This window comes from Xenopus tropicalis, chromosome 3 (assembly GCF_000004195.4).
Source record: "Xenopus tropicalis strain Nigerian chromosome 3, UCB_Xtro_10.0, whole genome shotgun sequence".
In the NCBI taxonomy this organism is placed as follows: domain Eukaryota; kingdom Metazoa; phylum Chordata; class Amphibia; order Anura; family Pipidae; genus Xenopus; species Xenopus tropicalis.
Window position 1 is genome coordinate 125,604,336 of NC_030679.2, and position 61,118 is coordinate 125,665,453.

Consider the following 61,118-nt stretch of genomic DNA (forward strand, 5'->3'; position numbering starts at 1 on the left):
AAATTCATAACAGTATCAGTATTTATGTACGTTTTGGATGCAGAGGGTAGAAAGTTGCGCATCACTGGGTATTTATCAGCAAATGAAAACCAGATTGTATAATATATTTGCAGTAATTTTGTTAATGCCTAATACCTGGTTGCTTGTTTTGATCTGGACTGGACCTCACACCCCTATAACCAAGAGAATACATCGCAAAATGTTGCAAATGTATGCAATTATATCTAAAAGAAAAAAAATAAAAGTAATATGTCAATTTAATCAGTATGCTCCACGCATATGTCCTCTATTCTTATGTCCCTTTGCATAATGCAACACATACAGGATCTTGGCCATAACTCCTTTAAAGCAAGGGAGATTGCAGGAACTATTACAGTGCAGAGAAAATGCCTGACAAAATGGTCTGGGTGCTCCAAAAACTTGCAATTTTTGCTTACTCAGACAATAAAAGGTATCACCTAACCTTGCATTTTTTCAAAGACTACTACACTACACCATCTTAAAACAGCGCAGAGACCCCAACGCAGGGCACAGTTTAAAAATTAGGATGTCATGCACTTTGCAGCCGGCACCTAACCTTAGGTACTACCCTCTCAACCCCTAGGAGAGACTGATATGGCACCGCCCACTTTCTTCCGACCCAATTTTTAACTATGATCGTACCAAAACGTACAGTAAGGCACAACTCCTAACATTTCTTAGGATTTGTGAAATTTACTTCCGAAACAATATGTTCACTATGTCAAATAAATTAATTATAAACGTATTCTATCAAAAGTGGTTAGCAAATGATATTACTTTTAATACCCCATTCACTTCATCCCCCTGCCGTCAGCAGAATGGTACAGCTCATCAGGCTCTGCCCACTCTCCTCAGGGCTGACGTCAGCGTGGTGGGATTGGAGGAGGCAGGGGAATGGCGGGACGGTGTAGTGCGGGGAAACTGACGTCAGCGACTGTATAAATGTAGAGCAGCCAGCGCCATTGCCTCATTCCAGCCAACGAGGACCAAGAAGTTTGGGAGTGTACGAGGTCTAGTCTACTGCCTACCTATCCAATCAAAATGAACGGCCAGATGCTTAATGGTTTCCACGATGATCTCATCGACGAAGGCAGCTTTCTCTTTACCTCTGAGTCAGTCGGGGAGGGGCACCCTGGTAAGTCAATGAGGCGTGTTTAATCGGTTTAGAAATGTCCGGGGAAAACTGCGTGCGGTAACTATTATGCCGGCGTTTAGCGTCTGGCCGGGTTCCCGCAAAATGAGAGACACGGAAGAAAGAATTCATGGGGGGGAAAATAGCGCCACCTTCCGTAAGAGTCCCCCAGGCGTGAGAGTCCGCATTGCAGCCATGAACACGTGGTGTGGGACTGGGACACGCTGGGCCGCCGTGTGGGGAATCTCCTACCTTCCCTTCTTAGCAAATAGAAACATTCACAGTTTGCGAGCAGCTCTATGGCCATATAAAGCCGCAGGTCCCTGAACTCTCAAAGTGACTTCTATTCTCCTTCTATAGCTCATAGTCATGTGACCCACTTACTCCCCTGAATCGCTTTATTATTGATACTGTTGCTATAGGTGATAGAATTGTGGCTCTTGCATCATCATCATTACCACCTGCTATGGCTTTCCACCAAAAAAGGGCATTTTAATTGTAGGAGATAAGATGGGGCTGCCCAGTCACTTGGTTCTCATTGCTCTAGTGTAACTTGCATTCTAAAGGGAAACTAAATACATCTACAAAATCAAATTTTACAGTTCAGATTTATAATTTATTTCCTTTTAAAGTCAGAGGTAGCTAGGGGCTGGGCATAATCTGTACAGATGGGTCCCTTTGCTCAAACTGCCTATCTGGATAAACAGAATACCCCCATAGATAGCTAGGGGCTAAGCATTACCTGTACAGATGGGTCCCTTTGCTCAAACTGCCTGTCTGGATAAACAGAATACCCCCATAGATAGCTAGGGGCTAGGCATTACCTGTACATATGGGTCTCTTTGCTCAAACTGCCTGTCTGGATAAACAGAATACCCCCAATAAGCTGCTGTATCTGGGGTTGCCAGTCTAACAGGAACACAGGAGTTGCAGTAAGGTGCCTGTAATACAGATTTGGCCGGCATTTTGTAGTGGCAGTGGCCATATATTGCAGGATTGTCCATGGCACGTTTGCGTTTGAAAGTAAAACACACAAGGCTTTATAGCCGGGCTTTGAAATGACGCCCTGGCGTTGAAGGGGCGTGTGAGGGGTTGGCCCAATCGACACAGCCTGTAGATTTAGAAGGCATATAGAATTTCATGGCCAGCTGTCTTGCTAGGCTGCACTTACTAAAATCTGCCTCTGCTACACAGGGTATATATATATATATATCCATACAGTGTTAGCTCACCTATGCAAAAAAAAAAACAGTATGCGTAGTCTAGCGTCTTAGATTTATTTTACTGTATAAAATTTCTTTTTCTAGTCATTCATTAAACCTGGTCTCTACGCCTAAACGGTTAATAGCAGCTAAGAAATAGGTTACTGTATGTGGCTCCATTACAACTCTGCATAGCTTGTATATTTATGACCTGTGGTGCGGTCTGGTTTGCTACCAAGGTTATTAATAAACTGACATATTCCTTAACCCATGTGGCTTATGTAGGCTTGTGCTATAACATTAAAGTGGGGTATAAATTCACTTAAGAACCAACTATTTTTTATCTCAAGTTGGTGGTAATTATTGCTGCAAATGGGCTCAACCCCAGTGCAAACCATTTTCTCTTTAAGAGCTATATAACATTACAACTTGTGCCCTTTTCATTTCATGTTTAAAAAAATATAGAAGAAATGATGCCCTAAGCCTATTTCTGCTTATACCTCTGTATATTAGATGTTAAGCAAACTAATGTTTGAATGCCCTTGTCTTGGCAACATGATTGCACGGCAGATATGCCCTTTAACAAAGTAAGAACTATAATGATTAGGAAAATTGCATGCTTCTGAGTTTATTTTGAGTATTCTAAAAAAAAATATAACTTTTTATGATTCTTCCCACAGATAAAATCTGTGACCAGATCAGTGATGCGGTCCTTGATGCTCACTTGAAACAAGACCCAGATGCCAAAGTTGCTTGTGGTAAGTCCCCCAATCAGTTGTCGTCTTTAACATGAAAACTGTAGAATGATACTGAAAACAGGCTTATTTTTTATAGAAACTGTGGCCAAGACTGGAATGATTCTTCTTGCTGGCGAGATCACCTCCAGGGCATCGGTGGATTACCAAAAAATTGTGCGGGACACAATTAAACACATTGGCTATGATGACTCCTCCAAAGGTGAGATTGTGCTAGCTAGCAGTAACGATTGGCACATAATGTTGGGCAGTGGCTCTTGGTTTTAAAATATTGGTTGTGCAACTAATGAGATGGGTTTCTTTTCAGGGTTTGACTACAAGACTTGCAATGTGCTGGTTGCTTTGGAGCAGCAGTCCCCAGATATTGCACAGGGGGTTCACTTGGACAGAAATGAAGAGGATGTGGGGGCTGGAGACCAGGTAGGTTATGTCAGCACAGTCTGCTTAATAAAGCTGGCAGACTAATGGAATTCTTGTAACATGCCCATATGTTTTATTTTCAGGGTCTGATGTTTGGTTATGCCACTGATGAAACCGAAGAAGGCATGCCTCTGACAATAGTTCTTGCACACAAACTAAATGCTAGAATGGCAGAGCTACGTCGCAATGGTACACTGCCCTGGCTTCGACCTGACTCCAAGACCCAGGTAGCTATGTTTAGAGTAAATGAATTAGGCAGGATGAGTTGGTTTCACTGCATTTGGGTGAGAGGTGCTGTACAAGCACTGATGTGTTCATAACTCTTGTTCTGCAGGTGACTGTTCAGTATATGCAGGACCGTGGGGCTGTCATCCCAATCCGGGTACACACCATTGTAGTTTCAGTGCAGCATGATGAGACCATTTGCCTAGATGAAATGCGTGATGCTCTCAAAGAAAAGATTGTAAAGGCTGTGGTCCCTGCTAAGTACCTAGATGATGATACCATTTACCATCTGCAGCCAAGTGGGCGCTTTGTGATTGGTGGTCCACAGGTGAGTTCTATACACTGCCCCATCCTGGTATTTACTCTGATGAACTTGCTTACAGGAAAGTCTCACAGTGCTTGAATTGATCAGATATAATTATGCTGTAGGGTGATGCTGGCCTTACTGGGCGCAAGATTATTGTGGATACCTATGGTGGATGGGGAGCCCATGGTGGCGGTGCCTTCTCTGGCAAGGACTACACTAAAGTTGACCGCTCAGCGGCCTATGCTGCTCGTTGGGTAGCCAAGTCTCTGGTTAAGTCTGGACTGTGTCGTCGTGTCCTTGTTCAGGTATGTGAAGGCTAATGCAAGATTTGTTTGGGTTACAAGCCTGGGTGGGAAAGAGTGAAGTTTTTACATTCAAACACTTTTTTGCTTTGTCAGGTTGCTTATGCCATTGGAGTTTCCCACCCTCTCTCTATTTCTATTTTCCACTATGGGACCTCTCAGAAAAGTGAGAGGGAGCTGTTGGCTATTGTCAAGAAGAACTTTGATCTGCGTCCAGGTGTCATTGTCAGGTAAAGGAGACCGCAAGTGTATTTAGCAGGGTAAAGGGAGGGTGGTGGATATACTGTCATCTGTTCTCAAGGCTAATGTCCCTGTGCATAGATAGTCTTGTCAGGGTGGGCTCAGCTCATCCTGACCTTTATGTGATGACTACATTAGGCCCTGATAAGAAGAATGGCAAGGGCTTATAGGCTACTAGAAGTTTCAGCCAAGAAGTATAGGGGTAAGTATGAATGTCCAGGGTAAGTCTGTGGTACAGAGTCAATGGGGCAGGATCCTCCAATAGTGAAGACAGTTCCACTTTTATTTTATTTTTTTCATAATTTGAAAGCACATAATACTTTATTAACTAGCGAACTTGTATATTCCAGGGATCTGGAGCTGAAGAAACCCATTTATCAGAGGACTGCAGCCTATGGTCACTTTGGTAGGGACAGCTTCCCTTGGGAAGTACCCAAAAAGCTGGAGTATTAAATGTTAGGCTTTTCCTCCTCAGACCTGCTGGCGTTATATACAGAGAAGCTTGTAGGCTCTTGTGGGAGGAAAAGGCCCAATCTAACCATTTCTGTCATTCTCTTGACTCACTGTAGTGTCTCCAGTGCCACTTTTCTTCTATGAGGGGACCATGTATAATAGGTCTTCTGTGTATTCCTTTAGTACCAATTGAGCCCATATCTGTCAATACTATCTGGCAGATAAGGTTGTTATTCCAATAGCCTTGATACCCTTTGCTTGTCGGTCCCTGCCCTCCCACTGTTCCAGTACATCTTCCATCTCCCGACAGTATTTGTTTTGTGTCAAACCCATAATATGCATAACAAACTTTACCAGGAGCAGCCTTTCTGACAATCCTAGTTGCCTCCTGTATGGCTGGAGTGCATTTAAAATTCATTTGCATCGGACTTGTTGCGCTGACTTAAACATTTTATATTCATTGGGCACTTCCAAGTGGAACAAGTGCTGGTGCAGACCATACGCTCCTAGTGTGTATTCTCCCAAGAGGTTTGCCCCCATTACCCATATTCCCCCCCCCCCCCCCCCCCCCCCCCCCCCCCCAGGCCACACTGCACAATCCTCCTCTCTGCCTTGTTCTTTTTAAGATTATTTAATTCTGCAAGCCTAGTGAAGTGTCTTATTATTTATTTCCCCCCCCACTCTGCAGCTGGCTGGTGTGGCTACAGAGAAACCAGTACAGAGCAGAGGATAGACACAAGCTGTCATGCAGGACAGGGAGTGAGTTCTTACTTGAAAACAACTGTAATGATTATTTATTATGTTGCTAGGCTTGGGCGTAAGTACAGAGTAGCCTTTGCCTTTGGTGACTTTTTTTATTTTTAAAATAACACTTGATGCTGTAATAAGTGGTTCTACTCCATGTGCTCTCTGCCAGCTCAAGGTGTAGTACAGAAAAACCTTGGCTGTATTCTGCAGGGGTCCTGGCTGTTGTAAAACTTCCCTACCTTCACTCGGAGCCACCGCTGCACAGAAGCTGGCTTTTACCAGTGTTGTACAGAGAAACTGGGCGTTTACAAGCTTTCCTTGCAGCGGTTGCCCTGACTGCGTGAGGTAGCACAACCACTCCCCCCCCCTCCCCTTTTTTTTATTTTAAAACTATTCCAATGTCTCTGGCTCTTCAGCAGAAGATTTCATGAATAAAGTATTAGGTTCACCCTTTAATCATGTCTTGGTTTTTGTTTTAACAATAAATACAGTGTACTCAATGACTGAATATAATGCTTGGCCTTGGGAGTGTCTCATTCTATTAACACATGATGCGGTTTTTTTAAGCAAGTTTATTGTTAATCATTTAGTAGAAAGATAAAAAGTAAACTTACATTGGTTACGATAAACATCTTGCATTCATAAGCTCCCAATAAGTTTTTTTTTTTTCACCAAAATGCTCACACAATTGAGCTAATTTTATTTTAATAGAAATACTCTGAAATGCCCAGTGAGTAAACATGTGAAGCAATTTCAATGGTGCACTATTCGGCATAACTCCATGCAACTTTTTTTTTTTAAAAAATACTGGAATGTGTACATTCCAGGAAACATTGCTGCTACTGACCTGAGGCTATGCAATAGCAAGGCACTTGTCTTAATAGCATCTCTATATCCCTTAACGCTGTTCCCCAGTGCTTTGGTTCCTGCAGGATTAGATACCATCTGCTTTGTTGGGGGTCACAATTCCAAGTGCTCTGGATCAAGCTGGAGATTATCTTGATGCTTCTCACTTTTTATAAAAGGGTCTTCATACTTAATAGTTGCAAATGAGACTTCCTGTGCCAGTTGTTCCAGTGATGGACGGCCTAACGCTAAGTTCCTCATAGCAATTGCAGTCATAAGGAAACTAGAATGGGGGAAAAAGAAAATAAAATCAGTTTCTAGGTTGCTTTAATATGGTCTCTACTAAATTCTTATTGTCTGCAGCATTAGAGACAAACTTGGTGGGGGTCATCAATATTTCAAGAGAGGATACTTAAATGACTGAGGGATGACAATGTTTGGTATGCCCCTGTGATTCCAGTCACACTCCTCTCAAATATGAGAAAGGGGAAATAAGGATTCAGTTACAGAATGTAATGGTCCTAGGTTCACTTCCAACCAAGACACTAGCAGTAAGGAGTTTTTGTTCTCCTTTTGTCTGTTTGCTTCTCTGGGATAGGGACCGATGTGAGTAATGTAGAATGTGCCAGCACTGTATAAATAAAGAATAATTATGCAAAACAGTCTATCATAGAACAAGCAAATCTACATCAAATGTTAAAGGAGCAGTACAGCCTAAAAACAGGAAAGCAAAAAAAAAAAAATAGGGACAAACATCTGTTCCAGTAATTGACTTCCCAGTGCCCTACATAGCTAGAGTTCAAGGAGTGCCACACTAGACAAAATTACGGTTGGCAAAGCGGCTTTGCAACATCCAAGGACACTCCCAAGATCCTGCGGCATTCTTAGCGCTTGGCACTGTGTTCTCTGACACTGCTGCAGAGCCAGTAGTGAAACCGCAGTGTGTAGTTAATGCTACGGATAGAGATGCCAGTATGTTCAGCTAAATAAACTGCTCTGTTGCACCTCAGCGCAGCTAAGCATACCAGCCTTTACAAGGATCCCTCAGTGAAACTACCTGCCAGAAATGTCAGACTGAAGTGTATATTCTGTAGGCAGTGACTAACAGATCCAGTTATGAGTTCCCCAGATGTTCAATCACAAGTATTCAGGAGCAAAGCCTGATATAGAGAGATTGCCCACTGTGGGCACATTCACAGCCATGTGTAATTTCTACAGCACCACAACCTGGCATCTCTCCCAATTCACTCCATGTTTGGTGTTGCAATGACATGGGAAAGAGACACATTCTCACCCTGTTTGTTAAGCAGCAGTAACACCAAGTGAGATCGGCCATTATACAGTGAACAGGGAATATGTTTTATATAAACACAAGGAAATATCGGCCTATAATATTTTTATTTAAGAAACTTTAAATATTTGGAACTGTCAATAGTTCCTAGTTTTTAAAGGAACAGCAGAATTACTGAGAAAACGGAGTTTAGTCCGTCCAGCCACAAACACAGGTTGGTAGTGCTGAGGGGCAGGGGTCTAATAGGTAGGCTTGTAAAAAGTCTGCTAAGAATTTATCTACTTACTACAGTTGGCCACGCAAATGTCAGTCTGACCACATCCATAAACTGCCAAATTGTACTGATCTGCTTTTTAGGCATCAGTCTACATCAGACTGAATATTAACTGAAAAGTTGAACAACCCCTTTAAAAGACAAACTTTACAACTGGCAAGTCTGTACCCACCTTCGACGTAGCAGGTAGTATTTCTTTCCGCAGAATCGCTCAAACCTCTGCAATAAAGTGGCATTCCTTCTCCTTTCTGACAGCTCTAGCCTTTTCTGCCTGCGTAGGTAGGCGAGAACAAGGGGGTCTGTGTTCTTGATGTCCTCCACAGTACCCGAGATAATGGGCTGGAGTTCTGGAGGAAGTTGAATAGTTTCTGGAAGGGTACGGAGAAGCATTAAGCTATACATGGGCTCCAGCAGGCGACCATTTTGTCTCCCTACCTACAGAATGCACCTGCAATAAACATCTAAAAGATTTACTATAGTTTAAAGCAGGGAGGTCCAACTGGAGGCCTGTGCCCTACAAAGGATTTTTATGGCCCCCCAGTCTGCTCAAGGGCTCCATATACTAAGTATGACATCATCATTTTAAATATAGTCTAGACCTTGAACACGCTGTAGAAATAATTGGACCACTACATGCAATAGGTTGGACAGCACTGGTTTAAGGCCTACTTATGGTATCTGCAATCTGTGGGTGTTAAGCTGGGGCAGCACAGAATCCAGGGCTGTGCTGGGATCCAATATAGTGTAGGTCCTGGTATCTTAAGTACAAAGAGGCTCAAAATGCCCCCACACTAGCCCAATAAATAGTGGGTGACTGGTGATTGCCAGTCCCGGCCTTATTGTTGTCTATACAATCACCAGGTAACCAGTAAATATTACTTTGTTAGCCCAAATTAATGTAAACAAATCAGATTTTTAGCTAATATGCTTCCAGTGGAGTTCATCTTTTGCCCTCCAAATGTCTCAATCAGTCCAAAGCCTGCTACTGCACACACTTACCACTTCCATTTTCAGCCCTCTCCTTCAGTTCTAGTAGCCGCGTAAGGTTCTGCTCCAGGGTCACAGCGGTGGTATTTACATAGATATACATATAGCAGGAAGGGCCTGGAGACACTGTGAACACTTTATGATATTCACCAGCTGGTAACTGAGACAGAATGACGAGTGTTATGGAGACAAACTAGAATTTAAGCATGAGATTCAGCGACAGCCAGTAAGGTAAGATAGGGTTTGGTTTGAAAACATGGTGATTATGCTCTTTGCTAACTGCACTTGCAGGACGTAGATGAGCCCTTCTAGACTAGTATTCATTCTGCCTTGGCATTAAGCATTCAGACAGGTAGTGTTCTCCTGGCATGTGCCAAACCCAGACTTTTCTTGTCAGATGGTGGCCAATTAGCCCTCCAGAGGCATTACCACTGCTCATACAGACCCGTTTGGCACCTTTTACTGGCTCATGTATACTTAACACCATACACTTGCTAGAAAAGTGTCCTGCGTATTCTACAGGGTTAGAGAGTGGTCAGCACATACACAGAAAATGGTTTGGAAATATTTCATCCTCTTTATCAACAAATCTGTTGGCCTGAGCAATACCTGCATGTGGTCTCCCTCTCTTAAAGTTGTATTCCTCTCCTCCTTTACGATTTCCACATTAACCTCTCCCTGAAGGATATGTATGCTTGTATTTCCCAGATCCTCACTTACAAAGTTCTCCAGGAATAAGCCTAACAAAGTAAGAGAGCGAAATACAGAGAGAAGCTGAAGATATTCTGATTACGAATGGAAAGAATACAAGGGAAAAAGGCAGAGAGAAAAAAGTGGGGAGTGAACTCAGAAGGAAATAAGTGGTTAGCTAATAGTCCTTAGGGCTCTGGCACACGGGGAGATTAGTCGCCCGCGACAAAACTCCCTGTTCACGGGTGACTAATCTCCCCGAGTTGCCATCACCTGCCATCCCACTGGCGAAAGTGTAAGTCGCCGGTGGGATGGCACACGCGGCGGCACGATTTCGGCAAATCGCCGAAAAAGCCTCGCGAGGCAACTTTGGTGATTTGCCGAAATCGCATCGCCGTGTGTGCCATCCCACCGGCGACTTACACTTTCGCCGGTGGGATGGCAGGTGATGGCAACTTGGGGAGATTAGTCGCCCGCGAACAGGGAGTTTTGTCGCAGGCGGCTAATCTCCCCGTGTGCCAGAGCCCTTATAGTCTGGTTATAAAAGAATAAAGTCACTCACCTGGGAAATCTGCAATGAATACTATATCAGTCTGATTATCCAAAGTGTCCTCTATCTCCTGAAATTTTGCCCTCCAGGGTGAAAGGTCAACTAGCAGGGGCTTTAACCAGGGGGTCTTTTGGAATGGAGACCATTCAGCTTTTACGATGTCAACAGTGGGATCAAATAGCCTGTGACAAAGGTGGGTCGTATAAGTGTCATGGTTACTTTACATTTGTTTGAAGCTGGTGATACATGGTCAGTGCACTGTTAAAGGGGAACTCCACCCAAAGACAACTTAAGCTTTTTGAAAAGGAAACAATTTCAAGCAACTTTGCAATATACATATATACAAACATGCAGCCTTTTCATGTTTTTAATGTAATAATATGATTTGGAACAGTTACCTAAGCCCCCAGATAGTCAACAGTAGTCAACTGCCCTTAGCCTGCATCCTCCAAATCCCACAATTCCCTGCACAGGTGGTGTCAATAAGGAAAGAACCATCGCAGTGCAATGCATTGTGGGTTATATACAATTTGTAACATCAATGTTTTAGTCCCTCCTCCCCTGCCAGGATTTCAAATGATACAGAAAGAGAATAAGTGTTTTGCAGCTGAATTTCACATATATAAATTGTATTTATTAATACTTTTTGAAGGAACAGCTTACAGTGATAGGAATATTATGGGTTTCTGTGTTGTGTGGGCTCGCTAACAGATTTTGGTTAGGAAGTTGGAGTTCCCAGTTATTTCATAAGAATTCTGTATGGAGTTTTGAGGTCTCGCCTGTGGCTCTCAGCACCCTTGAGGAAGTAATGTCTATGGTATTAGAATGTTCTGATCATGATGTGTAAATATAGGTTTCTATGCACACAGTGTATACACACAGGAATTCAGTTATTGTAACTAATATTTTACATCACTCCTGCTCTGTCTGATGTCACCAAGTGCTTACCTTTGCTGAAACCGGTCATTGATAGACACCCACACATCAAAGTAGATCTCTGGTTGTGAGATGTTATATGCACCCAGCAGGCCCTGCAGACAGACAGCATACTGCTTCAGCATGTCCGAATGGTCTTTCCAGCGCCTCGTCTGTGTGAATACCTATTGGAAAGAGTGCAATATCATTAGGAAAGCTCCTCCCCAGTCTCTGACTCCATGGATTCTGATCACAGTGTCCTAATGAGGGGATGTCTGTGTGACACACTGGTGTTCATAGGCAGTTATGTATTTATTGTGTCAGGAAATTTCAAATACTGTCCTGTACAGTCAGAACACCCTCTCTATGTGCAGCTTACATGGAAAGGAAACCGTCTTTAACATTTATCATGATGAATTTTTGGGGTGTCCTTTTTAACTTATCATCAGGTACGGCCTGTGTAGCAGGAAATCCCAAATAACAATTACCCCAGGGTTAAGGTATCCAATTTCCCCAGTGATTCCATCTCTGTAGGTGATTTTAACATGCTGGTGTGAACGTGAATGAACCATCATATCCCATGAATATCCATAGAGTCCATTTGTCCAGTTATTGTAGCCCTAATAATAAAGGTAGAGAGCAGAAAATAAGAGAATGCAAATATCTGTGTTACAGGGGGTGTCAAGATAAATACCTTGATAGGCATCATGTAAAGCAGTTAAAAGCTACAGTCCACGTGTGTTTATGTGTGAGGGGCCACTGTTGGTCCCAGTGCATGTGTACTGTGCACAAGAGGACACATTGTCACATTCTATGACTGAGGGCTTTTCATTTCTGCACGGGCTGAGCTATTAGAACAAAACTATGATGTCATATGGGGTCTTTGAAGCACCTAGGTAGAGGCCACATTAATCAACAAACCTCCAGCTGGACAGACCTGTTTTATAGGGAGATGTTCCTATTCTTAGTGCCTGGTGTTATATCTTGGTTGAAAAAGCACTTTCTCACCTGAGTGATAAAATGAGAGTAAGGCAAGAAGAGCTGCTCTATAATGTAAAGCACAGTAAAGATTGCTCCAAGCTTGTGCCACAGTCTAGGCTGGGAAGCCGCCCTTCCCTTCCGCCCAGGGTACACACATTCCGTACTTTCCTGTGGGGGCTGCGTCGGGGGCAGAACATAGTGCAGGAAGCGGGGAAGTTTAGCAATCAGCCTTCTAGGCCAATCAGGGTAGCAGAAAAGAGGACTGGTTGCCAGCATGGTGTATGAAAACATGCCTGGGGAAGAAAAACAAAAAAAACCACAAGATTAGTAAATACAACTTAGAGGGACAGCGAGTTTAATGAATAGGGCTTGTGTTGAAAATTCTTTCTGCCATTTTGAGTAACATCTTATAAAAGAGCTGCAGAACATGTTGGCTCTATATAAAGGATAAAAATAAAAAGAAGAAAGGAGTGAGGTGAAACTGAAAGTACTTTCATTTTCTAGCTTCCTGGAAGAAGCTAATCCAATGCAGGGAGTAATTTGAAGTGGTGATATAACTACAAAGATGTGTAATGGGAAGAGTAAATGAAGAGATAGTAGGGGATGCAGAAAAAATAAAAACGTTGGAACCAAGGGACATAAGAAGGACTGGGTAGAAACAAGGACACGTTTGGAGAATGAAGAAGAATGGAGTGGTCTGTGCATCAATATATGTTGGGTGTGCATTAGTCACTCACCTATACTGAAGAGCTGGGAATTCATGCAATGAAAGTAACTGACAAAAAACAAAGCCACTGGACGGGTCACATCAAAGAACAGCAAGTAACCCGCGGTCAGGTCCAAAATAAGGCCTCCCCAGTGCACAACCACAAGGTTGGTCATATCATCAGATAGAAAGAGCCTGGTGGGGGAAACAGTTCATATTTTATCTCTCTCTCTCTCCCACCTAAGCCCAAGCAGCCATGTGGAAACCATACAAATAATGTGGATGAAGAAAAAAAAAAAAAAGGCAAACGCTGCTGTTTAACAAAATGTATACATCAAAACACATTATCAACCAGAACAGAGCTTTTACACTCATTCTTTAAGCAACCACAACCCCAGGGCCATTTACTATGTATGTGTCTCTCTAAATGGCATCAAGCTCCTCTTACCATAAATCATAATGAGTTTCAATGCTGTTTCTGTTATGATTGGTCACCTCAAATCTAGTCCTAGCTACCCTTCAAGCAAAAATCCCACACAAAGCTTTAAGGTCAGAATCGAGGACATGATATGAGTGATGTGGGTTCCCTGAAGCAAGAGGTGCGAGTTACCAGAAGTCAGATGGGATGTGGATAAAAAATAATGGAGGAGAGCCAAGGAAAGGTTCCTCTGCGTAATGTCACACAGGCTAACCTCTGGATCACTGCTCAGCCAAACCTGTGCAACAATTTGTTAATATTGATTTTTGTCTGTTAGATGGTACCTAGCTATCTATCTGGATCATCAAGCTATCATCTATGTCAAGCACTGTCTCTACCTGGGTTTAGGCAGATGCGTCAGATATTGGGTGTGAAATGCAAACTCTCGCTGATATCCATCTCAAATTCCCGCAACCATGTGGAGACAATGCTTCTGGTGCAGGAAAAGTAGGCCGATGCCAGCGTAAGGGCCAAATCTCGGCTTGTGGAAAAACAGCCTCATGTGGCACTAACCTTTATGTTGTTTATTAAGCCTGCGCCTTTTAGTAGCATCACAAGTGATATTATTACCCCTGTGATTCTCGAAAAAAAAAAAATTGGCAGCAACAAAATGTGTGGCACTAGCCAAAGGTTATAGTACCTCTCTATAATGAGTCAATTTATCACTGCTTATCATCAGGTTGCTGAGTAACTTGAAGGCAAACACTTGTTTTTAAAGAAAGATCTAGAATGTATTTGGTTAACCACCACTTTCAATGCCCTTTGTTTCACACTTTGTTTTTTTAATTGTTCTATCTGTATGGAGAATTTCAGAACTTTAAGGGTGAAAACACAGTGAGGCTCATTTATCAAACACTGGGCAAATTTGCCCATGGGCAGTAACCCATAGCAACCAATCAGTGGTTGGCTTTTTTCAGCCAGCTGCATATAGATCAATGAATGCAACAATTTCATTGGTTGCCATTGGTTACTGCCCAAGGGCAAATTTGCCCAGTGTTGATAAATGACCCCCACTGAGCTACTAGTAGCAGCTACTTTTTCACTGCTACTTAACTCCAGAAAATACCCTGCCATAGATAATACTGAGAATTGCCTCTGGTAAAACACACGTAGAGATAATAATCAGTAAATGATCTGCATTGTCTATTTTAGTAGCCACAACAAGTAGCGCCATCTGTCTTCACCCTAAAAGGCTGCATCCAGAATTCCACTGCTCTCCACCCCTCCAATATCTGGCACTCAAAATGTAAGGGATTTACATTTTCGCCGGTGGGATGTCATATCGGGAGATTAGTCGCCAGCAACAAGGGAGATTTGTCGTGGGCGACTAATCTCCCCGTGTGCCAGAGCCCCAAAAATACAGAAAAAGGCTGTGTGCAAGTTTTGATATACCTCTGAGGTATTAGGCTGTATTCCTCCTATTATACCAGTGGTTCTGGGTGCATTGTTCACCACAAGGACATTAAGGAGTAGTTTGCATGTCTACACCTGAAAACTCCTCAAGTGAATTTTAAAAAACATTTTGGTTGTAAGGCAGTGCTATGAGTGTGGCATGAGACATGTGACTACCTTCTGCTTTAATAAGGCTATTGGTGCATGTGTTACATTGCGAAGGACTCTTTAGCAATGTGCTTACCCTAACCATAATGGTTACTTTGCTTTCCAGAATTCCACGCAGTAAATAAAATGTTTTCAGAACAAACAGATGATCACCGCATATTGAGCAGTGCCTTCTTATCTAGCACTGCCACCTAGTGTTGGCATTCATGAAAAGAAAGCTTTAATCCAGAGAGGTCACCTCAAAATGATTCTAGCGGTGTTCATAAGAAGGGACTGTGGCATTGTGCTGTAGCAATAGAGTAAAATATAACACAGAATTATATAAATTCATCCGAATTTAAAAGGGACAAATGACCTTTGCTTGGAGCCCTAACAGTATGTATACAGTGTTTTAATTTACACAGTGCTGCTACTACTACTATACATTTATATAGTTCTAGTTGCGAATGCAGTGCTGTACAACATTCCCTCATGTTTGTTACAGACCAGTGCTGCTAATTGGCTGGACTGAGCAATAGGCAGAACTGCAATAGTTTGGGTGTCACCTATAACAAGGTACTTAACCAAGACAACAGCTATGATGGCTCTGACCCATCATAGTGCTGCTACTACTACTATACATTTATATAGTGCTAGTTGTGCATGCAGTTTGTACAATATTCCCAAACCAGCTGCTAATACATTGCAAATCTTAATGCATAATTTATTCCTGTCTTGGACTAGGCCAAGCTACATCCTATAGGACTATGTATTTGAGCATTGTAAAAAATATATCTGGTGCTCAGCAGACACTATGTGACTATATATGCTTATTTCTATCAAAAGCGCAGCCCAAAGACTATAGCTAAACGAAGGAGTTATGCCCAGAATTGTGAATGCAACATAGATACCCCGTGGGAGGTCTTTTTGTGACAAATGTGCTGTTGTTGATGCTCTAACAGTATAACCAAATTTATGACTTTAACCAGTAATTGGCACTTACTTGAAAGGATCAAACAACCAATGACGGGAGAGAGTTCCCATTGAATAACCTTCCACCCAGTCAGCATCCAGTTTTTTTACACCCGCAATAAAATAAACAATAAAGATCTGAAAGGAGGGTTGAAAAATCAAGGTTAATTAATGTCATCTTAAATTCTCAGGGGCAACTACGTATCGTGCATGTAGGAGTGGACATACCTGAGCCCGAAGAATAGTGTAATTCCAAAGCGGAACATGTGCATTGTGCTTGCGGGGGTTCAGCAATCCATCAACAGACCTGGTGGAGAAAGGAGATGATGTTAAAGAAGAGTAACAAAAGCTCTGTCTCCCTTGCATATGCGAAGTGGCACACCTGGGGACAAATGTCACCTTTTGTATCAAAGCCAACACACAGGCTGCAGAGCACATGCTGCACAGCTAATAACAGATCAACTTTTTAGAATGTAACTGTTTTTAATCATTAATTTCTACTACAAAGAAGAAATAAATAAATAAATAAATATTACTTGGGGCTCTTTGGACAATTGCAATCTACTGCAATGAGCCTGTTGTCTTACCAGAAGTTAAATATGGGGTGCATACAAACTGACTCATAACCGAATACAGGGAATTAGTACTGATGTATTGTGGGCCAGTCTGTTGCTTAACCTTGCCATTTTGAATGGGAGCAGATACCAGAGTCAAGAAAAAGAATGCCAGTTTATGGGAACCAAGGCCCAATGAAGTGAGTTCCAAAGGCAAGTTCAAGCAAAAACTGAAAAGAAAGCAAGGGTAAGGGAAAAACAGATAACCAAGAAAAGAGGGGCAGATTCTATTTCAAATGACCATAGAAAAGGAGCAGGTTCACGATCAAAGGGGACGGGAAAAGAAGAACAGTTTCTAGAACCCTGGTTCAAGTAAATGGATAGATTCAATGGCCAAGTAAGAGGATAAACGGTTGTACATATCAAAATGGTATAAAACAAGAGATTCTCAAAGAAGAAAGTTGGACTCAACTGATAGAGATGGGCCTATAAAGAGTAAGCAATAAATCCCCCAAATCAAGGAAAGTATAGCTCAATACCCATCTCAGAGAACTGGAGAAAAAATGTATCAGCAGCACAAAAAAATATACATTTAGAAAGTGATTCATGGATTTCTGAGGTTAGCACCACCCTCAAACTTACCAGTAGCGGTTGGCATTTAGTAGGCACAGTTGGAAACCTATGAGACCATAGAGGTAAGAGTGGTTGTTCCATGAGGTCTTGTCCAGAAAGAAAACATACCAGTATGGTAAGAGAAACATGAGACAGCTGAGGCGATAAAAGCAGCCGAGCATAATCCCAAGGGCACCTGAGACAGAAGAACATGGATATTGGGTAATGACAGATGTAGCCTCATTTAGTGTTGAAAAGAATGGAACACTGTCCAAATGGAACTTTCCTGAAGTCAGTTACTGCAAGTATTGTGTCCCTAACAGGAAGGTGGACAAAGAATGCAGTTGTGGGCAAGTTTAAACACATCTAGTGAAACGAGGCCTATAGTATACTCACCCAGCAGCATGATCACATAGACCAAATACATGAAGTCCAAGGGCAGTGGGCGCAGAGAGTTAAAGAGAGGGAACCTGCACACGTCCAGCCCATCCAGATACTTATAGTCCAGGTAACTCATGCCTCTCTCCTGGGGAATGTCCAGGACCATCAGCAGACCTGGAGAAGACAAGTTAAATTCCAGAATATGGTTAGTGAATAGAAAATGAATATGAATAGTAATTACTCAAAGGCACAAACATGTGGCTGCTTCTTCCACTTTTATCAGAAATGTGTCACTATCTCTTTAATAAACTATGCATGGCCTCCCCGCTGACCCCCATTACAGACCTGCTCCTTTCTCTCAGAAGTCAATTCTTTATTTTGTGGGTGTATCCCCAATAGCCTGTGGAATCATTTACTTTTGTCCTCAATCTATCAGAACTTTCCACTCTTCACTAAGCCTGACATCAAATTCTGAGGCATCAGAAAGAGGAGTTGCCAACGGATCAGTGATAAGGGGTCTGCAGGAGATCAATGTCTAGAAGTAAAGGGGGCCGTGAACATTGACCTCTCCAAATGGGCATATCAGGAGAAGATACGCTCATCTAAAGGTGGCCATACACGCACCGATAATATCGTACGAAACCTCGTTTCGTACGATATTCGGTGCGTGTATGGTATGTCGGCGAGTCGACCGATATCACAGGAAGCTGCTGATATCGGCCAACTCGCCGATCGGACCAGTTTGAAAATTTTGATCGGGCACCATAGAAGGCGCCTGACCAAAATCTCCCTTCAGCGCTGAATCGGCAGAAGGAGGTAGAAATCCTATTATTTCTACCTCCTTGCCTGCCGATTCAGCCCTGAATGGTGTGTGGCGGATCTGACAATGTTTGTGCGACCGATGGTCGCACGAAACATCGTCAGATCGCCACGTGTATGGCCAGCTTTAGGTGGGTGATATTGGGTTAATTCCTAGGGCTAAACGATCAAATTACTACGACGGGTATGGGAGCCATTGGATCAAGGACCACATCAATGACTCAACGTGGTCCTCGAACTGATGGGAAAAATCAATCCTACCCAATCGATTTTCTGCCAGATATCAATCCGGGAGGCCCGTTGGGGGGACCCCATACGTGGGCAGATAAGCTGCTGAATAGATCTTAAGGACTCGAATCAGCAGCTTAAATCTGCCCATGTATGGCCACCTTAAGGGCTCTGGCACACGGGGAGATTAGTTGCCTGCGACAAATCTCCCTGTTCGTGGGCGACTAATCTCCCCGAAATGCCATCCCACCGACGAAAATGTAAATCGCCAGTGGGATGGCATACGCGGCGGCGCGCGATTTCAGTGAAATCGCGGAAGTTGCATTGAGAGGAAACTTCCGCTATTTCGCTGAAATTGCGCTGCCGCGTATGCCATCCCACCGGCGATTTACATGGGGAGATTAGTCGCCCGCGAACAGGGAGATTAACTAATCTCCCCGTGTGCCAGAGCCCTAAGTGACCCATTCTTGATAGATGTGAAACGTGTCACTTTAATATGCCTGGCTGAGAAGAAGGCCGTCTGTTTCAGCGGCCTTCCAGCTGTTGCACTTAAAGTTGTAGTTAAATTAATTAGAGCCTATAGGACAGCCCTACCCTTAGAGAATATGTATTTCTAGGCATGCACAGCCTAGCTTAGCACAACATTTCTTCTAAAGCAACAGTTGCCCTTTAAATCTAACAAATCTTCCCCCTGGGTGATTGCTCAATCTCAGACATTCTCACTCTGCATTCTCCTGTCTCCAGGTATGTAAAATCTCTCAATGGGTCTCTGGCTGATCAATGATGCCCTCTCTCTGCAGCCGAGATAACCTCTTTAGCTACTGTTCTTTTTAGTAGTAAATGTAGATCCCCCCACACTGTGTAAACAAATCAAAGGTTAGGTTACCATTACACAAGAGCCACTCTGTCTCCTTCAGTAGTGGGCCCGGTCCCCCCCAACAAGGGGAGGAGGAATGAATTAGAGTCAAAACTCACACGTGGCTGAAATATGCACCGGGCAATTGCACATCTGCACAGTAGGGCAGCCTAGCGAGCACCCAGGCAGCCAGCAATGGCCCCTCTTTAAGTCATGTTATAAGTGAGCTGACAGTTTGCACTGATCAGGATGGCAGTTACATATATTAGTGATTGGAAAAGCCCACATTCACCTATACCACCCATCACCCACATCAGGCTAAAAGATGTTGCAATGGTTCAAGGGGCGCTTCACCTTTGACTAAACTTTCAGTATGTTACAGAGTGGCCAATTCTTAGCAACTTTTCAACTTATCTTTTAAAGTCTTTTATATTTTCTCTTCTGAATCTTTCCAGCTTTCAAATGAGGTCAAATATCTATTGCTCTGTGAGGCTACAATGTTATTGTTTTTGTTTCTTTTTATTACTTATCTTTCTATTCAAACCCCTATTCATTTTTCAGTTACTCAGTTCACTAGTTGGTGAATTTGGTCCCTAGCAACCAGAATTGCTGCTAAAATGCCAAATTGGAGTGCTACTGAACAAAAAGTGAAATCATTCAAAAACTGCAAATAATGAAAAAAATGAAGGTGAGAGGAGAAGCAGGGTGCAAGGGCAGCCCAGGGGCAGGGGCCCAGGGAATAGCCGAACATTGCCAATAAAGCAGCCTATCAGGAGTCAGGGAGGATCCACTCACCGAATAGAAAGCGGAATAGCCCAAGCCCTGCTGGGTCAGTGGGTCGGTTCATGAGACAGACGAAGCGGTGCCAACTGGACAAGTCTGACCAATCAAAGCCAAAAATCCTGCACATAAGGCTGCCAATCCGCTTGCGAGGCTGTGCCTGCTCTGGCCCTGCAGCCTTCCCAGAGGCATTCTTGCGCCTTCTTACTTGCACATCAGCCGACATTCTCCTTCCCGACTTTGTTAGCACTACTCGCAGCCCAGGAACTCCAGTTACCTAGCCCGCTCCCCCGCTCCTGGCAGCCAGCTGTTCTGCCCTCACACGTATATTCTCGCGAGAGTTCGACGTCACGGCGGCCCCTATATAAGCGCTGGGACGCGTCTCCTAGGCAACCAGTGGGGAGAGTATGCAGGGGATTTATTAAGGGGATGTACATTGAAGGTGCACAGTAGTGTGTGCATGGCACGGCAGGCCATTCTCAGCTCTTATTCTAGTTAGGGGAAAAAGAAACACGTTTTTCCGTAGTGGTTGCCAGCCGTACCCGCCAATTTAGTGTTTGCTCACTGGAACTTGTGTCAGGAAGGGAAAAGCCTACTTTATTTATTTCCTGGTGGGTGCGGGCAATGGCCCAATAGCTGCTGCCAGAATCTTGTGTCCCAGTGTTTCTTCAAAAGTCATTTTTCTGCTCACGGTTTCTACCTGTACCTGTATTTTTTACTGTATTTGTATTTATTTGTAATGTATTTTTATTGTTAGCCAATATAGGTATCATTTCTACAATACTCTTGTATTTGTGTTTTTTTTATTATATGTGTGCCCAGAACAGAGGGAAATAAAATCTTTCCTGGTGGTTGTCTATGAAGATTTTCATTCATCCAGGTCATGGTATATCTAGTATAAATAAATCTAAAGCAACTGGACTTGTTTAGTAATCATTGAAGACGTTTCACTTCTCATCCGAGCAGCTTCTTCAGTTCAACTGACTGGTATGGGAAGTCCTCAGCATATAAACTCTTCCACTAATCCTGGTGGTTACTGGCAATACTGCTGTTGTCTTTCTTCCAAGGTTTAAACAAAAGTACTAGAGCTATTAGGGCAGGGGTGGGCAAACTACGGCCCGCGGGCCACGTCCGGCCCCTTGGCCTTTTTAATCCGGCCCGCCGACGACGCCAAGTCTCATCACGCAAGACTTGGTGTCATTGGCGGGCCGGAATTAAACAGACTAAGGGGGCGTAACGCTGACCTGGCCCGGGGGTAAGTAAATGTGGCCTGTGAGCCAAAAAGTTTGCCCACCCCTGTATTAGGGCAATGGCCCATGGGTAGATTAGTTAGCCGCTAGTGCGGGTTGACTAGACTCAACTTATTTATTTCTTAGGGTGCCACAGTTATGTGAGTTATGCTGAAATAAACTTCAGTCATCCCCCCCTCCCCCCCAGCAGCCGATCAGCAGAACAATGGGAAGGAAGCAAGACAGCAGCTCCCTGACACCTGTATTGCTAAGATCAAAGACAGACGTGGCAATTAGCCGCAGTGGAAAACAAAGTTGCTGTGACTAATCGCAACTAGATTTTAAAAATCACGCAACTAAGTCTTCACTCTAAAAGTGGTAGATATCAGAATAGCACTCAATAGTAAGAAATCCAAGTCCGGCTTGGGACTCCTCCAGTTACATGGGAGTAGGAGAAACAATAGGTTACCTGAAAGCAGTTCTAATGTGTAGCGCTGGCTCCTTCTGAAAGCTCAGGCACAATTCACTGAGATGGCGCCTACACACCAATATTACAGCTACAAATATTAAGGATGCACCCAATCCACATTTGGTTTGGGATTCTGCCTTTTTCAGCAGGATTTGGCTGAACCGATTTTAACTGAATCCTTAAAATCGTGAATTTTCTTCACATAAACACAGAAGTTGGGAAACTCTTTCATAGCGTGCTATGGGCACAGCTCTTTTGAACCCTTTGGTTACTTCATTTGCATACTCAAATTAGGATTTGGTTCGGTATTCGGCCGAATCTTTCACAACGATTTGGGGTTAGGCTGAATCCCAAAAAAGTGGATTTGGTGCATCCCTAAAAAATACATTTGTTGGTTCAAGAATACAATTTTAAATGGTAGAGTGAATTATTTGCTATGTAAACAGTGTAATTTAGAAATAAAAAGTACGCCATAAAAATCATAACAGGATCTATTTAAAAGACTTGACACTTTGCACTATGGTGCTATTTGATTTATTTTTTATTCTGTCCTGCTGTGACTCATTCACATCAGACTTGGAAATAGAGTTTATGTGCCGTGCCAGTAGTGCCTTGGCTGTACCCCACATGCCCACAGATGATCTGGAATGCCATTATGCTCCCTGGTAAGGTTATAGCCCCTGTGGTTCTGTACATATACTTGCACTGCATCCGTCCACTTTTTGTCATGTTATTGATTTCTTTCATTTATACTCATTAACCTGTGGTCCTGAATGTATTGCTGGACTAAACAGCTTACAGAGAGCTTTAGTTCATCAACAACTTTAAAGAGTTACTGCTCAAAGGTCTTATAAATATTCTCATCTAAGATAAGCCCTGCCCATGCCCTGTCACCTCCTGAAATTCTCTCTCCCTTATTTTTTTTTTCGGTGCTCCAGAGGTTTTTAATTACTCGTTGTCTGCTCCTGCATCATTCCTGTACTAATTCAAAGTGTCACTTAAGCTACACCTTATATCCCACTACACCAAGCTGCCCAAGGGTGTTGCAAGCCTCTTTTTGGGTGTGGTCTGCTTAAGCAATTCTGTGGCAGAGCTGAATGAAAGCCAGTGCGCCGGCTGGTACATGGAAAGTATGCAAGGAGGGGAGAGTGATAAGGTGTTTTTACCAGGCACGATGCTATACAGGAAAAAGAGGGGTTGCATCCTACTTCAGTTTAAAGGGGAACTCCGGCTTATAAACCAAAATTTTTTAAAGAGCTCCACAGAAACCCCTACTAAAACTATCACTGTAACCTGTTTCTTCAAAAAGTATGAATAAATACAATTTTTATATGCTGAAATCCAGCTGCAAAACAGTTCTTCTCTTTCTGCAACATTTGAAATCCTGGCAGGGCAGGGGGTGCAAAAACATTGATGTTACAAATTGTAACAACTTCTCCATAGCTTACAGACAGCATGTGGGAACTACATAACCCACAATGCATTGCACTGTGATGTTCTTTTACTTATTGACATCATATTTGCAGGGAATTGTGGGATTTGGAGGGTGCAGGCTGAAGGCAAGCTGAGGACAGTCAACTACTGTTGCATTTTTTTTCAGTTTCAAAGTAGTCAGCCAGATTTGGAGAACAGGGGGCGGGGCTTAAGCAATAGGGATGTGCAGATTGGCTCGTTACCTGCGGGTTTGTGCCAACCTCAGCATACGCTTCAGGTTTACGGAATTATAGGTACGTGCCTGCTCCACCCTTTTTGACATCATCAGCAGGGTGGCCATGGATATATAAAGAGAGGGAAGAAGTCAGGTCGGGTAGGGAGCGGTGGGTTAGGGTCAGGTATTAGAGAACTGTTCCAAACCATATTATTGCATTAAAAAACATGGAAAGGCTGCATATGTTTGATGTATATTGCAAAGTTGCTTGAAATTATGTTTCCTTTTCAAAAAACTTAAGTTGTAGCTGGAGTTCCCCTTTAACACTGCACCTTACTCCCTGGTGGAATCTATAGGAAAAAGGCCACTTGCAGCACTCCGGCTGCCATGAAGCTGTTTTAAGATTACCCCATCCAATTTTATAACTGGAGATACAGAGGATGCTGGGAATTGTAGTTTCTTTGAGGGCAAAGACACATGTGGTGATAAGTCGGTCAAGGCTACTAATCGCAGCGACCTTCCCGCCACAGGGGTGTATAAGTCAAGCAATTTTCTTGAAAAGTTGTGGCAACAATATGCCGCATGTGTCTTCACCCTAATATCTGAAATCCTTGAGTTTTTATCAACACTGCCTTTTTTTTATTTATTATTTCTGCTAGCAAATATTTGTCCTGCAATAATTATACCAACAATGTTGCTCTCAGTGCCCCCAAACCAGGGAGTTATTTTTGAATTCTTGAATTGGTGGCAAGTTTTGGTTAAATAAAAACAAGATTTACCCCCTTTTCACGGGAGGAGGGGGTTATTCTTCCCCTTTACAGAGCGCTGGTAAGGCCCCATCTAGAATATGCTGTTCAGTTTTGGTCTCCAGTGCTCAAACGGGACATTATTGAGTTAGAGAGGGTCCAGAGAAGGGCAACTAAGCTGGTAAAGGGTATGGAAAGTCTCAGTTATGAAGAAAGACTGGCCAAGTTGGGTCTGTTTACACTGGAGAAGAGGCGCTTAAGAGGTGACATGATAACTATGTATAAATATATAAAGGGATCATATAATAACCTTTCTAATGTTTTATTTACCAGTAGGTCCTTCCAACGGACACGAGGGCACCCACTCCGTTTAGAAGAAGGGAGGTTCCATTTAAACATTCGGAAAGGATTTTTTACAGTGAGAGCTGTGAAGTTCTGGAATTCCCTCCCCGAATCAGTCGTACTGGCTGATACAATATATAACTTTAAGAAGGGGCTGGATGGATTCTTAGCAAGTGAGGGAATACAGGGGTAGGGGAGATAGCTCTTAGTACAAGTGAGGGAATACAGGGGTAGGGGAGATAGCTCTTAGTACAAGTGAGGGAATACAGGGGTATGGGAGATAGCTCTTAGTACAAGTGAGGGAATACAGGGGTATGGGAGATAGCTCTCAGTACAAGTGAGGGAATACAGGGGTAGGGGAGATAGCTCTCAGTACAAATGAGGGAATACAGGGGTATGGGAGATAGCTCTTAGTACAAGTGAGGGAATACAGGGGTATGGGAGATAGCTCTTAGTACAAGTGAGGGAATACAGGGGTAGGGGAGATAGCTCTCAGTACAAGTGAGGGAATACAGGGGTAGGGGAGATAGCTCTCAGTACAAGTGAGGGAATACAGGGGTATGGGAGATAGCTCTCAGTACAAGTGAGGGAATACAGGGGTATGGGAGATAGCTCTCAGTACAAGTGAGGGAATACAGGGGTAGGGGGGATAGCTCTCAGTACAAGTGAGGGAATACAGGGGTATGGGAGATAGCTCTCAGTACAAGTGAGGGAATACAGGGGTATGGGAGATAGCTCTCAGTACAAGTGAGGGAATACAGGGGTAGGGAAGATAGCTCTCAGTACAAGTGAGGGAATACAGGGGTAGGGAAGATAGCTCTCAGTACAAGTGAGGGAATACAGGGGTAGGGGAGATAGCTCTCAGTACAAGTGAGGGAATACAGGGTTATGGGAGATAGCTCTCAGTACAAGTGAGGGAATACAGGGTTATGGGAGATAGCTCTTAGTACTAGTTGATCCAGGGACTGGTCCGATTGCCATCTTGGAGTCAGGAAGGAATTTTTTCCCCTCTGCGGCAAATTAGAGAGGCTTCAGATGGGGTTTTTTGCCTTCCTCTGGATCAACTAGTAGTTAGGCAGGTTATATATAGGCATTATGGTTGAACGTGATGGACGTATGTCTTTTTTCAACCCAACTTACTATATTACTATGTTACTACCAAATAAAGCCTCCTGTAAGCTGATAGTGTGCATAGAGGCCCCTAATAGCCAATCTTAGCCCTTATTTGGCTCCTCCATGAACTTTTATGGTGCTTGTGTTGCTCCCAAAGTCTTTTTACATTTCACTGTGGCTCAGAAGTAAGAAAGGTTGGGGACCTCTACTTTAATGGGACAATGCAGTAACTGATCATATATAGGGAATAATGTATCCCTTATTGTAAAATATAGGATTATATAAGTTCCATGGGGAGTTCCATGACTGTAGAGGCACAAGACAAGGTTGTACGCTAACAATAGTTCCATACAAGCAATGCCCTGTTAAAGGAACAATAACACCAAAAAATTAAAATGTGTTTTAAAGTAATTACCATGTGTACTGATGCCCTGCACTGGTAAAAGTTTCATTTTTGCTTTAGTAACACTACTATAGTTTATATAATAAGCTGCTGTGTAGCCATGGGGGCAGCCATTCAAGCTGGAAAAGGGAGAAAAGGCACAGGTTACATAAACTGATAACAGATAAGCTCTATAGAATACAATGGGAATCTATGCAACTGATCTGTTATCTGCTATGTAACCTGTGCCTTTTCTCCTTTTTTTCAATTTAAATGGCTGCCCCCATGGCTACACAGCAGAGAATTAATTTTGTTTTTCTCTGTAATAATAAAACAGAACCTTGTACTTGATCCCAACTACGATATAATTAATCCTTACAAAACAATAATATTGGGTTTATTTAATGTTTAAACCATTTTTTAGTAGCCTTAAGGAATGGAGATCCAAACTACGGAAAGATCTCTTATCCAGATGTAATACCCTTAAGATGATCCCCTGGCCTGCCCCCAAATCCTTCCCAATTTTACCTTTTTTATATGTTCCTCTGCATAACTCGTCATAGCTTGCCCTCCCCACCCCGTTTAGGTCACTGGCCCCCCGGCCCTGTATATTATTATTTTTATATTCTTTATTTATATATCAGTGACATACTCTGCAGTGCTGTTACAGAGATTATACATTATTCACATCAGTCTCTGCCCCAATGAAGCCTGCAGTCTAAGGCCCTATCCAACCTAAGAGTCTTCATACTATTAGTGGGAACATTTATTAATCCACGAACGCTCCATGCGTATTTTCTGTGACAATTTCATACCTTGCGTGACTTTTTTGTACCTTGCGCGACTTTTTTGTACTTTGCAACAAAATTTTTGTGCGACAAAATTGTATTGTCGCGCAGAGTACGAAAGTTTTGGATTCATTCAAGCTTCAGTATCGTGACTTTCCTTGGAGCTGCAGAGTGCCATTGATTCCTATGGGAGACTTTCCTTGGGCCAGGTTGGAGCTGCAGAGTGCCATTGAGCCCTATGGGAGACTTACCTTGGGCCGGGTTGGAGCTGCAGAGTGCCATTGAGCCCTATGGGAGACTTTCCTTGGGCCGGGTTGGAGCTGCAGAGTGCCATTGAGCCCTATGGGAGACTTTCCTTGGGCCGGGTTGGAGCTGCAGAGTGCCATTGAGCCCTATGGGAGACTTTCCTTGGGCCGGGTTGGAGCTGCAGAGTGCCATTGAGCCCTATGGGAGACTTTCCTTGGGCCGGGTTGGAGCTGCAGAGTGCCATTGAGCCCTATGGGAGACTTTCCTTGGGCCAGGTTGGAGCTGCAGAGTGCCATTGAGCCCTATGGGAGACTTTCCTTGGGCCAGGTTGGAGCTGCAGAGTGCCATTGATTCCTATGGGAGACTTTCCTTGGGCCGGGTTGGAGCTGCAGAGTGCCATTGAGCCCTATGGGAGACTTTCCTTGGGCCAGGTTGGAGCTGCAGAGTGCCATTGATTCCTATGGGAGACTTTCCTTGGGCCGGGTTGGAGCTGCAGAGTGCCATTGAGCCCTATGGGAGACTTTCCTTGGGCCAGGTTGGAGCTGCAGAGTGCCATTGAGCCCTATGGGAGACTTTCCTTGGGCCGGGTTGGAGCTGCAGAGTGCCATTGAGCCCTATGGGAGACTTTCCTTGGGCCAGGTTGGAGCTGCAGAGTGCCATTGATTCCTATGGGATGCTTCTAAAATCATGCACAGAAGGATCAAAGTCGGAAAGGTTTTCCCGCTGTTTACAATCGTTCGGTACGAAAATTTGTGTTCTCAGAGTAATATTGATACTAGCAACTGGGAACAGTGCAGTGCCTCCACCTAGTGGACACTGAGGAACACACCTCTAGGGGATTTCCACTAGGAAATAATCACACACGGTTTGCAACAGTATTAAACTTTATATAACTTTGAAACAGAAAGTAGAACAGCTTTAGGGATGACTAATTATCCTGTCCTGAGGAACCTGTGTGGGCTTTCCACGGCTGGCCCAGTCTCTGTACTTGCCCAGCCCCAACTTGGATCCAGATAGATCCCCAACCCTTTAATCAGTTCAGTCCCTTCCCAAAGAGCTCTTAAATCCCCCCAGGTAGCGCTACCTGCCCCCAGAGTACCTTCCCCGTTGAAAAGGGTGGCTGCTCCTACGTAGCAGATAACTGGGCAATCCCTGTTCACTCAGGGGACACAATCTGAGAGTTCCACAGAGGACTTTATACTCCCTGGCAGTCCAGCAGACTTTTATGCTTTCAAGTCTGAACTCACACAGTTTGTGCTGACTGCTCACTCTGGGTCTCCCTCTGCACTGGCAAACAACAGCAGGGGCTCCCTTTATAAACTGCTGGGCCCGCCCCTAGATTTTTTTGATCCAAAACTTAGGCACACCTCTCCCAGGCATGCACTGAGCCAATCGGATCCCTCCCCAGACTGTAGCTAGGCTGGATGAGATCACAGACTGAGAAACAGGGGACAGGGTTCTCTGATCCCCTACATTCTCTCCACCCCCTGCTCTGCTGCTGTGGCAGGATGACTTCAGGTGATGGCTCCATGCATTTCAATGAGAGTGAGTTAAGGTGGCCACACATAGAAAGATTCACTCGTTTGAGGTCACCAATCTTTCCCATGATGTGCCCACCTTGGGTCCAACCGATTTTTGGTGAGATATCGGGTAGGGCTGTCCAGGTTCCCCCCACCTGTGCAGATAAGGTGCTGAATTGGTGTAAAGGACTTGAATTGGCAGCTGAAATCTGCCCGTGTATGGCCACCTTAAGTTAGGTTTCGGGTGCAAATTACTGACAGTGGGTGACAAACTGCAGGTAACTGTCTGAGTGAGCTTAAATTTAAGTGAGTGAGTTTACATGTCTGTACCCTGCCTATATTACCCAAAATGAGAAACATATTAAACTAAGGCATGTAAATGAGTTTCTATTCATTCTTCTTACATACATATTCTACTCACTGGGCTTCACCATACTGTGTTAGAGCAGTCCAATAGGCCCTCCTTAATTTCCATAAAAAGGAGATGTTAGAGAAATGAAGTTGCTCTTAATAAATCAGTTTAAGTGTCAGATGCTGAATACCACAAGGAATTTTTCCCCTGCTTCCCAGCATGCCTAGCGTACCCTAGGATAGCTGCTGTGATCTGTTATTGTGTCCCTCAGAGCAACACTTTCCACTTTCTATGTATCTTCTATTGTAGGGTACAACTGAAAATAAATGCAATATTAATGTATTTAGATTGTGACAGTGAAATGGCAGCTATGGCTCATGCGTACAAGTGAGTATCACAGTGTATGAGTGCTTCAAGGTCAATACCACAATCTTGCATAGAATTTTTAATCAGCTGGGCTGTTTAAAAGGACAACGTGTCTCTCCTTGAATTTATAAGACAGGGCATTTCAACCTTAGTAATATAAGGGCCCACAGACATCTGTCTATATGTCAAGGTGACTACATACCAGCTAGTTATTGTTTCCAAGAACACATGTATACTAGGTTTTGGAGTTCACAGCAGCTGGCACTCTAAGTTTGATGACCCCTTTCCCGTGTGCAGAAGTTTCATACAATATGATTCCAATATTGTGATGAGTAGGGTATATCCATACCGCCAGTAATGGGGGTCTGGGTGCACATGTCCCAAACCTTCAGTGAGGGGGAGTGAACACTCAATAGGAATGACATGCTGACACTGATATGGACCACAGTGAGTAGAAGACTTAAGGTCCCCATAGCAAGCGAGCGGATCTTCACCCGATATCCCCACCTACGGGTGGGCGATATCGGGTAGCAAGTGGCTTTAAAAAAAATAATCCGATCGTTTGGCCCTGGGGCCAAACGATCGGATTACATTTGCGGCCATGGGCAGTCGGTTCGGGGACCGCATCAATGAGCCGACGCGGTCCCCGATCCGACTGGATTTTCTAACCTGGCCGATCGAGATCTGCCCAATTTTAGGCCAGATATCGGTCGGCCAGGCCGCTCGTTTCTGCCCATACACGGGCCGATAAGCTGCCGAATCGGTCCAAGGGACCGATATCGGCAGCTTCTATCGGCCCGTGTATGGGGGCCTTTAAAGCAGTTAAAAGATCTTAAACACAATGTAAGGCTATTAGCTTATAATAGCCTTACACATTTCATGCCACCGAGGGGCACTTAATCTTTGTGTATAGGGTCCAGATCTAAGCGGTCATTTACGACCCACAAGTGAAGTGAACCACGTCCGATCTGCATGAAAGTTTGCATAAAAGCACATGCACATATCATGGCGAATTAGCCACATGTGCATCAACGCTCAAGGCTGCAATGTATGTATGTATGATGCAGGTCTAATGCAAATAAACTCTACATTGTGGGAAAAAAAAAGAGTAGCAATTGCATCCAAAATTGCACTAGAATGTATGGATCCATAAGTAAATGCCCCCCTCTCTTCTTATGAGGAATTTCGAAGTATCTTACTAAAGGCGGTGTGGCCTTTAAAGACATTGCTGTGCATTCCAGGAATTTCTAGTTATGATACTGGTCCCTGCCAGAATCCAGCAAGAATTCTATTAGTAGTTACTGAATGGGCAATGATTCTGTTAGCTGGGGTTACCTAAGTGACTTCTGTGCTGTCAGTCAGCTAACGGTGGGTAGGGGTGGGTCAGTAGTCTCATTATTACTATGGTTGCCACCTTTTTTCAGCATTAAAGGAACAGTAACACCAAAAAATGGAAGAGCTTTAAAGTAATAAAAATATAATGCACTGTTGCCCTGCACTGGTAAAACTGGTGTGTTTGCTACAGTAACACTACTATAATTTATATAATAAGCTGCTGTGTAGCCATGGGGGCAGCCATTCAAGCTGGAAAAAAGGAGAAAAGGCACAGGTTACATAGCAGATAACAGATAAGTTCTGTAGAATACAATAGTGTTTATCTGTTATCTGCTATGTGCCTGTGCCTTTTCTCCTTTGAATGGCTGCCCCCATGGCTACATAGCAGCTTATTTATATAAATTATAGTAGCCTTTCTGAAGTAAACACACAACTTTTACCAGTGCAAGGCAGCAGCACATTATATTTTAGTTACTTTTATACACTTTCATTTTTTGGTGTTACTTTAATACCAGCATTTGGGATGGGGATGGGCAGTGAGGTGACATCACTGGGGATTCACAAGGGGATTGATCTCCATGGAGAGAGTCAGGGAAGGGAGGGATCTATGGGAATTGTTGCTGCTCTTATACATTGGCAGTAAATTTGTAATACTTGCACTGGCCCTGGTTGGCGATTTGCCAGTTAGACTGGCCAAATACCAGTCTGGTGGCAACCCTAATTATAGCTGTCTGTCAGCAACTCTCATTTATTGACTAGGTCTTGTCGTTTGCTTATTTGGTCACTAGAGGACTTATAATTTTGTGTATGATATTATTTGCCTTGCTATTCTGACTTTAATCAAAGGGAAACATTAACATTACCAGGTTGCAAAGTGGAATTTCATCAGTATTTATTTATATTATAATTTTATTACTTGTGTCTCCTATTGGTCCTTCCTGCTCCAGTCAAACAAGTGCCTAGTTGTAAGGGACAGAAGCTGTTCCTGCAGAAGGGCAGCGGGTGCTAAGCCTTGGATTGTGCAACTTCTAGTAGGCGTCTATATCATCTGAAAGGAGCAGTGTTATTTGTGCAAATAGAGAAATACGTGTAGAAGTTAGAATCCATTTTGTACCATGGCTGCTGAACAGTAGAGCACTGTTACACTGCAACCATATCTCTCAGCTGAACTAGAAGTTAAATGTGGTGATAAATATGTTATATTACAAAAAAGATGTATGTAATTTACTAAAAACAGCGTGTATTGGTTACAGATAAATTCAAAATAGAAGTTTATAAAATTCATACTGTACCAAACAACAAGATTGCATCTTAGTACCACATGGAGGGAGGAGCTTGGGGACCAACTGCTAATTTTGTGTGTTTAATGTGGTGGCAATAAAAATAAAGAGCACCAGTTGTTCTTAATTCTGAAACAATGGTTTATTGAAGAAATAGGTACTCCCTTTAGGTAAAAGATGCAGCAATAATTAGACAACAGGTATCAAGAGTTCCACCACACGTGTAGCCCCAGCATACCAAATATTCATGGTGCTTCAAGACCATTACCCTGAGCCAACCTAATATGGTGGTTATAGCAGGGAAATAGTATTTCACTACTTTGCCTTAGTGGTGCAGATGACTTCTCTTGCTCACTAACCCTGACTACCTTACACTCTACTAAATGCTAAATATAGGTGACAAAACAGGAATGTTCCAGCCCTGATCATAACTAAGATATAATTAGTCCTTATTGGATTGTAAAACAATCCTGTTGGGTTTAACTAAAGTTTACATTATTTTTTAGCAAACTTAAGGTATGAAGATCCAAATTACGGAAATACAACTTATCCAGAAAACTCCAGGTCCTGAGCATTATGGATATATATGAGACCTCTTATCTGGAAATTCATTATCCATAAAGCCCCCTATTACGGGAAGGCCATCTCCCATAGTGTCCATTATAAGCAACTAATTCTAAATAATACACAAATACAGTACTTCTAAATGAAAATGTTGAAACTGATTTTATTTTTTTTCTGTAATAAAACAGTAGCTTGTACATAATGGTAACTATGCTGTATGAATCCATATTGTTTGTAAAACAATCCCCAAATTGTGGAAAGATCCCTAATCTGGAGAACCCCAGATACAACATATTCTGGACAACAGATTCATTTTGGTGCACACCTGCCAAACAATGCTCAGTACTAGAACTGGCCATCAGGTGGCGCCATATGCTGTTATGGGGCTGGTATCATTAGAATACTTGGGATTCCGGAGACAGGGTTCTATGTTCTTTTTCTATAAAAGCGTTTTTTCCTGCACAAAAGGTCTCTTGTATTTTCTTCTGGTGAGCTTTGTTCCCAGATTTTGCCTTGCAATCATGTTCACATAAAGAGACACCATTTACCAATGGTAAAGCCAGTGCGAGGGGCCTACCAATGGGCCTGCCCAACTGATATCTGCCCAAACAATTGTCAACATATCAATCGAACAGGTTTTAAAATCCTGTAAGACAAGGAGCACGTCTGCACATTGATGCAGTCTTCATTCAGCTGATTTCCATTGTGTATCCAATTGAATTATCCAATCATTAAGGTCGCCAAGAGAGTGGATCTTCTTCTGATAACAAGAGACACCATTTACCAATGGTAAAGCCAGTGCAAGGGGCCTACCAATGGGCCTGCCCAACTGATATCTGCCCAAACAATTGTCAACATATCAATCAAACAGGTTTTAAAATCCTGTTAGACAAGGAGCACGTCTGCACATTGATGCAGTCTTCATTCAGCTGATTTCCATTGTGTATCCAATTAAATTATTCAATCATTAAGGTCGCCAAGAGGGTGGATCTTCTTCTGATATCCCCACCTACGGGTGGGCAATATCAGGCTAATTCGGGCATTTGGCCCCGGGGCCAAATGATCGAATTAGAACAACGGGTATAGGCGTCAGTTGGTTTGGGGATCGCATTAACGAGCCGATGCGGTCCCCAATCTGACTAATTGTCAAACCTGCCTGATCAAGATCTCGCCGATTTCAGGAAATACTGTGGCTGGTTTGGGGGACATGAGGGGCGCAGTGTGGGGACAAAGGCCCAGGCTAGGGGTAGACGAAAGAGGTACGTGCCTGGCACCCCCCCATCATTGTGCCCTAGGCACGTGCCCCTTCTGCCTACCACTAGTTCTGGCCCTGGAATATAGAGAATATGTCTGTGTGTTACATTGTACATGCAACATGACTGTCATAAGAGAAATCATATCATTAGTGAAATATATCATAGAATAATATATTACTGTGCCTTTATTTATATCACACCAGCATTTTCTGTATGGATTGTAGCGTTTTATAGGGAATATTCATCATTCCCATCAGTCCCTGCCACAGTGGAGCTTACAATCTAAGGTCCCTATTACATTCACACACACAGTTGGCAGTTTACCAGGAGCCACCTGCTTGAATTACAAATATTTCTTACAAGCCTATAAAATACCACTAATTTTGTCCAGTCCTTTAGTTAAGAGTAAGATTTCTGTGTGGAATAACATACACGAATAACAGAGTTGGTATTGTTACCAATTTTATGGCAGAGTGGGTGCATTATTTTAAAAAAGGGCAAATATTTTTGCCCATTGTTGTATATATTAATATTTAAAATATATTTCAATCTGTCTGAAAATGTTTTTAACCCTCTGAACATGCTACAAACAAACAGAACCCACTAAGGCCAAATTCCAGCGAGCTAAAATCCGCCTGATACCTGTGGAGTCACCCTGCTCTTATCTCGGCATTTTTCATTTTCTTTACCAGCCCCCATCTACTTAATTAAGGCCTGCAGAGAGTTCCATACCCCTTAATTGCCTTAATTCCTCCTTACTGAAATCTCTATTCAGCACCCTTTAATGTGACTTTGCCCCTTCTTTGTTTTCAAATCCTTTGCATTTTCTTTTCTAGCAATAATTGATGTATTTGTCTCACTTCAGTAAGTAGTAGTAACACATACCAACAAATAAGAATTTTGTCTTTATTAAGCTTGCCTATAAGATCAACTCATTTGTTGAGGTCGTCAAACAAGCAGCTCCGTTCCCCCGATATGTCCACTTATGGTAAGCAATATCAAGCTATTGACAGGAATAGGAGCAATCAGAGTAACAATCAATGACAATCCAACAGGACAATCAAACCTGTCCAAGTGATATCTGGCTGATTTTCAACCAGATTTCAATTAGGGAGGCCTGTCACAGGGCCCCATGCATGGGCAGATAAGCTGCCGAATCGGTCAATTTAAGAACCCTAGAACTATCTGAACTATCCCCAACTTTATTGTAGACCATTTATGGCCTACTGTTGAAAACTAAGCACTGATTGGTTGCAAGTTTGTAAGTCAGCTCCAGAGCTACCAAATATTCCCAATGGAAAGGTAGCACAGAGTAATGTAATGTTAAATTGCAAATAATAATAATAATTCTGTCATTTTTGGTTTAAGGTTTTTATTTTCACTAACAAAATATACATAGAAAACAATTTCCTTTTCCCCACGCCCCTTTCCCCTTCCACTTACCCCAAAAATAATCAATTAATCAGACAAACAGCATAAGGGCCACCAGAAGGGCCATCATCAAACTTCAGGGCCCCATACAAGCAGGTCTGGACTGGGATTCAAAATAGGCCCTGGCATCTCAAACAGCCATCTAGACCAGTGTATGTGTACTGTGTATGGCATCTTAGAGCAGCCCCTCTGGCATTTGCCAGAACCCACAGATTGCCAGTCTGGGCTTGCATACAAGTTATTTGTCTGGGGCAACCCCATGAACCAATATCATGCCAACATTTTTTTCCACCCCCCATTTTATGCTCTACACAATAAAAGAACAGGTAGGTTTTGCTGGCACAAAAGTTTGAACTTAATAGATGTGAAGGCGCTACTATATTTTCAATAGAGTTGCCAACTTTTCCATGGCCCCTTATGGCTGATGACTTGGAGACGGGGGACAGGACAGAAAATGGGCTGGGTTATGCCATGGTGGGAGCGAGGATATGACACGGAGGGGGGTAGAGCTGCTGAACTGTTGGGAAACCTGCAGCGGGCTGCAGAGTGGAAGAGGTAATGGGCAGGTTGGAAGGGGAGTGATTAGCAGGATTGAGGTGGAATTGGGGTGGGCTGGAGGCAGAATATTAGGGGTTACAAATTTAAGTACATTGCCGTTAAATTTGTAATACTGGGCCTGGCCCTGGCTGGTATTTTACCAGCTAGGCTAGTGAAATACTGGCCGGGTGGCCCTGGGGCCAAACGATCGGATTAGAATGACGGGTATAGGCGTCCGATGCAGTTACCTGATTTGATGCGGCCCCCCCTCCGATGTGGTCCATGATCTGACTAATTTTCAAACCAATTTCAAAACTAATTTTTCAAATCAGGCCAGATGTCGGTCGGGCAGGCCCATCGTTAGAGCCCATACACAGGCTGATAAGCTGCAGAATCGGTCTAAGGCAGCTAGAATGGGCCCCTGTATGGCCATCTTTACCCAAGTCACGCAGCTCTGCCTTGCCTTTATGTGTGAGTTACACAAGTTTCTATATGAGTTATACAAGTTTCAAGCTATCAATAGTCAAGGAAATGTTTGTGGTATATATATAAGTTACACAAGTTTTAATTGTGGGGTCAAGATTTAAGGAAAAGAGTGTGCAAAACTGGCATAAAGCTGTGGTTCCTTTGCTATGGCCAGGTAGAGTACTGATGTGAAAGACCTGTATGCCTGCATTCCTCAAAGCAATGGGGTGGAAACCTGAGTATCTGTCTCAGCATTCACTTTAACTCTTTAACAGTTTTTTGCTGTCTTAAAAGAAATTGTCCTTGTAAAGAAGGTTTTTTTTCCAGAAACAATAAATTTCATGTTTAGAGACATGATAACACATTGATAATGCCTAGTTTTTCAACATTTAAAGCACAAATATAGTCCTCCTTACTAATGATGACTTTTAACATGACTCAGCTTTTATTATATATTCATATTTATTTATATATTCATATGGAGTGAATTAATTATGATGTATTAAGTGTTTTTCGCCTGGTGTACTGCCCTCACCGGCTGTGCCTCCAGTTATTGACATGAAAGAAAACAGATCACCCCTTGTGACAAGTCTTTTCTATAAGAAAGAGGCTTAACACAGGGGGGCATTGTGAGTGGATTTTTATCCCTGAGGCAAAGCGAAAACCTTATCTCAGGAGGCATTACCAGTACAATACCATTAGCTTTAAGAAAAGGCCACCATTGATTAACTTAAGAGCCAAATGTCTATTTATATGCCAACATTCATGTTTTTAGTGCAGAGAAAACAGTTGAATTTTATACACTAGTGATGTACCCCCCAACCAGCTCCAAGCACTTGAGGTAAGAATGGGGGGTGGTGAAGGGAGTCAGAAGCAGACCCAGAGACAACCCTGGGTGTCAGGTTTTGTCCCCTGGAATACCGGCAGAGAAGCACAACTCTGCTTGCCATTAGCCTTAAGAGTAAGCACACTTTCTTTATAACATTTACCTGAGAGCTGGCAATTCTTTATTTTTCTTCTTTTTGTGTACAAATAATGTTTTTTCATTGTTTCTAGAAGCTGGTCAACTCCAGAACATGGGTTCATAAGAAGGTTTTACATGCATGATTTCTGTACCTAATGGAACCTTATTAATCTGCATACTTGTATTTATTACTATCACTGGGAGTCAGTGGCTTAACTACCTATCAGCAGGCCCTGCAACCGCACGGATGCCCAGGGGGCCCCAGAAAGGACACATATCCAACAGGCACCCTCCTGTCTGCACCAATGCTGGCAATAAAAGCAGGTCCAGATTTGAATTCAATATAGGCTCCAGGATTTCAGGTGCACAAAGACACAAACAGCCCCCCACCAGCCCAATAAATAGTGACTGTCTTACAGCAGCCCCTTTTCAGGTGCTTAAGAGAATGAGAATCTGAGACAGTGCAATGGGTAACAAAGAATATGCAGCAGTAACAAGTCCTTTTGTTAACATCTCAGAAAAAGAGTTTATAGTCCCAGTATAAATATATAAAAGTAATAACTGTGTCTCTCAGGATAGAGAAGCCCCTTCCCCTCACTGAGGATTGCAACCAGATAGCTCCTGAAATGTTAAACTGGACAGCTGCAAAGTAAAAAGATAAAACATTCAAAAACCATTAAAATATGAGGGCCAAATACAGAGCCCCTGGACAAGCAGACAAGCCTAGAACGTGGACAGAGTTTGCCAAAGTGACACTTGAGCATATGAAAGTGACATCCTTTCATGAAAAAAGGTGATGAAAATCTGATGGTAAATGCCCCATTCGCCTATTTATTAAAGTAACTCTTCCTGACTCAATCGGACCAGTCCCTGGATCAACTTGTACTATAAGCTATGGCCCATAAACCTGTATTCCCTCACTTGCTAAAAGCCATCCAACCCCTTAAAGCTATATAATGTATCAGCCAGCACGACTGATTCGGGGAGGGAATTCCAGAACTTCACAGCTCTCACTGTAAAAAATCCTTTCCGAATATTTAAATGGAACCTCCCTTCTACAGTGATTTATACGTGGGCAAACAAGTCCGCAGAGAGGTGAGAGGTGCACAATGAAGTTCCACCGCCCATCATTATCAGCTTGACCTTTTTACAGGGGTTTTTTAGGTTAACTTTTACTATGCTATTGGATGGGCAATTCTAAGCATTTTTTTCAACTGGTCTTCATTTTTTCTTTTTATAGTTTTTTTAATTTTTTACCTTTGTTTTCTGCACTGTTTCCAGGTTTTCAATGGGGGGCAACTATTGCTCCATGAAGCTACAATTTTATTGTTATTGTTACTTTTTTACTACTTACCTTTCTGCTCAGGCCCTCTCCTATTCATAGTCCAATCTTTCATTTAAATCAATGCCTGGTTGCTAGGGTAATTTGGAGCATAGCAATCAGACAGCTGTTGAAACTTAAAACCTGGTATATATAGAGCTAAATCATTCAAAAAACACAAACAGTAAAAAATGAAAACCAATTGCAACTTTTTCCAAAATAACACACTCTACATAATACTAAAACTTTATTTAAAGGTTAACAACCACTTTAAATCTCAGCAACAATTTTAGGGGTGGCCTTGGCATAAATGACACCCTATGGTAAATATATTATTATACCATACCTCCCAACATTTGAAAAATGTAAAGAGGGACAAAAAGAAATGTCGCTCTACGCTGCAAATTTTTTGACCATGCCCATTTTTTTACCACACCCCTAAATGCCACTTCCATTTTACAAAACTGGCAGGTTATTTAAAGTTTGAATATATTTATGGGGGGTTTGGGTTCTTGTTTAATGTGTTATTACTGTTTTGCTAAAAAAAAAAAAGGTGAAATTGCTCTTCAAGCTGCAATGTGGCGAATCTATGCACTAATGTGGCAAATGTATTGGCAGTAAAATGCCAAAATGACTTTTCTTCTCCTTTAAGATGCAAGTCTCAGTTCCCCCAAGAGGCCTTTTTAGCTTATTAGTTACAATTGTATCTAAGTGCAGGTATAACTTGTTAACTTTTCTGGGCACTCTGCCAAAAGCTATATATTTAATAAAGTTTGAGAAACTTTGGATCTTTTTTAGCATTCAGTGCAGGAGATCACAGGGAAATGAGGGACTTATCAAGAAGAGAACTATGGGCTGAGCTGTTAAAATCATGACTGTCCTGTGAAAATTGGGACAGTTGGGAGGTATGTATAAATACTCTTAACAATTAGAAAGCTACATTAGAACATCTTCCCTTTCATTGCATCTGCATTGGGCATTAACAATATCCAGGTTACTGTATTTGCTGCCTACTCTAACAGCAAAAGTCAAGCAACCTTCTTCCAAATAGGCTGGGACTGGCAATCTGTGGATTCTGGCAAATGCCAGAGTGGCTGCTGTAAGATGCCATAGACAGTCACTAGTTATTGGGCTGGGGGGCTGTTTGGGCCTCTGTGTACTTAAAATGCTAGGCCTATTTTGACTCCCAGTCCATACCTGCTTCCAAGCACAGAATATAAACATCTCAACAGATAGTTATGTTACAGTATGATAAATACATTACTTCACACATATACAATAAAATGAACTAGTACACTCTCCCAGGATATAAATAGCATATGGTGCTATATATAAAAGATAAACTGGAGCACACCCTTCACAAAGGCAAATGCCCTAGGTGCAGGTCTAAAACTGAAAATAAAAGAAGAGTAGTGCACACACAGGGACATAGTGCTAACAGAAAAGATTTAATGAAAATAATCCAACTTTTCCAGCACAAACAGTGCTCTTCTTTAGGGAGTATATATAAATATATATATTTATATATATATATATATATATATATATATATATATATATATATATATATATATCTTTTAACAGGTAAGGGAACAAAAAACAAAGCAGCAACAACTTCAAGGACTCTTCTTGAATAACACAGAGATTCCTGGGAAGATGGGTTGGGTGGCACAGGGACAATGAGGTCACTGGGATGTGGAAGGTGGTTTCTTAGTGAAGATTTCAGGTTATATAATGGGGTGAATTAGAATCCTGCACCCTAATTAAATAATAGTTAGACAAGAATAGGATACATTTAAATATACATTATTTAGGCAAACCCAAGTAAAATCCAACTAGCAGAAAGCTAACAAAGTAGTGTATATAATACAGACCAAATACATACAGTAGCATTCATTGTAAAGTCAGAGATCATTTACAGAAAGAGTATAATGTGGGAAAGCAGTGCAGTGTGAATCACCCCTATGGTTTGGAAAAAAAAACTTTATCAAGGGGAAGTTTTCAGTATTCAGTTGTGAGTCTATTGAACAGAAGGTATGGACTAGATAAGAGTGATGGGGAATGGGTTGGGTAGAGCTGTCCAACTGGAGGCCATGGGTCAGATGTGGCCCTTCAAAGGATTTTTATGGCTCCAATCTGCTCAGAGATGCCATAGACTTTACTGTGAGACATCATCATTCTAATTGAATCTGACCATCCAGCATACTGTATGAGATAGAACAGATCCAACTATGTGTAATAAGTTGAACTGCACTGAGCCAAGGCATGGGCTTCGTGTATGGTGGGGGAGGTATGCAGTGAAAGGTGATTGCCAGGATTGGTGGGGTTTGCAAGTGACTGTCATACCTCCCAACTGTCAGTGTCGGACTGGCCCACCAGGATACCAGAAAAACTCCCGGTGGGCCCAGGTGTCAGTGGGCCCTCCTGCTCCTAACGATTTGGCCTGTTTCATGGTCATTCCCTATTTCTGAATGGGAAGGAAGGGGAGAAATAGATGGAAGAATAGATGCTAGCATGTAAATAGAGACTAGGAGAAGTTGGGTGAGGTTGGGTGAGGAAAAATAGTTTGGAAAGCAGGCCTAGGGTTTAAGGTTTTCTGGTAGGCCCCTGGGTTCCCAGTCTGACACTGCAAACTGTCTCTATTTTCACTTTAAAGGAACAGTAACATCAAAAAATTAAAGTGTTTTAAAGTAATTAAAATATAATGTGCTGTTGTGCTGCAAAAAACTGGTGTTTTTGCTACAGAAAAGCTACTATATAAATAAGCTGCTGTGTAGCCATGGGGGCAGCCATTCAAGCTGGAAAAAAGGAGAAAAGGCACAGGTTACATAGCAGATAACTAGTAGATAAGCCCCATATAATGGGGATTTATCTGTTATCTGCTAAGTAACCTGTGCCTTTTCTCCTTTGAATGGCTGCCCCCATGGCTACACAGCAGCTTACTTATATAAACTATAGTAGTCTTTCTGAGGCAAACACACCAGTTGTAGCAATGCAGGGCAACAGTGCATTATATTGTAATTACTTTTTAACACTTTCATTTTTTGGTGTTACTGTTCCTTTAACAGCTCAGCCCACAGTCCCAGATTCTTATTGAAAAGTTCCTCATTTCTCTTTTCACCAAAAGAGTTACAAAGTTTCTGAAATGTAATTAGATAAGTAGCTTTTGGCAGAGCCCAGAATACTCATTCCTGCACTGATATAACTAATAAGCTAAATGGGGGGGGGGACTGAGACTTGCAGTTTAAAGGGCAATTTCACCTTCATTAGCAAAACTGTAATAACACATAAAACAAGACCTCAAAAACCACAGAAATGTTTTTAAACTTTACTTAACCTGCCAAATTTAGTTAAATGGGAGTTGTATTTAGGGGGTGTGGTCACAAAAATAGGCATGGTCGAAAATTTTCACTGCGATACACACAGAATTATTTTTTTTTCCTCTTTGCATATTTCAAATGTTGGGAGGTATGGACTGTATGTGGGGGTGTTGAGTGCAATCAGCTGCAGTGACATGAGGGGAAACATTTGCAATCTACTGGCTGCTGGCGGTGGGATAGCTAGGCACCTCACCAAAAGTACGTGGTACCTGGTTTACAAGGTGTTGCAAGCAGCGCCGGATTTGTGATCCGGGCGCCCCAAGGCCGCCCCCTGCCTCCCCCTGTGCGCATGCGTGAATTGCCAACCCCCCCAGCGAGTGCATGCGCGAACCCCCCCGCAGCAGTGAGCGCAAGTGTGCATGCGCATACAGTTCATCTCCCATACGGAGCAGTGGGGAGAGGTCCGCATTGCTCCGTATAGGAGCAAAATTTCTAAATTTCGTTGCGGCGGGGTGGCATACTGCCCCTAAACTTCTGCCGCCTAGGCCCGGGCCTTTGTGGCCTCTCCACAAATCCGGGCCTAGTTGCAAGTACCTTCTAATTACCAGTATTTTACTTGTACTCAAAATATGACAGCTGATTAAATGGCACAGGGGGTGGCCTCTGGGCACCTTAACTAGAAATACCAATTTATATGCTGAAATCCAGCTGCAAAACAGTTCTTCTTTTTCTGCATCATTTGAAATCTTTGCAGGGAGGAGGGACTAAAACATTGATGTTACAATTGTAATTTAGTCAGAAAAAGAGTGAAATCCAAGAAATTTCCTTTTCTTCTGCTGTTTCAACACACACCATCCACAGTGTGATAACAATTGCACAATGAGATTTAGAAACAACGCAGAGACCGCAGTACTTCAGTCTGCAATTCACCTTTTATTGGTGCATATCATCATCACTTGAAAAAGGGATAAGTTCCCAAAACATTTTGTGATACGCACCAATAAAAGGTGAATTCATACTGAAGTACTGTGGTTTCTGTGCTGTTTCTAAATCTCATTGTGCAATAGTTACAGCAGGAACTACATAACCCACAATGCATTGCACTGTGATGTTCCTTTCCTTATTGATAACACACATGCAGGAAGTTGTGGGATTTTTGTTGAGTCTCAAAGTAGTCAGCCAGATCAGCAGGGGAACAGGGGGCGGGGCTCCGGGAACTGTTCCAAACCATATTATTACATTAAAAATCATGAAAAGGCTGCATATTTTTTAACTGATGTATATTGCAAAGTTGCTTGAAGTTAGGTTTACTTTTCAAAAAGCTGAAGTTGTTTTTTTGGTGGAGTTCCCCTTTAAAGGAAAAGTAACAACAAAAAATGAAAGCATTTTAAAGTACTTAAAATATAATGTACTGTTGCCCTGCACTGGTAAAACTGGTGTATTTGCTTCAGGAATACTACTATAGTTTATATAAATAAGCTGTTTTGTTGCCATGGGGGCAGCCATTCAAGCTGAAAAAAAAGGAGTTAAGGTCCCTTGGGCAGCTTATCAGCCCGTGTAGGGGCAGAAATGAGGGGCCTGCCCGACCGATACCTGGCATAAAATTGCCCAGACATCGATCAGCCAGGTTAGAAAATTCAGTTGGATCGGAGACCGCATCGGCTCGTTGATGCGGTCCCTGAACCGACTGCCCCATTGACGCCAATATAATTCGCCCCATGGCCAACCGATCGAATGATTTTTTTTTTCACCTACACGCTTCCCGATATCGCCCACCCGTAGGTGGGGATATCGGGTGAAGATCCGCTTGCTTGCCGATCTCGCCAAGCGAGCGGATCTCAACGTGTATTGAGTAAACACCATTGTATTCTACAGGGTTTATCTGTATCTATCTCCTTTTGAATGGCTGCCTCCGGGGCTACACAGCAGGGTATTTATATAAACTATAGTAGGGTTTCTGAAGCAAACACGCAACTTTACCAGTGCAGGGCAGCAGTACATTATAGTTGAATTACTTTCATACATTTTCATTTTTTGGTGTTACTGTTCCTTTGATGAATTGACCTAAAATGCCTTAACTGAATCCCATTTCTTTTGTTGATGTTTGAATAGCATTTACTATTAGAGCAATATGAACTAAGAAAATTAAGCCATTATTGGTCCCTCAGTATCTATTTTACTTCTCTCAAACCATTTTCCCATACCCCCACCCTCCCCACCATAAGCCCACACTGTCTGGTCACTCTATATTTTCCACTCAGTCGAACACACCACACAGCATAGGCTGCAGAAACTTACAGGAAATGTTGCAGAGAGAAATGCTGGGTGTGATTGTCGTGCTAAGTACTAATCATTGTTATGCAATAGTGAGCCATATTTATTCATGTAATTAGCTGTTGGACACAGCACATTCATGATCATTGGCAGTAAATTAAGCGATTAAGAAAGTGTTCTTTTGTGACATTATTATAAATCTTGTTATTATCCTGTATTTATGTTGCACTGATACATTAACAGAGACTAACTGCCCCAATGGAGCTTACAATCTAAAGGTGGCCATACACATTAAGATCAGCTTGTTTGGTGAGGTCGCCAAGCGATATTGGGCAAATTTAGGCTAATTCGGTTGTTTGGCCCTGGGGCCAAACGATCGAATTATAACAACGGTAATGGGCACAGTCGGTTCAGGGACCGCATCAACGAGCCCCATCGATATCTTCCTGATTCCAGGCCCATCCTTGATGCCCCTACATGGGCCGATAAGCTGCCGAATCGGTCTAAAAGACCAATATCGGCAGCTAGAATCGGCCCGTGTATGGCCACCTTAAGTTTTCCATCACACTCAGAGGTCACTTTATCAGGAGGCAATTAACATGCATGTTTGTTTTTGGGCTGTGGGAGGATGGTGCCCAGAACAGAATCAAACTCGGGGGCTTAATGGTACAAAGCACTAAGACCTTCAATTCCTATGAATAAGTGTTGTGAAGGCATTAAATGTATAAGGCAAAGGGATTTATTATTTTAAATATTGAGAAATACATAAACATTTTTTTACCTATAATTTCTTTGAGGTGCAGGATTGCTTTTGTGTTTTTCTATATGGACTTTGCTGTTCCTAATGGTTAACACCCACGCCCCAGAGCATTTTTATAATGCCATAATGCTCCCTCAACAACTGCTTTATGTAACTGCTGCTAAGCCACTGCACTGTACTAGGAAGGCTCATAGTAAGTGGTTGCTGAGATAGGAATCACAAGCAGTTAATTCTTCACGTGATTGCTATATCTGTTTCCTGCTGGGAAATTACAGTATCTTAAATTCATTACCAAATTCAGTACCAAGTATGTCAGCTGACCTTTACTTGTACGCCCTTTCCCTGTAGAGGACTGTATGATTTTCTCTGAATTACCTGGCATAAACCTTTCTAATGCAGCTTCTTACAGTGAGGAACATGCTTAATTCAGCCCCAAGGCAGGGCCGGAACTAGGGGTAGGCAGAAGAGGCAGCTGCCTAGGGTGCAACGATTGGGGGGCGCCAGGCAGGAGCCTCTCCTGCCTACACCTAACTCCTTTGTCATTGCCCCCTCCGCTTGTCATTACGCAGTGGCGGCAATGAATTATCGCGTGGGGGGAGAAGGTGCAAGGGCCGGGTTGCCTAGGGCGCCTGATCGCCCGCCCCTGGGCCCTACCCAGATGTAGCCCAACCATAACCCCTTTCTGTTTTGAAACTGGGCAATTGGCAGGGATGGGCTGGGTATGTGTAGGAGCTATATTATCAACTGAGCCGTAATAGGAAGGTGAGCAGCAACCTAGATGTAACTGCTGTTCCTAGAGTAAAAAAAAAAACTCAGAAAAGTCCAGTTGTTTTAGACTTAATTCTACTAGATACTGTAGTGTAGAGTAATCAATGTGGTTTATTCGGTAAGGCATTTGTGTGGCACTAGCCTGTGAGTGTGTGATTGCACTGGGCAGTTGTTTGTTAAGTAGTTCTGGCAAAGAAATAGTGACTGTTATGAAGGGCTCATTTTAACCCAAAGAGTCTCCCTGCTTGCCACTAATACACACAGGACCTCAGTGTCAGACTGAGATGCCAGGGGCCCACCAGAAAACCCTGAACCATGGGCCCACTCTCAAAACATTAAGTCCTCCTCTCCTCCCTCAAACTCTTTATTATTCTAGTCTCTTTTCTCTACATACTATACTCTATTCTTCCATCCATCAAGCTTCCTTGTTCCCATACAGAAACAGGGAATGGCCATGAAATAGGCTAAATAGTTAGAAGCAAGAGGGGCCACTGACACCTGGGCCCGCCGGAAGTTTTCCTGGTATCCTGGTGGGCCAGTCCAACTGCAGGACCTAATGGGATTTTGTAGTAAAATATCAACCTGCATATTACATTTTATCCCCCTTCAGCATTCGTAGACAGTTTTTAGCTAAATTCCATTTAGTGTGGCTATACCTGGCCAACGCAACGAAGCAATATGAACTATCAGACCGAAAATCTGCCCAGTGTGGTACTAGCCATAATGAATGAAATGGAAAAAGAATAAAGGGGAACTATCAGGTGGGTGTCTGGGCTTAAGGGACCATTAACACTACACTGTTTTTCATACAACTAAATATAACTAAAGTTATTGCTACATATCTCCACTAATGGAGAAAACACCACAACTGTTCTGAACCACTGTGAAAATACAATTTCAGTTGTGACAGGACAGGAGAATAAACCACAGCAGGGGTGCAACTACAGAAGATCAAACCCTACAGTTGTTGGGGACACAGGATGTATAGAGGGCCCATGGTCACTGACTGATAGACAATTTCATTTCATTCTTATCTGAAATTATGGTCGCCACCTTTGTTGGTGGCGAAACCTGAAAAAAAGGGTGGGGCAAATGACATCAGGGGTGGGGCAGTGATGCTGGGGGTGGGTGAGATGACATCAGAGGCAGGCACAATGATGTCACACCAGGTTATGATGCCAGAGCAGGGTTTTGCATCACTTACACACAACTGGCTGCACTTCTGTCCAGTTCTTTCAATGGCTCAAACCGGACAGACAGTTTTGAACCAGACAGACCTTTGAAAACCTGGGATGTCCAGTTCAAAACCACAAGGGTGACAACCCTAGCTCTATCTATATTTTTGCCTGATGAGTAAGTCCAATCCTGTAATTAAAGGAATGGAACCTGTTACACAGAAATCAGTTATCCAGAAAGCTCTGAAGTACCGCAGTGCTAATTTAGAAGAATGATGCCTTATTTCTGACTTGCTTTTTCTCTCTGTAGTAACAAGAAATTGTTTTTTAACTATTAATAGAAAAAAAAAATCATGTTGACTATCTTAATATTTAAATGTTTTTCATTTATTGGCCAGATTATTGTTAAGGTTTTACAAGGCTAAAAACTGAACAGTTAAAACCTGAACATGCCTTAGAGTTTAGCTGTAGCTTTGCTCAGGGGCACAAAATATAGTTATTCACTCTTGGGTTGTCAAATGCCACTGATGGGCAGGCTCAACAGAATTATAGAACATAACCCGTTTTCCTTTGAAAACTCTGTTCTAGGGACTCTGTGCCTCACAAACAGCACCTGTTACTTTCTTTTTAGCAAGGAACGACTATTGTGAGGTAAACTGTCCCCATTGGGGCCCCGCCCACAATACCTGGAGGAGGGCCCTCCCACTAGCCCTGCGGGGAGGGGAGAAGCAGCGGGGCCGGAGGTGGGAGGGAGAGCAGCCCGAAGAGGAAGGATCGCTTTCATAAGTCACAGGCAACAGGAAGAATAACAAATTCCCCTTAAGCAGATTCAGAGGGACAGACAGCCATGGACAGGAGGCCGGTGAGTGGTTAAAGGGAGGAGGGGGAGTGTAGAAAGTTAGTACGGTCGGGGCTGATAGAAACTTGGGGACCCCCAAATGTTGTTGCATTGAAAAACTTAGGTTGGAACAACTTTCTGCGCCTGAGCTCTTGCGGAACTATAACTGCTACACTTCCCTGGCAGCTCTTGGTTGGGGGGCTGGGAGTTATAGTTTCCATAAGAGGGTCCCTGGCAATGCAGGGAAGGTGGGGAAAGTGTTGCTGTGCCGGTGAGGGGTAGGGGCAGGGAGACAGAAGTCGGGCCGGTAGCTAATGCTTAGGGCAATGGAATGAAGTTGGGGGGGGGGGGGCGCAGGAATGTACCATTGTACAGAGGGAGACAGGAGGAAATGGCGTTTAGCAATAAGGGTTTGAGAAGGAGAGTGCAGAGAGATTAGCAGGACGGGCACATGAAGGAGATTAGATCCCTGTTGGACTTTGGATCGGGCTGTTTACTTCCTACTGAGGATAATGACAGACTGGGGGAGAGGGGCATGGGGGAACAGTAATGTATGGAGGAACAGTAATGTATGGGGCTTCTCTGGGCCACTGGGGATGTGGATTATAGATCAGAGCCAGGGCATTAGCTAGGAGCCCCAGCAATAGGCAGCCTTTATATGTTATTGCATCTTCCTTTTGAAGGGCAGTTTGTGGTTAATAAAGGAAATTGCTTGTGTACTTAGTTTCACAGTACTGGGCGGTAATGGGCTACCAAGTGCAAAGTTTGCTCCACTTCTAAAAACCTATAGGGACCAATTAGTAGGGGCATTTGCTAAAGATAAATATGATTGTTTGCTAGGGGTTACTGGGGCAAACTTTGCACCTGTTATTACATTAACCCTGTATTGCTGAGTATGTATGGCATGAGTATCGGTATAAAAAAAGTTATTTATCCATAAAGAAAAAACTTCTAGGGATCCTGTAATGTTCAGGCAAGGGGGAAACTGGACTATACAAAGGCTCTTTATCCTCTTGACTACATATTAACTGCTGGCTCTGTAAGTTCATTGATTTGGGCAAAACATAATATTTTCTGTAGTATCAGATATTTTGTGTTATTTGTTTTTCTGCTGTAAAAATATATGGCGCAAACTAGGGAATGAGCAACGTGTGGATCTTAGCATCTTGCTGGGTGTGGGGGTTGTAGTTTGACAACATCTGGAGGCATTTATTATGAATTTGCATCAACTGATGAACATAGGTAAATGTGTGTTGTATCTTGTGGCATTTGCTCGTGTCGGCACCATAATTTATTGGGCGCTTTGTTATTAATCACTAATGGTTACCATTGTGCCATGGCTGCACCTGTCGGGACGTGTGTACAGCTGGGAATTGCACAGACGCAGTGTGAGTGTGCAGATTCCTTTGCATTGTGTGTAAACAGTGATTCAAGTCTTCAGATTCCAATAATGAATATAGGGTGTCAGTCATCATCTCTCTCTCTAATCTGATCAGTGCCCGGCCCTCCTCTCTGGGATTCAGGCAGTGCATGGGTTAAGCAGACATTTCAGACTTTCCAGGACGCAGATAGGTGTGTACATGGGATGACGTCGTCAGGTTGGCTATAATTGTGACAGTGACACATAGGCCAAGGAGGGTGCTGTAACCCTTATCTTGCGGGAGCCGGGATCAAGTTAATGATGTCTTTCATTACCAACTGTCTTGTCTGAGAAGCTAGAAAAGTGCCGGCTTTCTACTGAATCCCAGGATCAGAATCCTGGATTTGGTGCACGCCTAATACTTCCCCACCAGGCTGCAGCCATAGAGGGGCGCTATAGCACAATTTCATGCAATGTTTAATTACTGCGCAACAGTACTGCTTGCCTAAGGAGCGCTATATGAATAAAAATATACATAAATACAAATTCTTCCATCTGGGGAAGAATAGAATAGAATTTCCTATTCTTAGTAAATTTTTAGTTGGTCTTCATTTTTTTGAGTTATTTGCATCCTCTTCTGGCTCTTTCCAGCTTTCAAATGGGGATTTGGCAGCCAAAACACTATTGCTCTCTGAGGCTCCAATATTATGGTTACTTTTTATTTCTTATCTATTCAGGCTTGTATTCATCTTCCAATCTCTCTTTCATCCCAGTGGCTAATTGCTAGGGTAATTGGACCCTAGCAACAAGATAGCTGCTAAAATTTCAAACTGGGAAGCTACTGAACAAAAAGCTAAATAATTCTAAAAACAAAAAAAATGTCCATAAACCATAAAAAGACCAGTTGAAAATTCTCACAATATCATTGTTTAAATCATATTCAGTGTTGGTTTAAAGGGGAACTAACCTTTTACCACTAGATCCTGAAACTTTTCCAGCCTGTCCCTCTCTCCTAGGTGTACATTTAATTTACTAACCTCTGTGCAGATCACTTTCTTCCTTTATAACGCCCTAAGTCATTGACATTATATTGTAGCTCAAAGAATACTTTCTCATTTTTTGGTATTTACTGTACTCTCTTGTGTATTTTATTCTCTTCTCTGCATCCTCCCTCCCTAGGCAGCGAGGCTGATCCCTAACTATTATCAGCTGCACAAAGCTGTTATTATTGAATAACCTGTTTGTTATTAGCAGGTTCTGGGGGTGCGGCCTAAGAGTGTGTGCGTCATTGTCTTGAGGACGATGCAGGGGAGGAATTACCGAGACAATCCCTCATAGAACAAATGATATGTTTAATGCAGTGATTCTTAATCTTTTGTTTTTTAAGGGTATTAAATTTTGTTAGAGAATTAGCCACATGACCCAAAAACTGATTTAGAAACATTTGTGCCCCTCATTTTCATTATAATTTCTATTGTAATAAATAATGTCACATTCTAAAGGGGCTGTTCGTGGCCAACGTCCAACAGCATGGGGACTCATTCTGGGATGTAACCTAAAGGAATTTAAATAGAGACTGTACTTAAGTAACAAAGTGGCCTGCTGGGGCCTTTTATTAGTTTGTATAGGGGGTTTTCATATCTTGGCCTGGACTGGCAATCTGTGGATTCAGCCAAATGCCAGAGGGGCTGCTGTAAGATGCCATAGTCAGTCACTATTTATTGGGCTGGTAGGGGGCTGTTTGGGCCTCTGTGTACTTGGAATTCCAGGGCCTATTTTGACTCCCAGTCCAGGCCTGCTTGCACTTGATGAACATGTGTCTATATATATATATATATATATGTATTAATATTTTCATATTTATAGGGTATAGGAATTATATATCCCTATAAATAAGTGTATAAGATTTTATAGTCATTATATTATAAATGGAATGGGCCTAAAATGTGAGGGTGTGGTAACACCCTAAAGATCCATATATGTACACTTTATCACAGTATGGCTCCAAAATTCAACTTATGGAGTTCAGATTGCAGTAAGCTCTGCCACAATTTCCTGCTAAAGTTAATTTGCTTAAGCAAATCTACCCAACCAAATCTAGATGTGAATAGCCAACTTTAGGACAGTGGCTTACAGGGTTGTTCACCTTTGAGTTAACTTTTAGTATGATGTAGAGCAGGGGTGCCCAGACTTTTTAGCACTGCAATTGGCTCCTCCCTGTGTACGTACACGACGCAGCATACATATGCACACCACATAAAAGTGCCGCATTTCAAGGCTTAGACGCAGTCCAACAGAAGTCCATGGGAAATCGACTGGTGGACCGCCATCAACGTTTTGGCCACCCCTGATGTAGAGAGTAATTCTGACTTTTTGTTTAGCAGATTTCCAGTTTGTAATTTCAGCAGTTATCTGGTTGCTAGGGTTTAAATTAACCTTAGCAATCGGAGTGGTTTAAATGAGAGGCTGGTAGGAGAGGACCTTAATAGAAAAATAAGTAATAAGAAGCAACAGTAACGATAAAATTATAGCCTCACAGAGCAATAGTTTTTTGGCTACTGGGATCAGTGACCCCCATTTGATTGTTGGGAAGAGTCAGAAGAAGAAGGCAAATAATTAAAAAAACTAAAAAAAAAAAATAATAAAGACCAGTTAAAAAGTTGCTTAGAACTTGGCCATTCAATAACATACTAAAAGTTAAATCAAAGGTGAACCACCCCTTTAAGGTGGCCATACACGTTGGACCTCGCCAAATGAGTGGATCTTTTCCCAATATGCCCACCTAAGCCAGATATTGTTCGAGGAGGCTTGTAGGGCGTCAGGCTGATAACCTTCCAAACTGGTGTAAAGGACTCGAATCAGCAGCTTAAATCTGCCCGTGTATGGCCCCCTTAAGGCAAGGCAGTCTGCATCTGTAGAGAATATAATGTTAAGGTGGCGATTTGCAACCGATGGTCGCACGAAAGATCGTTAAATCCGCCACTAACCTTCACGGCTGAAACGGCAGATAAGGAGGTAGAAACAATAAAAAAACAATCTAAAACAATCTACCTCCTTCTGCCAATTCAGCCCTGATGGCAGATTTTGCTCAGGCGCCTTCTATGGTGCCCGACCAAAATCTTTCAACCTGGCCGACTTGCCATACACGCACCGAATATCGTACAAAACGAGGTTTCGTACGATATTATCGGTGCGTGTATGGCCAGCTTTACATTCAGTAACATATGATCTTATCTATCACTTTGCGTGCAGCCCATTCTGTCAATGATGGGAAATGGTTGCAGTCAGGCTGAAGATCTTGTTGGCTGATGACCCTCGTTGGTGTGTGGGGAAAGCTACAGGAAATGGCAGGGGCCATCCTTCCTTTTCATTTAGGGTGTGGTGTCACCATAGAAATAGAGCTGACCTGTATGATCAGAGCAGGCTGACCAGCCTGGTTTTCTGTCCTGTTGCATACAACAGAGTCCAGGCCCAGACTAGGATTTAAAATAGGCCCTGGGATTTGAAGTACTCCAAGGCCCAAACAGCTCCCCCCCCAGCCCAATAAATAGTGACTGTCTATGGCATCTTACAGCAGCCCCTCTGGCATTTGCCAGTCCGGCCCTGATAGTCAGACCGCTCGTGTGGGTTGAGCACAAAGGAGCCGGGCTGTGCAGAGAGGCCTCTAACTGTGAGAGAGGAAATAAATGTGGCTGTTCTCATTCCAACATATAGAATTCTAAATAATGAATATTATTACTATGATTAATACCACAGTAAACATTGGGAAACTGTTTAAGGTTGTCTGTTATCTGATAAAGATATGCTTTTCTGCATTAAACTCAGTGCCTTGTTGTGCAAGAGGTATCTTGATGTTTATCGTATCTCTCGCTGTAACCCTGTCACACCATCTCTTAACTGTGACTTGTCACATCATGGCAGAACATTAACTAAACTCCTGACACCTTTGTCTGTCCTTCCTCAGTTTTGCACTGCAAGAATACCCCTCTCTTCCTCTTCTTGCAAAACTTTTATGTGTGATATATATCTGATAATATTACATTGCTTGAGCTGATTCCATATGGAAACACAGAAAGACACATTAGACAGGGGACCTGTCAACCACACAAAGTTGTATAATAAAAGTCCTCTGAAGACTAAACATGAAACACAAATTCTTTTTTGTGGCATAGAGGCGGGGCAGGCAATATTGTTAATAACAATTACTTTAGCTTTCCATTCAGCACTTCCTATACAACACCAAGATGGCAAATGCATAAGATTTTGGAAGGAAAAGATTTGGAATTATTTCTTAGGGTGACAGGGCCCCTTTAACCTGATAATAAAAAATAACAAAATAATTGTAGCCTCACAGAGCAATAGTTTTTTGACAGCTGGTGTCAGTGGAAAAGAGGTAGAAGAGGAAGACAAATAATTAAAAAACAGTATGTATAGAGACAAAATAAAGACAACCCAAGTCAATATCTGTATGGAAATTCCTATGAGTACTGCATTGTGCCTGGATTGGTTCCTATGTCCTCCATGGGATCTGATTGTCCAGGAGCTAAAAGATTGCATCAACCTGATTTGGTTTAATACTATGTGGCCTGATCCAGCAAAGATGCGCTGTTTGTTGGTGACCTTGTCAAACATAGAGACCTAGGCAGGACAGGTTCATATTCCTAAATGCAATGAACTTATTTAGATAATGTTACTGATATAGGATATTGTTCCACTTTACAGATATACATGATTGTACCTTTGGCATCTTATACACTTTATTTAGTAATAAGTAACCATTTCAATTGGAAATAACTGATTAACTCAGCTAGTCTGTAATTGTGTTGTGCCTGAGGCATAGGCCATTTAGGCTAATGGCATGTGTCTTATTCTTCCCAGCATAGCTTTGCTATGGAGCAGTGATCCCCAACCAGTGGCTCAGGAGAAACATCTTGCTCCCAGTAACCCTAAATCAGGGGCTTATTTTTAAATTTCTGGCTTGGGGCAAGTTTTGGTTGGGTAAAGAACAGGTGTACTGCCAAACAGAGCCTCCTGTAGGCTGACAGTCCACATAGGGGCTACCAAATAACCAATCACAGTCCTTATTTGGCACTACCGGGTACATTTTCCATTCTTGTGTTGCTCCCCAAATCTTTTTACATTTGAATGTGGCTCAGGGGTAAAAAAGGTTGGGGATCCCTGTTGTTATAGAGTGTATGACGTCTGTGGTGCTAGCGCTTCTGTGCGTCTTTGGGCCCAAAAATTCTGTGTACTAATGTTGTCATGCATTTCTCAAAGAAGTGAATTGGAGGTGGCAGAATCTTCTTCTTACCTGGTAGAGAATTTTTCATGTGCCACCAGCCTAAATGGCAGCGCTAGAATTGTTTAGTTGCAAACTATAATGATATGTTGGAGCAACAAAGTCTGCCGTGGTGGATAAAGGACAAAGAAATAAAGGCGTTCTGTTTTGATGAGGTCACAGTAAATAGCATTGGCATTAGCAATGCATTAGCATCTGAGCTATGGAAGGTTTGGTATGTGTGGCGAAGGTTTGAGGATATATCTCATGGGAAATACCGGCCATGCAGTGATCAGGAAGTCACAGCGGTTTGTGGGGTTGGATGCTCGGAGCTCTTGGCAGGGAGTTGTTACAGCACACCAAGCCAATTTAAAGGGCTGATTCACCTTAAAGTTTTATTTATACTTACATATTTAATTTGGATTGAAAAAAAAACAATGGTCCTTTAAGTTTATTGGGACTGGGGAGCGTATACACCAAAAACCAAGTTGTGTTTAAAAAAAATTCTGCGTGTTTTTTAATTTAAAAAATCTGTATTTTTTGCCAATATAAAAACAAATTTTCATTGAACTTACCCTCACTTGCTTTATAAACAGGGCAGTTTGTTTAGATCTTCCTAACTACTTTTGAGCAAACAAATCCTTCCCTTCTCTAAGCAGCAGCCTTTAAAACAGCTTATTATGCAGGGCTTTTCAGTGGGCTGGTAATTAGTTTTATCAACTCCTTTTGAAGTTCATTGGGATCAGAAAGCCTCAGGAAGTGCCAAAGTGAAGCTGGCTTCCTATTCTTGTTTTGTGCCAGAAATGGCCCCCGGGCTCCTGTCCCGTTTTAAGCAAATGCTTACTGCACATACGTGTGTTAGAATCAGTGGAGTCAGTGGAGATAGTGTGTATGCTGAGTGAGCGTTAAGCAGGCTTTAGGCCAGTCTGTAAGCATGTGTATTGGTGTCACTTCCAGGATGAAACATTTTCGCCATAGTGCTTGATGTAATTCAGAGTTCCCCTTCTCAGCATTGACATTATGTGCACATACTTTAACAAAAAAGAAAATCCCATCCACGGTCATCCAAATGTCTTAGCTTCTTTACTTCTTTCTGTTCAGCTACAGTTAAAAATCCAATCTACCGGTCACAGAACCCGGCGCCAAAAAAACTATTGCTCTGTGAGGTTAAACTAGTATTGTTATACAATTGTTATTGTTACTTTATAACTTATCATTCTGTTCTGGCCCTCTCCAATTTATTTTACGCTCTTTTATTCAAGCCACTGTCTGGTTGCTAGGGTAAATTAGGCCCTAGCAAGCAGGTAGCGGCTAAAATGCTAAAGTGGAGAGGCTGCAGAATATAAAGCTTAGTTTAATGTTAAGGGCTCTGGCACACGGGGAGATTAGTCGCCCACGACAAATCTCCTGTGTCTCGGGTGACTAATCTCCCCGAAATGCCATCCCACCGGCGAAAATGTAAATCGCCGCTGGGATGGCATACGCGGCGGCGCGATTTAATCGCGCAAGTTTCCTCTCGAGGCAACTTGCGCGATTTCACTGAAATCGTGCCGCTGCGTTTGCCATCCCACTGGCGATTTACATTTTTGCCGGTGGGATGGCAATCCGGGGAGATTAGTCGCCCGCGAACAGGGAGTTTTGTCGCGGGCGACTAATCTCCCCGTGTGCCAGAGCCCTAAAGGAGAAAGAAAGGTAAAAACTTAATCAGGATTTTTAAAGAAACCTTTATCAGAAAGGTCTACGTAAATACAGCCATATCACTTATAGTAATGCTGCTCTGAGTCCTCTATCAAAAGAAACACAGGTGGGCATATCGGGGAAAGAAACAAGCGGATCTTATGTCTGGCCAGCTTCTTGCAGGGTATCCCATTTCTGTGGAATTGTATGGCTGACCTTAACCATACATGTGCCACAGCTCTTACAGCATTATAGGGAAAACAAATTCTACTGATTATTTTTTGCCTATTAACTGTAAAAGAGTGGCAGCATGTGTGATTCTGTATCCTGGGTCTTTGCAGATTTCTGCCCCTATTTCATTATTGATTACTTTGGCAGGATATGGGAGGGGCAAATGCCCCAGCGGCCCCTGAACGCGTGAGGGATCTCCAGAGTCAGGTGGACGACGTAAAGGGAATCATGTCCCAAAATGTGGAGCGAATTCTGGCACGGGGAGAGAATCTGGATCATCTAAGGAACAAAACAGAAGACCTGGAAGCTAGCGTAAGTGCCCATAGCCATAGGCATCCCATCTAAATCCCTCTCCAGCCCCATCTTAGTTCTCCACTACCTACACTGTTATTCTGCCCATCATCCTTCTCTGTACTCGCTCTATCACTGCCTCACCTTGTTTTGTCTGTTCCTTTCACCCAGTCTGAACACTTCAAGACCACTTCCCAGAAGGTTGCCCGCAAGTACTGGTGGAAAAACGCAAAGATGATTGCCATAATCTGCGTGGTGGTTGGAATTATTGTACTCCTCATCATCCTCCTCGCCACTGGAGTCATCCCCACATAAAGATTGTCACTCGCCAACCAGGCTGCTCTGCCAATGAGGACTCATGATTACCTTTCACTTACTCCTGCCTGATGAGCTCTCCTCAAGCCAATGGAGAGAGGCCAATCAGACTTGTGTTGTTATACTTTGGATGCCTCTGATTGGCTACATTCATTTTCTCCTTATGTGTTGGCCTGTTTCAGGTCACACCTAGATCCAGTGGGGTCTGCATACCAAATGAGTGTATATTTTCTTCCTACACATAAAGGTTTGATTCTCAATATGGCAAATAAAAATATCTAGGTATATTATTTCATTCCTACTTGCAGCCCATTTCCCACTTTGTTTCCGGTGATATGTTTTTGGTTAAGTTCTTGTACTCATTGTACACCATTACCATTGTACACCATTACCGTTATGGACTAGATAAAAGTGTAATATCTACCACTTCTACACTTTCACCAATTATTTTTTTTTAAACCCATGCATGTTTTGCATTCTTGCCTTTATTCATTAGTTTAAGCCCCAAATGATACATTGCTGCCACCCAGTGTATAATCTGATATGGGAATCCTGCTCATTCACTGGTGTACACATTGTTGATCAACCCCTCTCGGCTACTTAGAGTTGCTTCTGTTTGAATTTGTTTGCAGAAATTTCTGGGAAATCTGAATTAACAGTTTATCTATAATGCCACTGTAGGGGACATGTCTCTTTTGTATATAAGGGTAGATTGTATCTAACTAGCTATAATATGCATTCTCTTATTATCAGTTGGGTTCTAGAGTCTTAATATGTTGTTATTATTACTTGCTCGTAGTAGTCATTTGAGGCTCGGTAAATTCTTTTTCCGTACATTGGAATCTTTCCTAAATAACTTGGGTAAATCTGTATGTATTCAGAGAAGAAGTGAATGTGGGTGCCATATTTATCTTGGTTGTTCATCTTCAAATTAACTTTTAATATGATGTAGACAGTGATAATCTGAGGCAATTTGCAATTGGTCTTCATTTTTATTTTTTAATTACTTAGCTTTTTGTTTAGCAGCTTTCCAGTTTAGCATTTCAGCAGCTATCTGGTTGCTAAGGGCCCAATTTACCCTAGCAACCAAGCAGTGGTCTGGATGAAAAGCTGAACTATAAAATAATAAAATGGAGACCGATTGAAAGGTTGCTAAGGATTGGAGATTCTATAACATACTAAATGTGAACTTGAAGGTGAACTGCCCTTTATAGCAGATGACTCTGGGTTAGAGTAGTGAAACTGCTGGACTGCCAGCTTACTGCCTTACAGATATTTTTCATGGATTGGGAGTTGAATTTCTAAGATAAGCCCAGGTTATTATTTGCAGATATAAATTGGGGTGCACTACAGAGACGTACCACTGAGTGGCAGCACCACTTACAAACATGGCCTGAGTACGTTCTGTAAGCAGACCTGCAGTGACACAGTTACACTGTGGATGTCACACTATTCCTTTTTTTTTTTTGTTCCATGCCCTGGACCCTCTAACCTGAGGCTTTGTAGCCACTAAAACTCCTACCCGTGCAGTGACAGCTATCGGTTGCCTGGTTACAGCTGTTTTGCAGCTTTTCATGTTTAAAGGCGAAGAAATGTCTCGATCGCTTGGGTGTGCCAAAAGGTCAAGCACCCCCAGTGATTGTAATCACTTACCTGATACCCCTGTGCTTCTGTTATCCGAAAAACCACACCCCTCTGGGGTGATCCTTTTCCTTCTTTTGCCTTAGCGCAGTAGAGTGAAAAGCTAAACTTCAACAAGAAAGTGGTCTCTTTTACTCTACTGCGCACTCTCCAGGCCCCGGACTCCAAAGATAGACGATGAAAGGAAGAGCAAAATTCTTTGGCATGAACCCTGGGCTGCTGCAGTTTTGGTCAGCAGGAACACTGCTTGGGGTATCAGGTAAGTGACTATAGTCACTGGGGGGTGCGTAACATCTGGCACCCCCCATTGATTGTAACTTTCCTGAAAACCCCTGGCTTGTGATAATGGTATTATTCAGCTGGTTTATACTAGGGATGCACTGAATCCAGGATTCGGCCAACATTCTGCCTTTTCAGCAGGATTCGCATTTGGCCAAATCCATGTTCCTGGCCAAACTGAATCCAAATCTTTAAAATCACATGACTTCCCAGTTCAGTATTCGGCCAAAACTTTTACAAAGGATTTGGGGTTCAGCTGAATCCCAAAATAGTGGATTTGGTGCCTCCCTAGTTTATACTACAGCTCCTGTCATTCCCAGTTTTTCTGTACCCATCATGGCTGGAGTGGTGTGCAATTAACGGCTAAATAACTCCTCATTATCTCACACAAAATTACATTTAGTTTTATTGGGAATCTTAATCTCCTTTTATTTCTGTCACTGACCCTTTCATTTTTTTTCCCCCAGGATTTATTTATATTTTTCTTGTTATTAAAGAATTTAATCAACACATTTTGCCTTTAGTGTTTCATATTGGCACAAAGGGCAGCTATCGCTTTTTGAGTAAGAATATCTGCCGACAAACCTTTGTTCCATCACTTATCTGGTGATTTCAATGTAAGTCTAATGGGGATTGTTTGGGCCCTTTGGAGCTGTAATTCTGGGCTGAGTAAAAATGCTCCAAGCTCCCCAAACAGCCTCATGTGTCCTTATCCCCCATCAGTGCCTGTGCATTATCCTGCTTGTTTGCTTCTATCTGTGACACATAGAACCTGAGGCCTGCTTTGTGGGGATGTTCAAGCTTTAGTGTTTCAGTGTACCCCACTTGGTCTTTATGCTTTTGGACCTTTAATAAGTAGCTCGCAATGAGCAGAACTGTGGTTCGCTATGTATTTTTACACCCAGGCAGCCTCGCCTCCTTTCTATAGTCAGCAGTCTTGTTTTAACCAACTAAGGTGGAAAGTGATGCGCAGTGGGTAGGGACTATTTGACGGTCACATACACATAGCCATTTATTATTCTCACATCAAGGAATGTGTCTGTAATTTCAAAGGAATGTTAATTTTATTGGATGATCCAAAGCAGTATTCACTGTGACCATATGTAAGCACATTTCCTCTATGCCAGATGCACCATCGATAAGGCCTCATATAAATCGAGCAAAAATAGTAAATAATGAAGAAATGTTTGGCGACAGTCTGTGTTAAAAGCCTAATGCAGTTTTTTAAGAACTTGCTTTAAGATAATTGCTGAATGAAATACTTACACATGTATGCATAGAAAAGCTGAACCCACATGGTGGTGTAGGGTGAAGACACACACAGCTACTAGTAGCAGCTACTTCTCACGGCTAATCCTTTACTCATAATTGTCTCTGTGTGTTTTAGCAGGGGCAATTCTCAGTATTGTCTATGGCAGGGTATTTTCTGACGTTTAGAAGCCATGAAAAGTAGCTGCTACTAAGTAGCTCTGTGTGTCTCCACCCTAACTGATCAGACATCACATAAGAGACTGGACACTTATATGGCCACTGAAGAGAAGCCACACACAGTAGTCTGACCAGTCAGCCCATGGCTGAATAGAAGGAGGGGGCTGTACCTGGGTATCTTTGTACCTTTGGCCTGAATGGCCCCGTTACTATTCATACATGCCCAGGTGGCTGGGCAGTATGGCCAAAATCGGCCACAATTGTTGACCAAATATGTGCGTGTATGACCACATGCAGTGGCTTAATCCTTGTTGAAACTTGTAACCACTGAAGTAAAATGATAAGTCCTGCATTCACGTGCAGAGGAACACACAAATAAAGCTACTGCGTGGGATTGCAGGTAAATGAGCCCACGGGTGAGGGCCCTAAACAGGCCTAGGCCTCACTACAACAGCCTGTAAGATATTTACTAAAGAGTTGGCACCTGAAACAGTTAATCTAAAGGGCGGCTTGATAAGGTTGCTATGGCTATAGGTAGTGATTGCATGACTGGTGTAACTGGATAATCATTAATCGGGTAATGGCAGGCGTTGGCTTGCAGAGGCAGATCCATTCTGTGCAAAGATGTCACTCTCTCCTGAATGTACTGTAGGCTCCGAGGGGATATTCTGCAGTCCATACGCTTGCAATATATTATCATGTATTTATAGAATCCATTTTTCTACTAGTGTACTCCACTTCTCCCATTATTTTAGAGTTAGCCAAGCTCTTCTTTTTCAGCATTACTGAGTTACATTGTGTAACATAGTGGCCCCCCATACCACAGTTACCAGAGGCATAGCAAGAAGTGATTGGGCCCAAACGCT

At 42.6% G+C, this 61,118-nt stretch overlaps 3 protein-coding genes across 3 annotated transcripts; 2 read left to right on the top strand and 1 right to left on the bottom strand.

The window, feature by feature from the left end:
- The first annotated feature begins 1,007 nt into the window (after positions 1-1,007).
- mat2a (methionine adenosyltransferase II, alpha) lies at positions 1,008-6,312 on the top strand. The gene is given in 9 exon segments (NM_204064.1): positions 1,008-1,156; positions 3,036-3,113; positions 3,190-3,312; positions 3,418-3,530; positions 3,614-3,757; positions 3,865-4,083; positions 4,185-4,367; positions 4,461-4,594; positions 4,955-6,312. Coding segments are annotated over 9 exon segments (1,191 nt in total). The 5' UTR covers positions 1,008-1,062; the 3' UTR covers positions 5,058-6,312.
- A 149-nt stretch (positions 6,313-6,461) lies between these two features.
- Positions 6,462-20,591, bottom strand: ggcx (gamma-glutamyl carboxylase). Its single transcript, NM_001123433.1, is given in 14 exon segments — positions 6,462-6,933; positions 8,388-8,583; positions 9,215-9,362; positions 9,812-9,942; positions 10,455-10,624; positions 11,391-11,542; positions 11,846-11,977; positions 12,366-12,631; positions 13,076-13,239; positions 16,065-16,171; positions 16,262-16,340; positions 17,230-17,395; positions 17,596-17,754; positions 20,279-20,591. Coding segments are annotated over 14 exon segments (2,250 nt in total). The 5' UTR covers positions 20,490-20,591; the 3' UTR covers positions 6,462-6,764.
- A 27,147-nt stretch (positions 20,592-47,738) lies between these two features.
- Positions 47,739-57,323, top strand: vamp8 (vesicle associated membrane protein 8). Its single transcript, NM_001016285.3, has 3 exons — positions 47,739-47,776; positions 56,446-56,610; positions 56,761-57,323. Exons 1-3 carry the CDS (start codon positions 47,762-47,764, stop codon positions 56,902-56,904), a joined length of 324 nt encoding a protein of 107 aa, NP_001016285.2. The 5' UTR covers positions 47,739-47,761; the 3' UTR covers positions 56,905-57,323.
- Positions 57,324-61,118: the final 3,795 nt, after the last annotated feature.

Bases quoted from the DNA above. Each gene is read 5' to 3' on its own strand.
- vamp8 (NM_001016285.3), top strand. The intron at 56,611-56,760 runs GTAAGTGCCCAT...CCTTTCACCCAG, and splicing joins CAGAAGACCTGGAAGCTAGC to TCTGAACACTTCAAGACCAC.